This window comes from Haliotis rufescens, unplaced genomic scaffold (assembly GCF_023055435.1).
Source record: "Haliotis rufescens isolate VD_foot unplaced genomic scaffold, xgHalRufe1.0.p SCAF_60, whole genome shotgun sequence".
Taxonomy (NCBI): domain Eukaryota; kingdom Metazoa; phylum Mollusca; class Gastropoda; order Lepetellida; family Haliotidae; genus Haliotis; species Haliotis rufescens.
This window is the reverse complement of record NW_025964335.1, coordinates 804,767-876,855: the sequence shown is the minus strand read 5'-3', so window position 1 is coordinate 876,855 and position 72,089 is coordinate 804,767. Positions and strand designations below refer to the sequence as shown.

At 41.8% G+C, this 72,089-nt stretch overlaps 2 protein-coding genes across 2 annotated transcripts; one reads left to right on the top strand and one right to left on the bottom strand.

The window, feature by feature from the left end:
• The first annotated feature begins 13,154 nt into the window (after positions 1 to 13,154).
• On the top strand, positions 13,155 to 17,836 carry LOC124140759. Its single transcript, XM_046508491.2, has 2 exons — positions 13,155 to 13,289; positions 16,641 to 17,836. The coding sequence occupies exons 1-2, from the start codon at positions 13,176 to 13,178 to the stop codon at positions 16,929 to 16,931; spliced, it is 405 nt and encodes a 134-aa protein (XP_046364447.1). The 5' UTR covers positions 13,155 to 13,175; the 3' UTR covers positions 16,932 to 17,836.
• Positions 17,837 to 58,920: 41,084 nt separating this feature from the next.
• Positions 58,921 to 64,615, bottom strand: LOC124140758 (C-type lectin lectoxin-Lio2-like). The gene is made up of 3 exons (XM_046508490.2): positions 63,732 to 64,615; positions 62,442 to 62,636; positions 58,921 to 62,141 (listed from the first exon to the last, which is right to left on the bottom strand). Exons 1-3 carry the CDS (start codon positions 64,021 to 64,023, stop codon positions 61,936 to 61,938), a joined length of 693 nt encoding a protein of 230 aa, XP_046364446.1. The 5' UTR covers positions 64,024 to 64,615; the 3' UTR covers positions 58,921 to 61,935.
• Between the last annotated feature and the right edge of the window lie 7,474 nt (positions 64,616 to 72,089).

Sequence of the window (72,089 nt, the reverse complement as noted above, 5' to 3'; positions counted from 1 at the left end):
AGTCATTGATAACCTTAACGCTACGATAACTTTGTGGAACGGACGCTTGAATTCTAAAGGTGGACCGTTGTATGGTATTAAATTAATAAGTGTCAACGTTTGACGTGTTTGAAGTTTATTAGTCTGTTAAACTCAATTGGATTACGTTGTGGATCGTACAGGTGATCGTACAGTGAAATTCTAAAGAAAGTTGTAAATGGCAAGTAATAAATAAAATACTTAACTCGCTCCCGTCAAATAAAAGAACTATTCACTTCGTTTCATAAAATTGGTATTACACGGGAGTTCGTTTAGTATTCAATATATCGCTTGATCTCACTCAATTGATATTTCCTGAGCCAGTTTTGGATTATAAAATATGTTTAACATATGTCTGCTAGTTATATTTGGCAGTTTTAGTAGCAGAGGAAGGTCTACCCCATGGCACGAGGACAAAGTTGTTTCATTGGATGCTATTACTTGAAAGCAGCTGCGAACTGAAATGTATTCATGCTTTAAATAATTATCTTTTTCATACAGCTGGGTTTATTGTTAGTAGTAGGGAGCATGTCTCTGGGACCGCTCCTGGCTTCTGATTGGTCGATTTGGTCAGGTGACCTCTGGGACCTCTGCTGACGTAAATGAAAAAGAATTAACAGAAGCGCACGTAAAACCCTCCTCTTTCATTTTTTTCACAAAAAAAAAAGTGGAGGGTGGTGGTGGTGGTCGTCGTCGGGGGAGGTGGTGGTGGTGTTGGTGGTGGGAGGTGGTGGAGGGAGGTGGTGGTGTTGGTGGTGGAGGGGGGAGAAGGAAGAAGGGAGGAGGGAGCGAGGAAGAGGAGGAGGGAGAGAGGAGGAGGGTGTGCAGGGTGTGTGTTGATTGCATTTGGAGATGATAGATCACTGAGCAACTTTGTTGCTAGGTTGACTTCACATCGCCGTGAAGCCACTCGCGTCTTAATGCAAAACGTGGTGCCACGCGTGTCTTCATGCAAAACGTGGTGCCACGCGTGTCTTAATGCAAAACGTGATGCCACTCGTGTCTTAATGCAAAACGTGATGCCTCTCGTGTCTTAATGCAAAACGTGATGCCACTCGTGTCTTAATGCAAAACGTGGTGCCACTCGCGTCTTAATGCAAAACGTGGTGCCTCTCGTGTCTTAATGCAAAACGTGGTGCCACGCGTGTCTTAATGCAAAACGTGATGCCACGCGTGTCTTAATGCAAAACGTGATGCCACTCGTGACTACAAATAGACGTTTATAAATACTGTTATGACGTTGTCACTCTTCATCCACGCCTACGATGTAGGTGTTGGTACTCGTGTATATCTACATGCGTGCTACTATTCGCGTCTCCATGCAAACGGGGTGTCACACGTGTCTCCATACAAACTTGGTGTCACACGTGACTACAAACACACGTTTATAGAAGTATAGAGCGATAGACATGCGTGACGTTGTCACTCGTTCATCCACGCCGAGGAGTTGGCACTCGTGTATGTTTACATGCGTACTGTTACTCGTGTCTTAATGCAAAACGTGGTGCCACGCGTGACTACAAATAGACGTTTATAAATACTGTTATGACGTTGTCACTCTTCATCCACGCCTACGATGTAGGTGTTGGTACTCGTGTATATCTACATGCGTGCTACTATTCGCGTCTCCATGCAAACGGGGTGTCACACGTGTCTCCATACAAACTTGGTGTCACACGTGACTACAAACACACGTTTATAGAAGTATAGAGCGATAGACATGCGTGACGTTGTCACTCGTTCATCCACGCCGAGGAGTTGGCACTCGTGTATGTTTACATGCGTACTGTTACTCGTGTCTTAATGCAAAACGTGGTGCCACGCGTGACTACAAATAGACGTTTATAAATACTGTTATGACGTTGTCACTCTTCATCCACGCCTACGATGTAGGTGTTGGTACTCGTGTATATCTACACGTGCTAGTATTCGCGTCTCCATGCAAACGGGGTGTCACACGTGTCTCCATGCAAACGTGGTGTCACACGTGACTACAAACACACGTTTATAGAAGTATAGAGCGATAGACATGCGTGACGTTGTCACTCGTTCATCCACGCCGAGGAGTTGGCACTCGTGTATGCTTACATGCGTACTGTTACTCGTGTCTCCATGCAAAACGTGGTGCCACGCGTGTCTTCAAACAGACGTTTATAAATATTATTATTTATCATATTTAGATGGATAAGGAGAGAGAGAGAGTGATCCATAGACATACGTGGTGTTTTACTGGTGTCTCTATGCAAACGTGATGCTACTCGTGCACACACACACACACACACACACACATACATACATATACACACACAACACACGCACGCACGCACACACACACACACACACACACACACACACACACACACACACACACACACACACACACACACACACACACACACACACACACACACACACACACACACACACTCACGCACGCACGCACGCACGCACGCATGCACGCACACTCACACATACATACATACATACTATTCCAAAAAAGAAACGCACACGTGTTTCTGAATTTTAAAAAATCGATAAAATATGTTGTAAATCTTTTTATAGGAGACTTCTATGCAAATCTGTATTTAAAAAACCCCACCAAAACGCAAAACGTTGTGTTTGATAAGACGTTTTACAAATTTCTGAAAACTCATCACCAAAACGAAACAAATTGGGCCATGAGTTGCATGCTGTATCTATCTATAAAATGCCATGTCTCATTCGAAATGTGAAATCAGTTTTGAAGAGTTTCACGACGGAATCATTATGCCACGTCTAGGCGCTGCGACTCGCATTATCGCCATTGGAAGACTTGGGGATGGTGAGTCGCAATCTTCAGTTGCAAGACGTCTAAATGTAAGCCAGAGTACAATTTCTCGACTCGCAACACGCTACAACTTTACGGGTACCACAAACGACCGTCCACGCACCGGAAGAGCTCGAGTCACCACAGCAGCTCAGGATCACTACATCCGCGCCGGGTCCTTCGGTTTACGTGATCGTACTGTTACAGCTGAGAGCACAGCGACCAGGGTGCCTGGACTTTGAAGGATATCGGGACAAACAGTACGGAACAAACTGAGAGATGCTGGACTGAACGTCTCCGCTGGTGCAATAACATGTCGGCCTGGAACTTACGAAACTGGAGGCGCATATGGTTCAGCGATGAATCTAGGTTTCTTCTACAGAGACGGGATGGACAAAACAGAGTTTACAGACGGATCCATGAACGTTATGCTCCTAACTTTGTACATCAAGTGGACAGATTCGGTGGAGAAAGTGTCATGATGTGGGCGGCGATATCCTACACCAACCGTACTTATCCATGTCCAAGGAAACCTGACGGCTGTGTGCTATAGGGACAATATTCTTCAGCAACACCTTCTCCAAGTCATTGACGTCCGACGGGAGTTATTCCAGCAAGACAACGCCAGGCCATATACAGCACCATGGAGTATCTGGCAAATAACAACATTCCTGTGCTCCCCTGGCCATCTCGTTCCCCGGATCTCAACCCCATAGAACATCTTTTGGATGAACTTGATCCGCGTCTACGTCAGCGTGTACGTCAACCACAAACTCTTCAGGAGTTAGCTATATTTCTTCAGCAGGAGTGGGGGAGAATTCCTCAACCAGTTATACAGCGTCTGATCCAGTCCAACTGTTATTCGTGCACGTGGTGGACATAACATGTACTGACACTTCCGTGGACGCTGAACAAAATCATGACTGTTTAGCCTGTGGTGATCTTTATTATCGTATACACACGTGGTTCTGCCATGTGCACGTCAAATTTCATGCTCCTGAGTATGTTTGTTGAATAGTTATACACGTTTGAATTAAACCTTTGTACCTTCAGATTTCTGCCTTATGCGTTTCTTTTTTGGAATAGTATACATACATACATACATACATACATACATACATACATACATACATACATACATACATACATACATACATACATACATACATACATACATACATAGTTCAATAGTTCGTTGTAATGCTGCAATAGCCTCAGACTTGTCATTAAACCAGTACGATTCATCAGGTGGGTAGGCCACTACTGTCCAGGAATAGACTTTAAATATCCACGGACATTGTTGACTGTTGGTCTGACACTTGAGACAGCTGCATCGAGTAATGGATGAGTAAAGTCTATTCCTGGACAACAGTGGCCTACGCATGTAGACATACACGAGTACCAACACCTAGGTGTGGATGAACGAGTGACAACGTCATAATAGTATTTATAAACGTCTGTTTGTAGTCACGCGTGGCACCAACTTTTGCATGAAGACACGAGTGGCATCACGTTTTGCATGGAGACACGAAATGTCTGTGCATGACGATTCACCTTTAGAATTCAGGCGTCCGTTCCACAACATGATCGTAGCGCTAAGGTGATCGCCACTCACATACTTTAACTTAGACGAACGACTGTCATTGTGTCTTGTGGAACGAGATCTTGCACCTCAAAGTTTACAATCACGTTATAATACCCGATGATGTCATTTGTGGAATTTTGTTGCAAGATCCTTCGGCGATGTGATGTCAGCCTAGCAACAAAGTTGCTGGTTCATCGACTGTGTATAAGCTCGTCTCAGTGATCTAGCATCTCCACATGAAATCGACCCAATCTCTCCCTCCTCCCGCCGCACTCAGCAATATTCCAGCTATATGACGACGGTCTGTAAATAATCGACTCTGGACCAAACAATCCAGTGATTGACATCATGAGCATAGACCCACGCAATGGGGATCGATGACATGCATCAACAAAGTCAGCGAGCCTGACCACCTGATCCCGTTAGTCGCCCCTTACGACAAGCATAGTCGCCTTTTCCGGGAAACATGGGTTGCTAAAGACCTATTCTATCCCGGATCTTCACGGGTTAAAATGAATTGAAGAGAGATAAATCTTTGCTTGAAGCATTTGAAGCTTTCATAAACCACCCATCCGTTACCACTTGCACGCTTGTCCAGATATTTTTTATTGTATATTAATGTGTTGTTGGACGGCATGTCAGATTGCATTTAACTTTAACTTACAATGTAACGTAATACTAACGTTGTCATAGACGTTCTGGAAAATTTAGCATTAAGAGATAAAAATTCAAATGCTGAATACACAGAAAGGTAATGCATTAGTGCCTTGGTATTCTGACAAATTCATGTTGATTTGATAAAGCAGTTCTATTCTTTTATGACTATCGAGAAGCAAACTCTATAACGTTTCACCGACGTTTCAGACACCTAGTTACAATAAGTTGTGTGATGTCCGACGCACAACGTTTTCACAACGTGAATGTGCAACGTTGTTGTAACGTTGTGAAATAACGTTGCACATTGCCGTTATAATAACGTTGTGACAACGTTATAATACGACGTTACCAATCCACAACCTTTCCACAACCTTGTGACAACGTCGTGTGTTAGCTGGGTGAAACCCTGCTTCCTGATTGGTCGAAAACGCGGCACGCCGTAGGGTCCGTTCCGGCGTCTGGTCTGAGCCTCCGTTTTTTGCCAAACCGGAAAGACCCTTGTGATGGATGTACAGTCAGTCTGTCTTACAGTCGTCTCGATGCAACTGTCTGAAGTGACAGACCAACAGTCAACAATGTCCGTGGATGAGTAAAGTCTATTCCTGGACAATAGTGGCCTACGCATGTAGACATACACGAGTGTCAACACCTTGGCGTTGATGAACGAGTGACAACGTCATAATAGTATTTATAAACGTCTGTTTGTAGTCACGTGTGGCACCACGTTTTGCATGAAGACACGCATGACACCACGTTTTGCATGGAGACACGACATGTCTGTGCATGACGATTCACCTTTAGAATTCAGGCGTCCGTTCCACAACATGATCGTAGCGCTAAGTGATCGCCACTCACATACTTTAACTTAGACGAACGACTGTCATTGTGTCTTGTGGAACGAGATCTTGCACCTCAAAGTTTACAATCATGTTATAATACCCGATGATGTCATTTGTGGAATTTTGTTGCAAGATCCTTCGGCGATGTGACGTCAGCCTAGCAACAAAGTTGCTGGTTCATCGACTGTGTATAAGCTCGTCTCAGTGATCTATCATCTCCACATGCAATCGACCCAATCTCTCCCTCCTCCCGCCGCACTCAGCAATATTCCAGCTATATGACGACGGTCTGTAAATAATCGACTCTGGACCAAACAATCCAGTGATTAACATCATGAGCATAGACCCACGCAATGGGGATCGATGACATGCATCAAACCAAGTCGGCGAGCCTGACCAACTGATCCCGTTAGTCGCCCCTTACGACAAGCATAGTCGCCTTTTCCGGCAAACATGGGTTGCTGAAGACCTATTCTATCCCGGATCTTCACGGGTTAAAATGAATTGAAGAGAGATAAATCTTTGCTTGAAGCATTTGAAGCTCTCATAAACCACCCATCCGTTACCACTTGCACGCTTGTCCAGACATTTGTTATTGTATATTAATGCAGTGTTGGACAGCATGTGAGATTGCATTTAACTTTAACTCAAATAGTGTAGGCCTGAAGAGTTTAGCCAATAGTCTGTAGGTCCTGGTGGCAGCCGGGCGATTTCAAATACTGTCGGTGGCTGTACTTTAATATTATGTTCACATTTACTTTTTGCCGGAGACCTGTAATCCTGAATATAATCTTGACTCTTGAATATATATCAGATGGTGAGGTGAGGTGAAATTGGGTTTAACGTCGTGTCCAAGGTTGTTGCACTTATATAGCGACGTGCATGTACGTGTGGGTGTGTGTGTGGCTGCTTGTACTAGTCCGGACTGATGCCGATTTATAGTGCAATCTCACTGAGATATCATGCCACAGTTTAACATGAATACCCAACTCAGACACAGTATACTGACTCCGACACTACACGCCGCTCTGAACACCTCGCGGTGAGCAAACCTACAATGTCAGACAGTCCCGATTGAAGACATTACACGCCGCTCTGAACACCTCGCGTTGAGCAAACCTACAATGTCAGACAGTCCTGATTGAAGACATAACACGCCGCTCTGGGCACATCGCGTTGAGCAAACCTACAATGACAGACAGTCCTGATTGAAGACATTACACGCCACACTGGACACCTCGCGTTGAGCAAACCTACAATGTCAGACAGTCCCGATTGAAGACTACTACTGTCATGCTTTGAAAGTAAACTTCGCCGGAACCACAATCTTCATATTCATCCCTGTATAACTCGACTTTCGAATTTGACGCAATTTAACATGTTACATTTAAAAGTGCTTTCTAACGGACTATGGATACATATCTTCTGATCACGGGTATAGCGGTATGGCGGCCGGTCTAAGATTCATCGCGCATATGACGTGAGTAGACATGAGCAAAAGCATGTCGGCACTTCCTGGTTATCTACTGTAGGGGTTAATCAAATTCGGAAACCACAATATCCAAACTGTGAATTAACAAGACTGCGGCGAGAGGGACACTTTGTTGTTTTTGTCAAGAGTAAATATGAATGAAATTCGGACGTATCATTCATTATCACACATGAGCCATTCAGTTGTTTTATTATTGTTATCGATCGATGCCTTTGAAATTCATTTTCAGTTTGTCTTGACATACACGTCAGTGTGCCCTTTATGCAGTCGCATTGCTATGGATCTATAATGCTCCTACTTGATCTGTCTGGCTGTTCGTGCCTCGCTATATCGATTGTCCGGATACCTCGAAGTGACAAGGCCCCTCGTGGTTCGATATATATAAACTGACGGCCAAAAGGAACTTGGCCATAGTTTTAAATTACTCGAGTTAAAAAAACCCACAAAAGATAGATGCGTGAGGTAGAATGTATTGAAAAGATAAAAATCTCAACGAAATGAACATTTAAAATGGTACTCATACAGCATCCTATATTGGCATGACAGTTGCCCGAATTGAGGTGGGGTTGCAAGAACACGCTTTCAACGTAATGGACAAAGGACACACACATCTAAAATGGCTCAAGTTCAGTGACACGTCAGCTTAGTAGCATGCATGATCCCCCGCTGATTCAAGACACGCACAAACTCATCGACGCACTGAAAAGGTCAGTCGTCTGATGATGTCAGGTAGGAGATGTCGCCATTCTTCTTGGAGGGCCTGGATCAGTTCTTGTCCGTTGGCTGTCCATGACATCACAGATGTGTTTTACAGGGGACGTGTTTGGGGAGCGTGGGGGCAACAGTAACACGTTGGTTGCACGGTAGTAATGTATGGGTTCTGGCGTTGTCAACTGATGAGGACACCACGTGGCAAGTGTTGTAGAAACTATAGGACAATCGGACGAAGAATTTGACCCATGTAACGTAGAGCTGACAAATTTCCGTTGACAACGACCAGAGGTGTCGTCTCCAGCACACTTATTCCTCCCCACACCAAGACATCCCCTCCACCCTACGGCACGAACTCCTGAACGCAACGTTCGTTCTCCCCTTCGGCGTAACACACGCTGTCTACCATCAGCTCTGAACAGACAGAACCAACTTACATCAGTGAAGCCAGTCACGTCGCTGCCAACGATCTACACTCCGGGCCCATCCCAATCTCTGACGACGATGTTGCGCGGTCAATAACTGTACTCTGTACTCAAGCCCTAATTCATCGTACCCTGAGTCGCCTGTTCACTGTTCGGCTAACTATATGCCCTATGATGTCACTGCCAGGAATTGATTCCAGGCAGGCACAGTGGGCAAGTACCGGTCTTCATTAGGCGTAGTTACCCTGGGACAGCTTGTCTGATGTCTGTCCGATCTGTCTGTTACGTTTCATCGGGTTAATTACACAACACGAGAGCAAAAGTTCTATCAATTTGGGCATGTGGCAACTATGATCGTGGATTCAAATCCCAGATTCGCAGTGATTGTGTTTCCAGGTTAAAAACACTATTCCGGCTCTCGCTGGTTTCACAAAAGTGATAAACTTCTAAGATCTGTATTACTTGAAGGTTTCCTCCCACATCAAACTGACACACTCTCCAAAGTCGTGTTAAACCAAATTTACCAATCACTCACGCCCAGTTCCTAGATGAAAATGGTCTGTCATCAAGAAAAAAACCCGTCAAAGGTTCATGCACCAGGTGTAAAGTGTAATCGACCTGGACTATAAAACACGGTCGCATGTATGCCACTTGATATGAACAGTCAATTCAATCAATGTAAATGTCAGATGTGAAGGCGTGTCACGTCGACATACCAACATAAATATGTATTCAATAAGCTTGGAACATGGAAGAAAAAAACGAAGGTAAAAACCAATAAATTCCATTGTATTTACTTTGGTGCTTATTCGTTTGCACCGAATTGATCTTTGTTTCAAAATACAAAGAAAATGTTTATCCCTTGCATTAAATAAAGAGTCCATGAAGCGTTAATGATCGGATCGTCAAAATGTTCTGTTTGTTTGTCTGTTATTTAACACCACACTCAGAAATATTCCAGTCTGGATCGAGTCTTGACCAGACAATCCAGTGATTGACATCATGAACATCGGCGTAACCTTTGTTTTGTTTGTTGTTTAACGCCGCAATAAGCAATATTCCAGCTATATGACGGCAGTCTGTAAATAATCGAGTCTGGACCTGACAATCCAGTGATTGACATCATGAGCATCGATCCATGCAGTTGGGATACGATGACATGTACCAACCAAGTCAGCGAGCCTGACCACCCGATCCCGTTATACGCCTTTTACGACAAGCATACAATGAAATCATTTACATAATTGAATTTTCCGTCCCCTTTTGACACGAATGTGATTGACAAGATTGAGGAAAAACATGACAAATATGCGGACCCCGCTTTCGAAAGGTCACGCTTGCATCCCAAGGTGTAAATGTAATGATCTCTTCTTTGAGATCAGAGGTGAGGTATGGTTAGTTATTTTTCGATATTTTCGATATTTAATGGTATTTATCTCTTTGCAGATGAAGCGTAAACAACATTTGCAAAAGAAGAAGAAGAAGAGTCGTCATGACGACAAGACACAAACCGCCTCAACACCTGAGAAAACTGAGAAAGACATGTTTTATTGACTGCACTGTATTTTTAAACTCCCGGAAGTCTGATGAAACCTCCCGGACGTTTCCATTCGTCTGATGATACCTCCCGGACGTTTCCGGACGCCCCCGGACGTTAAATAGTAGGACCCCACCCATGGGTTGCTTAGGTTGGTTGGTTGGTTTGTTGTTTAACGCCGCACTCAGTAATGTTCCAGCTATATGACAGCGGTCTGTAAATAATCGAGTCTGGACCAGACAATCCAGTGATTGATATCATGAGCATCGATCTACGCAATTGGGATCGATGACATGCATCAACCAAATCAGCGAGCCTGACCACCCGATCCCGTTAGTCGCCTTTTACGACAAGCATAGTCGCCTTTTACGGCAAGCATGGGTTGCTGAAGACCTATTCTACCCCGGATCTTCACGGGTTGGGTTGCTTCAGACCAAGCCTAACCCTCAATTCTAACCCTGATTGTGGAACACTGACATTGCACCGTGATGGCATGTCGCTGATAACGACATCTGATTCTGTGTCAATCTGTCGTCTTTATTGGGGTTTATACGCAGCCAACATTGGCGTTATGTTGATTTCAGTGTAACACGCTGCCATCCTACTAATCACGAAATGGTTGTAACAAGGTATAGGCACCAGCTTGCGAACTGACATCAAAATATCGTTAGTGCAATCGATAACTACGGTCATCAGTGTTGACAGTGTTTGTGTTATACCTTATCCAGCGCCGCCAGTGTTGTATTTGTGTTGCTATCATGAATTAGGATAATGTACTAAGTAATAGAAATGTAAACATTAATGTTGTTTAACGCCGTGCTTAACATTATTCTAGTTTTATGACGGCGACTGTATATGAGCGAGTTTGGACATATCTCTCTCGTCAGCATCGACCCACACAGCTGGGATACGATGACATGCATCAACCAAGTCAGCGAGCCTGACCACCCGAACCCGTTAGTCGCCTCTTACGACAGGCATAGTCGCCTTTTACGGCAAGCATGGGTTGCTGAAGACCTATTCTACCCCGGATCCTCACGGGTCAGGGAGCGGATAGTAGAGGTTGGGAAATGGTAAATGGGAAACAAAACGCTACGTAAATTTGGCAGATATATTTGATGAGATGTTCCTTACAGATGTACTGGATACATCATGAGTGAGTGAGTGGGTATGGTTTTACGCCGCTTTTAGCAATAGTCCAGCAATATCACGGCGGGGGACACCAGAAATGGGCTTCACACATTGTACCCATGTCGGGAATCGAACCCGGGTTTTCTGCGTGACGAGCGAACGCTTTAACCACTAGGCTACCCGACCGCCCCGCTACAGCTAAGCAAAGATCTGAGGACATCCCATTACGGGTCATGTAATCCCCTTCTCGGCACGCAACTACCAGAAATGGCTATTTTTGATTTTTGGCACTTCACGTTGAGCGGCATGTAGCCTGATATTAACTTTTTTTATTTTATCATTTTCCACATGCAATAATAATATTGAGTTATACATCATGAGAAGATGATGCAGAATAAGGTCATCGATCCCCGAAATTTCGCGTGATTTCTTACATTTTTACCATGTTATGGTTGATGTATAATTTCGCTAAGATTTGGCATAATGATCTATAGTTGCATCAGTTTTACTTTTTTTAACCTTTAGCCTGTGGACGTATTTAAGCATAACTCGAAGAATGTTTCATTTGTCATTTTCCGTTTAATATGACGAGAGAAAAACGAAAATATAGATCGTGATTAATGATTGCAGTATTTCAGTAAGTGCATAGGTCACGGGATGTGATGTCATAGACAGCCGTAGCCTGAAGTGAAATATTAATTCCTGTTGAATTTGAATCTATTTTTGATTTTTTTTATGATAGCTAAAAACTTTTGCATATTTTGCCTCCATGTGTGACATGCGGTACGTGCTACCAGTTTCAGAAATGACAGATACAATTGCCAGTATTTTGATTATATTTTTCGTAATCTGAATTATTTTACGATTGAATGGTTTATCATTCAATATTTTTCATTATTTGCAGTGTTTGTTGACTTTGTTCAACTAAACAAATGGCGAGCTAGGCCACGCCCAAACGTGTCACTATCAACAGCATGTGAATGTCTGAAAGTTAATGACGCGAAAACATTTGCAAACTCGATAAAAATATATATTTTTGGATATTCTTTTACAAGAATGTATACATCCCTGTAAATAATTCTAGAAAATATACTTGAGATATAATAAAAGAGAATGAAATAGAATTGCGTGATCACGATGCAGGTGGAGTTGTTTATTTACCGCCGTTGCCATGCATGATCGTACAACTTTCATCCAGTCGATGATGTTACAATTCAGATTGTTTTTGTTTATAATTAATTATACCGAAAGTTACTTATATTGTAGAAATTAAGAAACTTGAGTCATTTCTTCTTACCAGCTGCAGGTAACACAAAATTATTGCATATGGAAAATGATAAAATAAAAAAAGTTAATATCAGACTGCATTCCTGCTCAACGTGAAGTGCCAAAAGTCAACAATAGCCATTTCTGGTAGTTGCGTGCCGAGAAGGGGATTACATGACCCGTAATGGGATGTCCTCAGATCTTTGTTAAGCGGTAGCGGGGCGGTCGGGAAGCGTAGTGGTTAAAGCGTTCGCTCGTCACGCTGAAGACCCGGGTTCGATTCCCGACATGGTTACTATGTGTGAAGTCCATTTCTGGTGTCCCCCGCCGTGATATTGCTGGAATATTGCTAAAGCCGGCGTCAAACTATACTCACTCAAGTTTAGCGGTAGCGAGAACAAATATCTTATTTTAATGAGATTGCATCATAATGGTAAAGATATAACACAAGTTGCAATTCCTTTTGTGGGTGTACACTGTAAGCTATTCTTTTGTGTATTTTCTGTATCCAACATGTGTGGACATATTGTCAATATTCAACAACACGCTGACCTTGCTTGGCGTGGTGTGCCTATTGAGAACATTTACAAGCTCAATACACCAATACATTGATTTGGTCGTGACATCCCTCAGCCGGCTGATTGGTTAGATTCCGTAGGTATAAAACACACACAATTCCTGTGATTTAATCGCACATAGACACACACAATGAAAAGACTAGGCGGGTTGCTGTTCACCCTGTTAGCCATCATGGCGGTCGCGTCGGCGCGTGTCTTGTCGAAAATGGAAGCTGCTTTACTGAAACTTGACATCAGCTCTCAGGTAAGCTGGGTGTTATTCCGGCAGTGATGGAATGTAGGAGCGAGTGGGTTAGGGTTAACGCTCCTTTTAACAGCATTTCAGGTAAATATCGCGGCATGTCAGCTTGATGTGGGAGAAAAACCCAGTGATGCAGGCCCCAAACATTCACTACTTTGGTGAAACCCACGAGCATGGGATGGTGCTGACGAATCTAAAGGTGAGGTGAGGTGAGGTGAAATGGGGTTTAACGTCGCGTCCAAGATGATTGCACGTATATAGCGACGTGCATTCACGTGTGAGTGTGTGGCTGCTTGTACTAGTCCGGACTGATGCCGATTTATAGTGCTAGCCCATGAGATACCATGCCGCAGTTTAACATGAATACCCCACTCTGACACAGTATACTGACTCCGAGCCGACCAGTTTTTGTTTTAGTCCCTTAATGCCGAGCGCCAGACAGGGTAACAACAAGTACCATCTTTTAACATCTTTTGGTATGACGCGGTCGCTTTCCGGGCGATGAATCTGAAATGGTGATGGAACAACAACATGCTGATGTATCTTATAGCGTGGTGTTTTGGTGTAGTGTTTTTTGTTAGTTTGTTATCTTTTATAGCTAAAATAGAATTATCATAAACATCTGTAGAAATCAGTAGGTGACTAAGACCCGTGAAGATCCGGGGTAGTATAGGTCTTCAGCAACTTATGCTTGCCGGAAAAGGCGACTATGCTTGACGTAAGAGGCGACTAACGGAATCGGATGGTCAGGCTCGCTGACTTGGTTAATGCATGTCGTCGATCTCAATTGCGTGGATCGATGCTCATGATGTCAATCACTGGATTGTCTGGTCCACACTCCATTATTGACAGACCGCCCAAATCATTTTTACAATTGGTTGAATAAATCAGTAACTGAGATTGTTAGTGGCTATATCCTCGAAGGGGGTTAAAGTAGTGTAAAAGTATTGTCCCCCTGAGAGGGTATGTAAGACCACGTCTTTCAAAGTGTATTTATTTCTTCCACGTTTTTAATCGTAGTGTATGTGTTATTTTAATGTTGGCTAAATTTGTCAGCCATCGCCAACTGAAGGGATGATGTAAATCCGACTGGGGTCCATGCAGGTAGCAAAAGTACTGTAAGTCCTTATGGTCCCCAGCGCGGTGATCAACCTTCAATTGGTGGAGATCTATAGCCTGTTTTTATAATGTGTTGTTGAATGATTAGTTAGTTATCTATTCTTACATGTTCTCAAACTAGTTTTACGAAAATCTGTGATATTCTAGTTATTATACTGCTCTTCGTCGGCAGAATGTTATACAGTTTAATATATATTGTAAATGTCAAGTTTTGTTTCGTCACGATATGGCTGAAATATTGCCGATGTGACGTTAAACTTTAACTCACTCACTCAATCACCCAAACAATCCAAAGTAACCCTGAACAATCCAAAATAACCCTCAACAATCCCAAACAATCCAAAGTAACCCTGAACAATCCCAAACAATCTGAAGTAACCTTGGACAATCCTAAACAATCCAAAGTAACCCTGAACAATTGCAAACAATCTGAAGTAACCTTGGACAATCCCAAACAATCCAAAGCAACCCTGAACAATCCCAAACAATCCTAAGTAACCTTGGACAATCCCAAACAATCCTAAGTACCCTTGGACAATCCCAAACAATCCTAAGTAACCTTGGACAATCCCAAACAATCCAAAGTAACCCTGAACAATCCCAAACAATCTGAAGTAACCTTGGACAATCCCAAACAATCCAAAGCAACCCTGAACAATCCCAAACAATCTGAAGTAACCTTGGACAATCCCAAACAATCCAAAGCAACCCTGAACAATCCCAAACAATCCTAAGTAACCTTGGACAATCCCAAACAATCCAAAGTAACCCTGAACAATCCCAAACAATCCTAAGTAACCTTGGACAATCCCAAACAATCCATAATAACCTTGAACAATCCCAAACAAAATCCAATGAAGCCCCTATACAAGCCAAAGCAATCTAAAATCTGATTCTCATTTGAACTCAATTGAATTTAAACAAAAATATATTGGAAAATATTATTTAAACCTTATGTTGTTCCACAAAAAAGTAATTGATCACGCTATGCCCTGTTTGACCCCTGTATCTCCTGTCATTAACAAGAGACCCGTGAAGATCCGGGGTTGAGGAGGTCATCAGCAACCGATACATCCGTAAGGGGCGACTATGCTTGTCGTAAGAGGCGACTAACGGGATCGGGTGGTCAGGCTCACTGACTTGGTTTGATGCAAGTCATCGTATCCTAATTGCGTGTACCAATGCCCCTGATGTCAATCACTGGATTGTCTGGTCCGGACTCGATTATTTTCAGACCGCCGTCATATACATGTAGCTGGGATATTGCTGAGTGCGGCGTAAAATAACAAACAAGCAAGCAAACAAACAAGAAGCCAAGGTCCCAAGGACCAACTACTGCTCATTAAGAAGATATAAATCTGAAGAATATCTTTGCGTTAAGATCCCAATTAATCAATGCTACACCGCCATATCGATTTATTTACAATACCTGAATAGTCACAAGATTTGGTTTGGTTTGTTGTTTGACGCCGCACTCAGCAGTATTCCAGCTATATGACGGCGGTCTGTAAATAATCGAGTCTGGACCAGACAATCCAGTGATTAATATCATGAGCATCGATCCACGCAATTGGGATCGATGACATGCATCAACCAAGTCAGCGAGCCTGACCACCCGATCCCGTTAGTCGCCTTTTACGAAAAGCATAGTCGCCTTTTACGGCAAGCATGGGTTGCTGAAGACCTAATCTACCCTGTATCTTCACGGGTACTTTGCAGTGACATACGTAAATTAATAATTAACCAATGCCAAACATCCATATCGTTTTATCTATGACACCTGAATAGACACAAGAAATGGGCTTCACGCATTGTACCAATTTGGGGAATCGAACCTCGGCCTTGTTATTAATAAACGAAAACAATAATACACCCTGTCCATTTCACTAACACGTATATTTTAATTTAACGCACTCGCTTATGATGCACCTTTTAGACCTCTGAGAACAGGTGAGGAGAAGTAGAATAAGGTTTAATAACGTCGCGACTGTAAGTGTGTGTGTGTGTGTGTGTGTGTGTGTGTGTGTGTGTGTGTGTGTGTGTGTGTGTGTGTGTGTGTGTGTGTGTGTGTGTGTGTGTGTGTGTGTGTGTGTGTGTGAGAGAGAGAGAGAGAGAGAGAGGCTGGTATGAGGACCAGACAATCCAGCGATTGATATCATGATTGGGATCGATGACATGTTTGTATTATAATTTGTATCATTATCATGACGCCTGAATTAAATTTTCGTTCTCCAGGTTATTTGTTTGGAATACGAAAGAAAACCAACCAACAACTGCGCTTGGGTGGCGGGACTCAATATCTTCGCCGATCAGCTGATTGACGGAGGTAAAATCATCGCCTACAAAATCCAGTGGAAGAGTCGTCGATGGTCGACCTGGTACGTCCCTGGCATCAACGACATCTCTAGGACCTACAACCCCAGCGACCACGACTGTGACACCCTGGCCTTGAAGGCTAACAGCATGAGGAGAATGTGGTCGTTGTTCTACGACCACACGCACGTCTACATTATCTGTAAGCCCTGAGTGATGGGTATAACAGTTTAGGTGATGAATCGGATACCCAATGGGAACCAATGTCTCGACTGGATATATATACCATGTGATGCCATAAAATGACAATGCGTCATTGTTAAAAAAAGACAAATGACACAGTATCAATCAAACTATGATTTTGAGTGAAAGCTGATTTACACACGTGAATAAATATGAAATAGATAAAACCATTTGGTTTGCACAATATGGTGAAATTAGCAAACGATAAGCAAGACAGGTGGCGGCACCTGGTCCTGTGTATAGCGCACTGGTTACAAATCAGAGGCAGGTTGCGGAGAGTAGGTGGATGAGTAACATGTTCAACATCTTGACTCCTGAGTGTTTCTAGAGCTTCGCTGAAACACGTGACATCTAGTTGTCTCCTTAGGCAACTGACTTTGTTCTTTATAAGCCTCTGTTCACCAAGTTATCAATGGGTACCCGGAAGGATGAGGCAGCTTTGACCCATACATGAACCCATCCAGGGAAATGAGAGTGAAATTCGAATTGTTATTTTATATAATTATTATTATTATTACTGGCAGCGAACCCGGGTACTCTACCAATGTAGATCAACATTGTCATTGTTAAACATGCTTTAGCGGCAAATATAAATCTTTCTGGTAAACGATGTTGGCTGGGTTAAATCAAACTCCAAACAGTAAATAGTAAAATCAAATAAATGAAATTAATCAACTGTAAATAAACTTCAGTCCAAATGTAAAACAATGTTCACACATTCATTACGGGAGTCCCATTTATCCAACAGCAAGATAAGAACATACAGGTCTGTCAAGTCATCTATAAATATTGAGAAATATCTAACATATTGTAAAAACAAAGCTCATAGGTCAAGTTTCTCAAAACTTCGTTGAAGTAATCACAAACTAAATACTAATTGTATGCATTTCTGCAGAAAACAGAAACCGCACAAGGAACCTGAACTATTTCTAAATGGCACCCCTATCAAAGTTGTGAAGGAGGCCAAGTTCTTGGGACTTATTTTTGATAACCATTTAACTTTCATCCCACACATTAAATACCTAAAAGCTAAATGTCTGAAGGCACTCGATTTATTGAAAGTAGTTTCTAATTCGAAGTGGGGAGGGGATCAAACTCTCTTACACTGGTATAGGACCCGTGAAGATCCGGGGTAGAATAGGTCTTCAGCAACCCATGCTTGTCGTAAAAGGCGACTAACGGAATCGGGTGGTCAGGTTCGCTGACTTGGTTGATACATGGCATCGATCCCAATTGCGTGGATCGATGCTTATGATGCCAATCACTGGATTGCCTGGTCCAGACTCGATTATTTACAGACCGCCGTCATATAGCTGGAATATTGCTTAGTACGGCGTAAAACAACAATCAAACAAACAAAACAAACGGATCGTGCATGTCAGCTGCTTTTTCAGCTCCCTTGGTAGTATCCAAACCCCCTCTGTGTCGTGTCGGTTATTAATTGCTTGAATCTTATACTACTGTATATCATATGCGGTGTAACAGCTCCGATTGCCCTATCGGAGATCTGCCTGTTTGAGCATTGGACATTCATCAAGTTTACAACAGTTTCATATTATGCCGCAGCATAATATTTCGGATGAAGAAACCTTTCTTTTAAATCATGGGACAGGGTAACAAGTACCGCCCTTTAACGTATTTTGGTATCGAACCCACGACCTTCCGGTCTTGAATCAGATTTGGCCGGTTTGGTGTTTAACGAAAGGAGATATATTTCCCCTATACATGTTTTATATTTGACCCGTGAAGATTCCGGGGTAGAATAGGTCTTCAGCAACCCATGCTTGCCATCAAAGGTGACTATGCTTGTCGTAAGAGGCGACTAACGGGATCGGGTGGTCAGGCTCGCTGACTTGGTTAATGCAGGTCATCGATCCCAATTGCGTGGATCGATGCTCATGATGTCAATCACTGGCTTGTCTGGTCCAGACTCGATTATTTACAGACCGCCGTCATATAGCTGGAATATTGCTGAGTGCGGCGTTAAACAACAAACTAGCCAAACAAACCATCTTGTGCAAAGTGGATACCACGTGTATGTTACTGTGGGAAACGAAACGCGGAATTAAATCGAAGTACTGGAACGCTCAAGTTCCGTCCTCAAGGGCTGTGTAGTTTAATCAAACAACATATATGTGCAAGTCAGTGTGTCATCGATCTTAATAGCATGATAATAGCGTGTAAGCAGCATAATCATTCAGCCTTAGCCAGTGTGTGGGCAGCACGACCATCGACGACGTGCAACAGCTTGGCCTCCCCGTGTATCGTTTTCTTGCCAATCTTGCTGGTTATTCAAAGCGACGCCATTTTGAAGATTTTATCATTAAATATAGTTTTAACCTTAACGTCGTGGCGTTACATAAGGATTCAAGGGAATTTGTAGTAACTTCACTTTGTTTGTTCGTTTGTTGTTCAACGCCGCACTGAGCAATATTCTAGCTATATGATGGCGATCTGTAAATAATCGAGTCTCAAGTGATTGATATCAGGAGCATCGATATACGCATGTGGGATACGATGAAATGCATCCACCAAGTCAGTGAGCCTGACCACCCGATCCCGTTAGTCGCCTCTTACGAGAAGCAGTCGCCTTTTACGGCAAGCATGGGTTGCTGAAGACCTATTCTACCCCGGTTCTCCAGTGACCCTTACATGGACAATATGCACTGGTGTCCTGGCAGTCACTGTGATCCCACCCCATATCATTACATACCTTCCGCAACTGCCACACGTTGCCATCATGTTGCCAAACGTTGCCATTCGCACGACGTCGTAAGGAAATCCCCAGACACGTCCACCCCAACCCAGAAGGTCCAGAAATAATCTGAAAACCTCACTAAGACCACCAGTAAGACAATATAAATCTGAAGAATATCATTGTGTTAAGATCCCAATAATCAATACCACACCGCCATATCGATTTATTTACAATACCTGAATAGTCACAAGATTTGGTTTGTTGTTTAACGCCGCACTCGGCAATATTCCAGCTATTTGATGGCGGTCTGTAAATAATCGAGTCTGGACCAGACAATCCTAGGATTGACATCATGAGCATCGATCCAAGCAATTTGGTTGGTTGGTAGGTTTGTTGTTTAACGCCGCACTCAGCAATACATGCATCAAACAAGTCAGCGAGCCTGACCACCCGATCCCGTTAGTCGCCTTTTAAGACAAGCATCGTCACCTTTTACGACAAGTATAGTCACCTTTTACGGCAAGCATGGGTTGCTGAAGATATATTCTAGCAATGTTTTGGGTGTAATAGGGATTTAGGTTTTTGTTCCGAAATCGTTCTAATAATGACCCCTTACTTCTTTTGGAGAGTATGTGAGTGAGTGAGTGAGTTGGGTTTAACGCCACTTTTAACAGTATTCCAGTTATATCACGGCGTGTCAGCTTAATGTGGGAGGAAAGCCCGAAGTGATGCAGGTCTCAGACGTTTACCACGTCGGTGAAACCCACGAGCACGGGTATGGTGCTGACAAACCTAGAAACATAATCAGGGCGAACCGGGATTCGAACCCACAATCATAGGTTTCTGGCGTGCCCAAGGGACGCAACTCTGCACAGCGAATCGCGGCGCCTTAGACGACTGGGCCACCCGTGCCCCCTTTGGAGAGTATGTAGTCAATGTGTTTACAGTGCAAATAGACCCATGAAGATTTCGGGGTGGAATAGGTCTTCAGCAACCCATGCTTGCCGTAAAAGGTGACTATGCTTGTCGTAAAAGGCGACTGACGGGATCGGGTGGTCAGACTTGCTGACTTGGTTGATGCATGTCATCGATCCCAATTGTGTGGATCGATGCTCATGATATCAATCACTGGATTGTCTGGTCCAGACTCGATTATTTACAGACAGGCCGTCATATAGCTGGAATATTGCTGAGTGCGGCGTTGAACAACAAACCAACCAACTACAGTGCAAATAGTAATTGTGGTACGTCATGAAAACAAATGTCACATTCGACATGGAACCAATTCTACGTCACGAAGAACATATGACAGGATTTCAGGAATACCCTTCAACCTCCTGACGTGGTCACGACTTTTCAGAAACGCCGTGTTGTTGTGGGAACGCGCCACAATACGGCATTTTAATTGTTTGTTGTATAGAGTCATATTCAGCAATATTTTATGCTATGACAGATTCCTGTGACAATAACGACGAGAAGAAGTCGGATATCAGAGCAAATGCCTGTGCCAAAAATAACAGTTCAATCGGAAAAGATAATGTCACTTTTGCTGAGGTGAGGTGAAATGGGGGTAAACTTCGCGTCCAAGAGTATAAGGTTATTGCACTTAGATATCGACGTAAATGAACGTGTGTGTGGCTGTTTGTACTAGTCCGGACTGATGCCGATTTATAGTGCTAGCCCACTGAGATACCATGCCGCAGTTTAACATGAATACCCCACTCAGACACAGTACATGTATACTGATTGCGAGCCGATCAGTCCTTGTTTTAGCCCCTTAATGCCGAGCGCCAGACAGGGTAACAACAAGTAAACGTCTTTTGGTATGACGCGGCGGGGTTCCACGAGGACGCTCTACAACTAGACCACGGAGGCAGTCCACTTTGGCAGAGGCATTTGTGTCTGGTTCCTGTCAAAAGACACGTCCCGATTACAGACCTTACGCAGAATTCTTGATAATTAATTAAACTCAACAAAAGCAAACAAGAAAGAACATATACCTGATCTCAGTAAAAGCATTATTTAAAGAGAACATTAGTGTCCAAACTTCATGAAAACAACTAGCATGACAACTCAATTTTGTAAACGTCTCTTTCCATTTGAATAAGTCAAAACGTTCTGCGTTTGTTTGTCTGTTGTTTAACGTCGCCCTCAGCAATATTCCAGCTATATGACGGCGGTCTGTACATATTCGAGTCTTGACTTTTGCGAATTTTGTTCGAAACAGATACTTTTGTTGTCACGAATTATATAAAGAGTAAAGACCTGGCGCCGAAAGGGAGTGTGCGCTGCATGTATAAAAATGTGCATCCCGAAATAAGTAGCCAACGCGAAGCTTAGCTGATGCGATTATTTTTAATGGCGAGATAAAACAAATACAGTTAACTACGGTTATAACGAACACGCTTATAACCAACTAACGGATATAACGAACTAACTTTTTAGACCCGACTATATGCTGAAGTTATGCTGCATATATGCTTATAACGAATTACGGTTATAACGAACTAAAATTAGTAGTCCCTTTGAGTTCGTTATAACCGTAGTTTACTGTACTTGTTTTTCTGTGTTGTTAACACAAAGGAAAGACGTACTCGCTATAGGAAGTGCTTGAGAACGGCTGTAGTAAACAAAAGCCTTTAGCAGAAGGTTTTCGTTTTGGTTTGTTGTTCAACACCGCACTCAGCAATATTCCAGCTATATGACGGCGGTCTGTAAAATAATTGAGTCTTGACCAGACAATCCAGTGATTGATATCATGAGCATCGATCCACGCAATTGGGATCGATGACCTGCATCGACCAAGTCAGCGAGCCTGACCACCCGATCCCATTAGTCGCCTCTTACGACAAGCATAGTCGCCTTTTACGGCAAGCATGGGTTGCTGAAGACCTGTTCTACCCCGGATCTTCACGGGCACTTTAGCAGAAAAGACGATCAGGAGTTACGCCCATTCAATAAGGTTAATTGTTTGTTTCAATGTTGCTTAACGTGTTATGAGAATCCAATATATAAGCATATATTCTTTTCAAGGAGAATGTATTAAATATTTTTAGTTTTGATGAAATGTATATTCATACCTTTTAATATATTATGTGGCCTGTATAGAGATTGCCACTGACCAATTACCCACCTTAACATTGACTGTATGAAAGCCCTGGTAACCTGACAGTGAAGTAAACGCTAGTGTTATATAATTGTAGCTTATCCGGGGTAGAATAGGTTTGTTGTGTAACGCCGCCCTCAGCAATATTCCAGCTATATGACGGCGGTCTGTATATAGTCTTGACTTTTGCGAATTTTGTTCAAGACAGATACTTTTGCTGTCACGAATTATATAAAGAGCAAAGACCTGGCGCCGAAAGGGAGTGTGCGCTGCATGTATAAACATGTGCATCCCGAAATAAGTAGCCAACGCGAAGCTTTGCGGGGGCGATTATTTTTAATGGCGAGATAAAACAAATACTTTCTGTGTTGTTCACACAAGTGACAGACGTACTCGCTATACCCCGACCCGTGAAAGATTCTGGGGTAGAAAAGGTTTTCAGCATCCCATGCTTGTCGTATAAGGCGACTATGGTTGTCGTAAAAGGCGACTTACGGGATCGGGTGGTCAGACTTGCTGACTTGGTTGATGCATGTCATCGATCCCAATTGTGTGGATCGATGCTCATGATATCAATCACTGGATTGTCTGGTCCAGACTCGATTATTTACAGACAGGCCGTCATATAGCTGGAATATTGCTGAGTGCGGCGTTGAACAACAAACCAACCAACTACAGTGCAATTAGTAATTGTGGTACGTCATGAAAACAAATGTCACATTCGACATGGAACCAATTCTACGTCACGAAGAACATATGACAGGATTTCAGGAAAAATAATTAAATCTAAAAAAATACCCTTCAACCTCCTGACGTGGTCACGACTTTTCAGAAATGCCGTGTTGTTGTGGGAACGCGCCACAATACGGCATTTTAATTGTTTGTTGTATAAAGTCATATTCAGCAATATTTTATGCTATGACAGATTCCTGTGACAATAACGACGAGAAGAAGTCGGATATCAGAGCAAATGCCTGTGCCAAAAATAACAGTTCAATCGGAAAAGATAATGTCACTTTTGCTGAGGTGAGGTGAAATGGGGGTAAACTTCGCGTCCAAGAGTATAAGGTTATTGCACTTAGATATCGACGTAAATGAACGTGTGTGTGGCTGTTTGTACTAGTCCGGACTGATGCCGATTTATAGTGCTAGCCCACTGAGATACCATGCCGCAGTTTAACATGAATACCCCACTCAGACACAGTACATGTATACTGATTGCGAGCCGATCAGTCCTTGTTTTAGCCCCTTAATGCCGAGCGCCAGACAGGGTAACAACAAGTAAACGTCTTTTGGTATGACGCGGCGGGGTTCCACGAGGACGCTCTACAACTAGACCACGGAGGCAGTCCACTTTGGCAGAGGCATTTGTGTCTGGTTCCTGTCAAAAGACACGTCCCGATTACAGACCTTATGCAGAATTCTTGATAATTAATTAAACTCAACAAAAGCAAACAAGAAAGAACATATACCTGATCTCAGTAAAAGCATTATTTAAAGAGAACATTAGTGTCCAAACTTCATGAAAACAACTAGCATGACAACTCAATTTTGTAAACGTCTCTTTCCATTTGAATAAGTCAAAACGTTCTGCGTTTGTTTGTCTGTTGTTTAACGTCGCCCTCAGCATATTCCAGCTATATGACGGCGGTCTGTACATATTCGAGTCTTGACTATTGCGAATTTTGTTCGAAACAGATACTTTTGCTGTCACGAATTATATAAAGAGTAAAGACCTGGCGCCGAAAGGGAGTGTGCGCTGCATGTATAAAAATGTGCATCCCGAAATAAGTAGCCAACGCGAAGCTTAGCTGATGCGATTATTTTTAATGGCGAGATAAAACAAATACAGTTAACTACGGTTATAACGAACACGCTTATAACCAACTAACGGATATAACGAACTAACTTTTTAGACCCGACTATATGCTGAAGTTATGCTGCATATATGCTTATAACGAATTACGGTTATAACGAACTAAAATTAGTAGTCCCTTTGAGTTCGTTATAACCGTAGTTTACTGTACTTGTTTTTCTGTGTTGTTAACACAAAGGAAAGACGTACTCGCTATAGGAAGTGCTTGAGAACGGCTGTAGTAAACAAAAGCCTTTAGCAGAAGGTTTTCGTTTTGGTTTGTTGTTCAACACCGCACTCAGCAATATTCCAGCTATATGACGGCGGTCTGTAAAATAATTGAGTCTTGACCAGACAATCCAGTGATTGATATCATGAGCATCGATCCACGCAATTGGGATCGATGACCTGCATCGACCAAGTCAGCGAGCCTGACCACCCGATCCCATTAGTCGCCTCTTACGACAAGCATAGTCGCCTTTTACGGCAAGCATGGGTTGCTGAAGACCTGTTCTACCCCGGATCTTCACGGGCACTTTAGCAGAAAAGACGATCAGGAGTTACGCCCATTCAATAAGGTTAATTGTTTGTTTCAATGTTGCTTAACGTGTTATGAGAATCCAATATATAAGCATATATTCTTTTCAAGGAGAATGTATTAAATATTTTTAGTTTTGATGAAATGTATATTCATACCTTTTAATATATTATGTGGCCTGTATAGAGATTGCCACTGACCAATTACCCACCTTAACATTGACTGTATGAAAGCCCTGGTAACCTGACAGTGAAGTAAACGCTAGTGTTATATAATTGTAGCTTATCCGGGGTAGAATAGGTTTGTTGTGTAACGCCGCCCTCAGCAATATTCCAGCTATATGACGGCGGTCTGTATATAGTCTTGACTTTTGCGAATTTTGTTCAAGACAGATACTTTTGCTGTCACGAATTATATAAAGAGCAAAGACCTGGCGCCGAAAGGGAGTGTGCGCTGCATGTATAAACATGTGCATCCCGAAATAAGTAGCCAACGCGAAGCTTTGCGGGGGCGATTATTTTTAATGGCGAGATAAAACAAATACTTTCTGTGTTGTTCACACAAGTGACAGACGTACTCGCTATACCCCGACCCGTGAAAGATTCTGGGGTAGAAAAGGTTTTCAGCAACCCATGCTTGTCGTATAAGGCGACTATGGTTGTCGTAAAAGGCGACTTACGGGATCGGGTGGTCAGACTTGCTGACTTGGTTGATGCATGTCATCGATCCCAATTGTGTGGATCGATGCTCATGATATCAATCACTGGATTGTCTGGTCCAGACTCGATTATTTACAGACAGGCCGTCATATAGCTGGAATATTGCTGAGTGCGGCGTTGAACAACAAACCAACCAACTACAGTGCAATTAGTAATTGTGGTACGTCATGAAAACAAATGTCACATTCGACATGGAACCAATTCTACGTCACGAAGAACATATGACAGGATTTCAGGAAAAATAATTAAATCTAAAAAAATACCCTTCAACCTCCTGACGTGGTCACGACTTTTCAGAAATGCCGTGTTGTTGTGGGAACGCGCCACAATACGGCATTTTAATTGTTTGTTGTATAAAGTCATATTCAGCAATATTTTATGCTATGACAGATTCCTGTGACAATAACGACGAGAAGAAGTCGGATATCAGAGCAAATGCCTGTGCCAAAAATAACAGTTCAATCGGAAAAGATAATGTCACTTTGCTGAGGTGAGGTGAAATGGGGGTAAACTTCGCGTCCAAGAGTATAAGGTTATTGCACTTAGATATCGACGTAAATGAACGTGTGTGTGGCTGTTTGTACTAGTCCGGACTGATGCCGATTTATAGTGCTAGCCCACTGAGATACCATGCCGCAGTTTAACATGAATACCCCACTCAGACACAGTACATGTATACTGATTGCGAGCCGATCAGTCCTTGTTTTAGCCCCTTAATGCCGAGCGCCAGACAGGGTAACAACAAGTAAACGTCTTTTGGTATGACGCGGCGGGGTTCCACGAGGACGCTCTACAACTAGACCACGGAGGCAGTCCACTTTGGCAGAGGCATTTGTGTCTGGTTCCTGTCAAAAGACACGTCCCGATTACAGACCTTATGCAGAATTCTTGATAATTAATTAAACTCAACAAAAGCAAACAAGAAAGAACATATACCTGATCTCAGTAAAAGCATTATTTAAAGAGAACATTAGTGTCCAAACTTCATGAAAACAACTAGCATGACAACTCAATTTTGTAAACGTCTCTTTCCATTTGAATAAGTCAAAACGTTCTGCGTTTGTTTGTCTGTTGTTTAACGTCGCCCTCAGCATATTCCAGCTATATGACGGCGGTCTGTACATATTCGAGTCTTGACTATTGCGAATTTTGTTCGAAACAGATACTTTTGCTGTCACGAATTATATAAAGAGTAAAGACCTGGCGCCGAAAGGGAGTGTGCGCTGCATGTATAAAAATGTGCATCCCGAAATAAGTAGCCAACGCGAAGCTTAGCTGATGCGATTATTTTTAATGGCGAGATAAAACAAATACAGTTAACTACGGTTATAACGAACACGCTTATAACCAACTAACGGATATAACGAACTAACTTTTTAGACCCGACTATATGCTGAAGTTATGCTGCATATATGCTTATAACGAATTACGGTTATAACGAACTAAAATTAGTAGTCCCTTTGAGTTCGTTATAACCGTAGTTTACTGTACTTGTTTTTCTGTGTTGTTAACACAAAGGAAAGACGTACTCGCTATAGGAAGTGCTTGAGAACGGCTGTAGTAAACAAAAGCCTTTAGCAGAAGGTTTTCGTTTTGGTTTGTTGTTCAACACCGCACTCAGCAATATTCCAGCTATATGACGGCGGTCTGTAAAATAATTGAGTCTTGACCAGACAATCCAGTGATTGATATCATGAGCATCGATCCACGCAATTGGGATCGATGACCTGCATCGACCAAGTCAGCGAGCCTGACCACCCGATCCCATTAGTCGCCTCTTACGACAAGCATAGTCGCCTTTTACGGCAAGCATGGGTTGCTGAAGACCTGTTCTACCCCGGATCTTCACGGGCACTTTAGCAGAAAAGACGATCAGGAGTTACGCCCATTCAATAAGGTTAATTGTTTGTTTCAATGTTGCTTAACGTGTTATGAGAATCCAATATATAAGCATATATTCTTTTCAAGGAGAATGTATTAAATATTTTTAGTTTTGATGAAATGTATATTCATACCTTTTAATATATTATGTGGCCTGTATAGAGATTGCCACTGACCAATTACCCACCTTAACATTGACTGTATGAAAGCCCTGGTAACCTGACAGTGAAGTAAACGCTAGTGTTATATAATTGTAGCTTATCCGGGGTAGAATAGGTTTGTTGTGTAACGCCGCCCTCAGCAATATTCCAGCTATATGACGGCGGTCTGTATATAGTCTTGACTTTTGCGAATTTTGTTCAAGACAGATACTTTTGCTGTCACGAATTATATAAAGAGCAAAGACCTGGCGCCGAAAGGGAGTGTGCGCTGCATGTATAAACATGTGCATCCCGAAATAAGTAGCCAACGCGAAGCTTTGCGGGGGCGATTATTTTTAATGGCGAGATAAAACAAATACTTTCTGTGTTGTTCACACAAGTGACAGACGTACTCGCTATACCCCGACCCGTGAAAGATTCTGGGGTAGAAAAGGTTTTCAGCAACCCATGCTTGTCGTATAAGGCGACTATGGTTGTCGTAAAAGGCGACTTACGGGATCGGGTGGTCAGACTTGCTGACTTGGTTGATGCATGTCATCGATCCCAATTGTGTGGATCGATGCTCATGATATCAATCACTGGATTGTCTGGTCCAGACTCGATTATTTACAGACAGGCCGTCATATAGCTGGAATATTGCTGAGTGCGGCGTTGAACAACAAACCAACCAACTACAGTGCAATTAGTAATTGTGGTACGTCATGAAAACAAATGTCACATTCGACATGGAACCAATTCTACGTCACGAAGAACATATGACAGGATTTCAGGAAAAATAATTAAATCTAAAAAAATACCCTTCAACCTCCTGACGTGGTCACGACTTTTCAGAAATGCCGTGTTGTTGTGGGAACGCGCCACAATACGGCATTTTAATTGTTTGTTGTATAAAGTCATATTCAGCAATATTTTATGCTATGACAGATTCCTGTGACAATAACGACGAGAAGAAGTCGGATATCAGAGCAAATGCCTGTGCCAAAAATAACAGTTCAATCGGAAAAGATAATGTCACTTTGCTGAGGTGAGGTGAAATGGGGGTAAACTTCGCGTCCAAGAGTATAAGGTTATTGCACTTAGATATCGACGTAAATGAACGTGTGTGTGGCTGTTTGTACTAGTCCGGACTGATGCCGATTTATAGTGCTAGCCCACTGAGATACCATGCCGCAGTTTAACATGAATACCCCACTCAGACACAGTACATGTATACTGATTGCGAGCCGATCAGTCCTTGTTTTAGCCCCTTAATGCCGAGCGCCAGACAGGGTAACAACAAGTAAACGTCTTTTGGTATGACGCGGCGGGGTTCCACGAGGACGCTCTACAACTAGACCACGGAGGCAGTCCACTTTGGCAGAGGCATTTGTGTCTGGTTCCTGTCAAAAGACACGTCCCGATTACAGACCTTATGCAGAATTCTTGATAATTAATTAAACTCAACAAAAGCAAACAAGAAAGAACATATACCTGATCTCAGTAAAAGCATTATTTAAAGAGAACATTAGTGTCCAAACTTCATGAAAACAACTAGCATGACAACTCAATTTTGTAAACGTCTCTTTCCATTTGAATAAGTCAAAACGTTCTGCGTTTGTTTGTCTGTTGTTTAACGTCGCCCTCAGCAATATTCCAGCTATATGACGGCGGTCTGTACATATTCGAGTCTTGACTTTTGCGAATTTTGTTCGAAACAGATACTTTTGTTGTCACGAATTATATAAAGAGTAAAGACCTGGCGCCGAAAGGGAGTGTGCGCTGCATGTATAAACATGTGCATCCCGAAATAAGTAGCCAACGCGAAGCTTAGCTGAGGCGATTATTTTTAAGGGCGAGATAAAACAAATACAGTAAACTACGGTTATAACGAACACGCTTATAACGAACGAACGGATATAACGAACTAACTTTTTAGACCCGACTATATGCTGTAGTTATGCTGCATATATGCTTACAACGAATTACGGTTATAACGAACTAAAATTAGTAGTCCCTTTGAGTTCGTTATAACCGTAGTTTACTGTACTTGTTTTTCTGTGTTGTTAACACAAAGGACAGACGTACTCGCTATAGGAGTGCTTGAGAACGGCTGTAGTAAACAAAAGCCTTTAGCAGAAGGTTTTCGTTTTGGTTTGTTGTTCAACACCGCACTCAGCAATATTACAGCTATATGACGGCGGTCTGTAAAATAATTGAGTCTTGACCAGACAATCCAGTGATTGATATCATGAGCATCGATCCACGCAATTGGGATCGATGACCTGCATCAACCAAGTCAGCGAGCCTGACCACCCGATCCCATTAGTCGCCTCTTACGACAAGCATAGTCGCCTTTTACGGCAAGCATGGGTTGCTGAAGACCTATTCTACCCCGGATCTTCACGGGCACTTTAGCAGAAAAGACGATCAGGAGTTACGCCCATTCAATAAGGTTTATTGTTTGTTTCAATGTTGCTTAACGTGTTATGAGAATCCAATATATAAGCATATATTCTTTTCAAGGAGAATGTATTAAATATTTTTAGTTTTCATGAAATGTATATTCATACCTTTTAATATATTATGTGGCCTGTATAGAGATTGCCACTGACCAATTACCCACCTTAACATTGACTGTATGAAAGCCCTGGTAACCTGACAGTGAAGTAAACGCTGATGTTATATAATTGTAGCTTATCCGGGGTAGAATAGGTTTGTTGTGTAACGCCGCCCTCAGCAATATTCCAGCTATATGACGGCGGTCTGTAAATAGTCTTGACTTTTGCGAATTTTGTTCAAGACAGATACTTTTGCTGTCACGAATTATATAAAGAGCAAAGACCTGGCGCCGAAAGGGAGTGTGCGCTGCATGTATAAACATGTGCATCCCGAAATAAGTAGCCAACGCGAAGCTTTGCGGGGGCGATTATTTTTAATGGCGAGATAAAACAAATACTTTCTGTGTTGTTCACACAAGTGACAGACGTACTCGCTATACCCCGACCCGTGAAAGATTCTGGGGTAGAATAGGTTTTCAGCAACCCATGCTTGTCGTATAAGGCGACTAACAGGATCGGGTGGTCAGGCTCGCTGACTTGGTTGATACAGGTCATCGATCCCACTTGCGTGGATCGATCCTCATTATATCAATCACTGGATTCTCTGGTCCAGACTCAATTATTTTAGAGACCGCCGTCATATAGCTGGAATATTGCTGAATGCGGCGTAAAACAACAAACAAACAAACCAACCAACTCGCTTTACCCGTAAAGAGTCCGGGGTAGAATAGGTCTTCAGCAACCCATGCTTGCCGTAAAAGGTGACTATGCTTGTCGTAAAAGGCAAATATCGGGATCAGGTGGTCATTGTATGAAAGCCCTGGTAACTTCACAGCGAAGTAAACGCTGATGGTAAATAACGCTTATCCAGGGTAGAATAGGTTTGTTGTTTAACTCAGCAAAATTCCAGCTATATGACGGCGCTCTGTAAAAAAATGGAGTCTGAACCAGACAATCCAGTGATTGATACCATTAGCATCGATCCACGCAATTGGGTTGGTAGGTTGATTTGTTGTTTTACGCCGCACTCAGCAATATTCCAGCTATATGACGGCGGTCTGTAAAAAAAGGGAATATTGCTGAGTGCGGCGTAAAACAACCAACCAAATCTTGCTTTTGGAGAAATGGGACTCCCGTAATGAAAGTGTTAACATTGTTTTACATTTGGACTGAAGTTTATTTACAGTGGATTAATTTCATTGATTGGATTTTACTATTTACTATTTTGTGTTTAATTTTAACCCAGCCACCATCGTTTACCAGAAAGACTGATATTTGCTGCCAAAGCATGTTTAAGCATGACAGTTGTTGTGTTGTCTATATAGGAGTCGTAATCATTTATTTTATATACATGTATTATTGTTACAAATAGTGCGTATATACAAAGTTCTGCCTAACAGGCCCGCTATGTGTTTTCTTGCTTTGGTTTGCCTTGTGCTGACCATTGAAAGACACTGTTTCTTTTATTGAACCTTCCATAGAAAACAACTTTACCAACAACTAATTTGAACTGTACCACTTCCCCCTCTGCATATAACATATGGCGGGGAACAATTGATGCACTGCAGCAATCTGTACTTGTTGAACAATAATTCTACCGAAAGAGGTGATAACGTTTTCTGTGAATCTGAAATTAATATTTCCAACTAAACATAGACCTTCAAGTATTATTTGACAACAATCTGATACTTTATAATAGCATCACTATTTGTAGTCGATCCCCAACGACGTGGCCTGGTTGTTGGTGACTTATAAGCACTTGGTTCAAACAGTTATAAATAATATTAAAATATTTTTATAATAACATATGTTTGACAAATTTGGTTCTAGAAACAATTTTGTGTTCATGGCTCAATTGTATATATGAACTTGTTCTCGTTGCTATATGGCTTACATAATGCCGATGCGACGTTAAATTTTAACTCACTCACTCACACCTTGAGTGAGTAAGGTTTTACGCCGCTTTTAGCAATACTCCAGCAATATCACGGCGGGGGACACCAGAATTAACGCCGCCATCAGCAATATTCCAGCTATATGACGGCGGTCTGTAAATAATCGAGTCTGGACAAGACAATCCAGTGATTGATATCATGAGCATCGATTCACGCAATTGGGATCGATGACATGTATCAACCAAGTCAACGAGCCTGACCACCCGATCCCGTTAGTCGCCTTTTACGACAAGCATAGTCGCCTTCACCAGAAATGGGCTTCACACATTGTACCCATGTCGGTAATCGAACCCGGGTCTTCGGCGTGACGAGCGAACGTTTTAACCACTAGGCTACCGTATAGCTGGAATGATGCTGAGTGCGGCGTAAAACAACAAACCAAACTGACCACCCCACACACACAGTATTGAAGTCTTTGGTACAATGCAATCATGACTGTAGTTTTTGACCCGTGAAGACCCGGTGTAGAATAGGTCTTCAGCAACCTATGCCTGACGTAAAAGGCGACTATGCTTGTCGTAAGAGGCGCTGACTTGGTTCATGCATGTCATCGTATCACAACTATATGGATCGACGATGCTCATGCTGTCAATCACTGGATTGTTTGGTCCAGACTCGATTATTTACAGACCGCAGTCATATAGTTTGTTTGTTTGTTGTTTAACGCCGCACTCAGCAATATTCAAGCTATATGACGGCGGTCTGTAAATAATCGAGTCTGGACCAGACAATCCAGTGATTGACATCATGAGCATCGATCCACGCAATTGGGTTTGGTTTGTTGTTTTACGCCGCACTCAGCAATATTCCAGCGGTCTGTATATAATCGAGTCTGGACCAGACAATCTAGTGATTTACATCATTAACATCGATCCACGCAATTGGGATCGATGACCTGCATCAACCAAGTCAGCGAGCCTGACCACCCGATCCCATTTGTCGCCTTACGACAAGCATAGTCGTCCATTACGGCAAGCATGGGTTGCTGAAGACCTATTCTACCCCGGATCTTCACGGGTCCCACGCAATTTGGATACGATGATATGCATCAACCAAGTCAGCGAGCCTGACCACCCGATCCCGTTAGTCGTCTCTTACGACAAGCATGGGTTGCTGAAGATCTATTCTACCCCGGATCCTTACAGGTCTAAAGAGGTTATTACTCTGGTGTGTTTGGGAATGGTAAATATCCTGTTTTTAGAACAAAAACTCTGTATTTAGCTCTCCCAAGGCTTGCTAAGTACATCCCCGATCTCTCTCTCTCTCTCTCTCTCTCTCTCTCTCTCTCTCTCCTGGAGTTGCTAAGCCAACGCGATGCTCAGCTGAGGCCAGTTCGCTCAATTTGCTTTGTTGTTCACACAAGGATACGAAAATACTTGTGTGCGTTTGGCTGTATATAAGCGCCTTCAGCAGAAGATCTTTGGTAAAGGTTCATTACAAGGTGTGTGAAGAGTAGAAGCAAAGCCTGTTGGGGGAAACGCTGTAGATCTTACTCTCTATTCAAAGATGAGTTTGCAAAAGTCAAAAGATACCTTCAAAAGGACGGTGATTAGTTGTATGCCAAAAGACACGAAGAGGAACAGGGACATCCATAACATCTCCAGGTAAGGCTCTTTTCCCCGGAAACATATATCCACATTGTATATGGACCCGTGAAGATGCCGCCGTCATATAGCTGGAATAATGCTGAGTGCAGCGTAAAACAACAATCAAACCAAACCGGGGTAGAATAGGTCTTCAGCAACCTATGCTTGCCATGAAAGGCGACTTTACTTGTCGTAAGAGGCGACTAACGGGATCGGGTGGTCAGGCTCGCTGACTTGGTTGATGCATATCATCGTATCACAATTGCTTGGGACCCGTGAAGATCCGGGGTAGAAAAGGTCTTCAGAACCCATGCTTGCCGTAATAGACGACTATGCTTCTCGTAAGAGGCGACTAACGGGATCGGGTGGTCATGCTCGCTGACTTGGTTGATGCATATCATCGTATCCCAATTGCGTGGGACCCGTGTAGATCCGGGGAAGAATAGGTCTTCAGCAACCCATGCTTCCTATAAAAGGCGACTTTGCTTGTCATAAGGGGCGATTAACGGGATCGGGTGGTAAGACTCGCTGACTTGTTTAATGTATGTAATCGTTCCCCTATTTCCATGGGATACGATGACACGCATTAAACAAGTCAGCAGGTTCGACCACGCGATCCCATGTTTAATGCCTGTCACTGTATACCAATTGCATGGGACCTGTGAAGATTCCGGGGTAGATTAGGTCTTCAGCAACCCATGTTTGCCGTAAACGGTGACTGCCTGTCGTAAAAGGCGAGTAACAGGACCGGGTGGTCATGCTCGTAGATTTGGTTGATTCATGTCATTAATCCCAATTGCGTGGAGGTGACTATGCTTCTCGTAAAAGGCGAATTACGGGATCGGGTGGTCAGGCTCGCTGATCCAATTGCGTGGATCGATGCTCATGATATTAATCACTGGATTGTCTGGTCCAGACTCGATCATTTTACAGACCGCCGTCATATAGCTGGAATATTGCTGAGTGCGGCGTTAAACAAAACAAACCAACCAATTGCGTGGATCGATGCTCATGATATCAATCACTGGATTGTCTGGGCCAGATTCGATTATTTACAGACGCCGTCATATAGCTGGAATGTTGTTGAGTGCGGCGTTAAACAACAAACAAACAAACTCCAAGGACATTATATATCTCAAAGTGATTAAACTGATTTACCTTCCTTTTTTTACAGGGATGTTTACAAGGACAAACTTGAGATTAAGGCGATGGCCACACCAAAGAAGGTAAAGATGATACACTATTTGTGCAATGCCTTTTCCAGGGTTGAAGAGATTAATTTACCCAAACATGTTTTGGTGAAGAGTAATGCTGTTATCCCAGATGAGTCTACCACAGTGAAGGATAATATCATCAAGGAACATGATGGGCATAATGCTTCTGTTGTAATGGAGAAACCCGATGATGAAGAATCTCATCATACTTTGAAGAAAGACACTGGTTTGGTTTCTCTTCAGGTAATGGCGGTTAACAATAAATCTGTCACTATGCGTTGTAAAGAAAATAGAGGCAGAAGGAAATCGGCATTTTGTGCCATGGTCCCAGGTTCTTCCCGATATGCTAATGAAATATCTAAATCACAATCTGTAATTGTTAACGGCAGTGAACCTCGTAAGGAGAAAAATAGATCACGGAGTTGCAGTTTACCCGCAAATTTCAGCAACGCCAAAATAACTGGAGAGAACACACAGAGAGACAGAATACAGATAGATAATGGGAGTCGCTGTGAGTTGCTTGGAGAGGCAAGTATTAAAATTCTAAAGGAAATGGATCGAAGGACAACAAATATAAATGAAAGACTTCTGAAACTCTGTGATAAAACTTCACGTGTATTTGCCAAGATGCCTGAGAAACCTATCGAAGCAAAGCCTGAGACGAAATCTCGGTTCTACATTCCACAGTTTCTACGCAAACGTACGGTATGAGACGGTGCGTTGCCTTCTTCAAAAACTTTGCCTCATTGTATCATTGAACATCAGGAATCAAATCACCATGGTAATCAAGAACTTGAATGTTTAGCTTGGAATCATAATAACAAGCAGAATGTCTGTGAAAGATAAACCTTTCCTAAGATTTCAAAAAGGCAACACTCGGAAAAGCAGTCAAATCGTGACCTTAACGAGAGGGAGGACAAGTAAAGCAAGTGCCCCTGCCACATGCGATATTTTGTGTAGCAAAGCTGATGACATTTTTGTTGATGTTATTGAGAGTATTTGTGAAGTTGTAAAACATATGTGCAAGTTTCAGGTTTCAGTCAGACCACGCTCTTTAGCATAACGAATGTGGATCCATTAAAGGAGAGTTTGAAAAATAAGCATTCGTAATTCTTTTGATAAATACAATTAGGTGTATCCTTAAAAAAATACAGATAACCGGCATATTTATAGTTGAAACTTATGAATTGAAGATTGCAAATGGAGTCATACACGACTTGTGTAATCAGCAAGTATTATACCTGCAATGTCGTATGTGTGTTTGATGTCTTAGATTCGGGAAATAAAAATAATACCAATTTATTCATCCATTGTTTGATGTTGTTTTTTGGTTTTTGGTTTTTAAAGCCACACTCATCCAAGTCAGCAAGCCTGACCACCCGATCTCGTTAGTCGCCTCTTGTGGCAAGCATGGGTGGCTGCAGACCTATTGTACCAACATTGTTGTCGGCATGTTTGATGTCTTAGATTCGAAAAATGTTTAATGATGTTGAGTAACAACAGCATGACAAGGATGGAAACTGATCATGACCTCAAGACCTGTGAAGATCCGGGGTAGAGTAGGTCTTCAGCAACCTTAATGCAGGTCATCGATCCCAATTGCCTGGATCGATGCTCATGATATCAATCACTGGATTGTCTGGTCCAGACTCGATTATATACAGACCGCCGTCACATAGCTGGAATATTGCTGAATGCCGCGTTAAAAAAAACCCCAACCAACCAGCTAAAAGGACATGGCAGTCATGTACTGTTTATCCAAAACAAATTATGCAATCATAGGCTTCTGGTGAATAAAAATTACCTTGTTCTATGAAAACAGCATAAATCAACTTTAGGGGGTTTGACGTAATAACCGATGATCTACCATGATAGCTGCGCTGCTATCACAAGACGAAAGTAGTCATGCTTTTACAAATGTACTGACATATGGAACGTGTTTGGCGAACACGATCTTTATCTGATACTCGACCCGTGAAGATCTGGGGTAAAATAGGTCTTCAACAACCCATGCTTGCCATAAAAAGAACTATGCTTGTCGTAAAAGGCGACTAACGGGATCGGGTGGTCAGGCTCGCTGAATTGGTTGATGCAGGTCATCGATCCCAATTGCACGGATCGATGCTCATGATATCAATCAACTGGATTGTCTGGTCCAGACTCAATTATTTACACACCGCCGTCTTATAGCTGGAATATTGCTGAGTGCGGCGTAAAACAACAATCCAACCAACCACTGGATTGTTTGGTCCAGACTAGATTATTTACAGACAGCAGTCATATAGTGTGTTTGTTTGTGGTTTAACGCTGTACTCAGCAATATTCCAGCTATATGACGGCGGTCTGTAAATATTCGAGTCTTGACTTTTGCAAATTTTGTTCGAGAGACATACTTTTGCTGTCACGCATTATATACTCACAAAAGAAACGCAAGTGGTTTTAAGCAAATAGGTAACAAACACGGAACATAAATTGATAAATTTAGTTTTAGCATGTAGTGAAGCCTGATGGTGTTATCAATATTTTTGGTTGCCTTTTGGAAGCCCCGAGTAAAAACGCAACATAAAAAACGAATAGCCAAAACGCACCATTTCAATAAATATGTGGGTATCATGCACCCGTTTCTCGCGAAATCGAAAATGCACGAACTGTCACGAACTGTAGTGGGTATAAAACTGTGGCCGATTCTTGTACCTACCACTCCTTGGTCAACAATGCCACGCCTAACTCAAATTCAGAGAAAGCAGGCCGTCAGACGTTTGGAAGCTGGAGAGTCTGTCCAAGATGTTGCCCGTCATTTCAACCTTAACATTACCACAATTTACCGTCTCCTGCATCGATACAATGCAACACAGACCACAGATGACCTTCCTCGGTCGTCCTAGGGTCACAACACCTCGACAAGATCGGCAGATTCCGTTCCTAACTGCAAGTGAGAGTGCTCGACAGACCATAGGAACACATAATCGACACATTAGCCGGGACACTGTGATCCGACGTCTCCATGCCAACAATCTGATGTCGCCGACCAGCACCTGTCCTGTTCTCCAACCACGGCATCGACAACCACGACTTCAGTGGGCACAGGGTCATCACAATTGGCATCATCGTGAGTGGAGGGGTGTCATCTTCTCTGATGAAAGTCGCTTTTGTGTCTCCCATGCAGACGGAAGAGTCCGAATTTGGCGACGTCGAGGTGATCGTTTCGCTGACAGAAACGTTGTGGAAAGGGATCCATGGGGTGGACCTAGCATCATGATATCGGCAGAGATTGGACTTAATACGACACTTGAACCCATGTGCTTTCTGAATATTGGTCAAGGTCGGGTACACGGCGTCACTGCTCAGCGGTATATCGACCAAGTGATCAGACCCCACGTTGTTCCATTTTTTGCACATCAACAACACATTTTCCAGCAGGATAACGCTCGACCCCATGTTGCCAGAGCTACCATGGCCTTTCTGCAACAACACAACATCCGTGTTCTACCGTGGCCAGCCTTCAGCCATGGTCTGAACCCCATCGAACAGCTGCTCTGGATGTTTGCAGGAGGATTCCTAGGGCCTTATCAAATCGTCTGATCCACTCAATGTACAGAAGATGTGTGGCAGTGATCAATGCTAATGGTGGTCACACCATGTATTGACCGACATTTTGGGTATTGAACCGAAACTGTGTAAGCCCTTAACATTTGAAAAAAACAATGATGCCATCTGCCTTTTAATCCATTAAACTGTCTTCAGTCAAATTTTTGTCAATCTTGCCCTATTAGTATATCGTGTCTTTACTGTTGAAAATAAATAACATGTATACTGCATAACTGACTTGCGTTCCTTTTGCGTGTGAGTATATAAAGAGCACAGACCTGGCGCCGAAAGGGAGTGTGCACTGCATCCCGAAATAAGTAGCCAACGCGAAGCGATTATTTTTTAAGTGGCGAGATAAAACAAATAAACTTGTTTTTGTGTTGTTCACACAAGGGACAGACATACTCACTTTAGGAGTACTTGAGAACGGCTGTAAACAAAAGCCCTTAGCTAAATAGAATGTTTGTTCCAAAAATATCCCTGATATCTCTCTCTCCTGGAGTTGATAAGCAAACGCAATGCACAGCTGAGGCCAGTTAGCTAAATTTGCTTTGTTGTTCACACAAGGAAACGAAAATACTTATCATGGGAGTAAGGCTGTATATAAGTGCCTTCAGCAGAAGATCTTTGGTAAAGGTTCATTACAAGGTGTGTGAAGAGTAGACGCAGAGCCTATTGGGGGAAACGCTGTAGATCTTTCTCTCAATTCAAAGATGAGTTTGAAAAAGTCAAAAGATACCTTCAAAGTGACGGAGATTAGTTGTATGCCAGAAGACACGAAGAGGTACAGGGACATCCATAACATCTCCAGGTAAGGCTCTTTTCCCCCGGATACATATATCCACATTATATACAGACCCGTGAAGATGCCGCCGTCATATAGCTGGAATATTGCTGAGTGCGGTGTTAAACAACAAACAAACAAACTCAAAGGACATTATATATATCAAAGTGATTAAACCGATTTACCTTCCTTTTTTACAGGGATGTTTACAAGGACAAACTCGAGATTAAGGCGATGGCCTCTCCAAAGAAGGTAAAGATGATACCCTATTCGTACAAAGCCTTTTCTCTAGGGTTGAAGAGATTAATTTACCCGAACATGTTTTGGTGAAGAGTAATGCTGTTATCACAGATAAGTCTATCACAGTGAAGGATAATATCATCAAGGAACATGATGGGCATAATGCTTCTGTTGTAATGGAGAAACCCGATGATGAAGAATCTCATCACGCTTTGAAGAAAGACACTGGTTTGGTTTCTCTTCAGGTAATGGCCGTTAACAATAAATCTGTCACTATGCGTTGTAAAGATAATAGAGGCAGAAGGAAATCGGCATTTTAAGCCATGATCCCTGGTTCTTCTCGGTGTGCATTGCAATCTGTACTTGTTGATGGCAGTGAACCTCACAAGGAGAAAAATAGATCACGGAGTTGCAGTTTACCCGCACATTTTAGCAGCGCCAAAATAACCGGAGAGAACACACAGAGAGACAGAATACAGATAGATAATGGGAGTCGCTGTGAGCTCCTAGGAGAGGCAAGTATTCAAATTCTAAAGGAAATGGATCAAAGGACAACAAATATAAATGAAAGACTTCTGAAACTCTGTGATGAAACTTCACGTGTATTTGCCAAGATGCCTGAAAAACGTATCGAAGCAAAGCCTGAGATGAAATCTCAGTTCTACTTTCCACAGTTTCCACGCAAACGTACGGTATCAGACGGTGCGTTGCCTTCTTCAAAAACTGTGCCTCATTGTATCATTGAACATCTTGAAACAAATCACCATGGTAATCAAGAACTTGAATGTTTGGCTTGGAATCATAATAACAAGCTACCCGTGAAGATCCGGGGTATAATAGGTCTTCAGCAACCCATGCTTGCCATAAAAGGTGACTATTCTTGTCGTAAAAGGCGACTAAAGGGATCGGGTGGTCAGGCTCGCTGACTTGGTTGATGTATGTCATTGATCCCAATTGCGTGGAACGATGCTCATGATATTAATGACTGGATTGTCTGGTCCAGACTCGATTATTTACAACCATTCATATAGCTGGAATATTGCTGAGTGCGGCGTTAAACAACAAACCAAACCATCATAATAACAAGCAGAATGTCTGTGAAAGATAAACCTTTCGTAAGATTTCAAAAAGGCAACACTCGGAAAAGCAGTCAAATCGTGACCTTGACGAGAGGGAGGACAGTAAAGCAAGTGCCCCTGCCACATGCGATATTTCGTGTAGCAAAGCTGATGACATTTTTGTTGATGTGTTTGAGAGCCTTTGTGAAGTCGTAAAACATATGTACAAGTTTCAGGTTTCAGTCAGACCACACTCTTTCGCATAACGAATGTGGATCCATTAAAGGAGAGTTAGGAGAGTTAGGAGTAAAGGAGAAAAATAAGCATTCGTAATTGTTTTGATAAATACAATTAAGTGTATCCTTAAAAAAAATACAGATAACCACCACATTTATAGTTGAAACTGATGAATTGAAAATTGCAAATGGAATAATACACGACTTGTGTAATTAGCAAGTATTATACCTGCATTGTCGTATGTGTGTTTGATGTCTTAGATTCGGTAAATAAAAATAATACTAATTCTTTCATCCATTGTTTTTTGTTTTATTGTTTTTAACGCCGCACTCATCCAAGTCAGCGAGCCTGACCCCACGGCAAGCATGGGTGGTTGCAGACTTATTGAACCGAAATTGTTGTCGGCGTGTTTGATGTGTTAGATTCGAGAAATGTTTAATGATGTTGAGTAACAACAGCATGACAAGGATGGAAACTGATCATGACCTCGAGACCCGTGAAGATCCGGGGTAGAGTAGGTCTTAAGCAACCCATGCTTGTCATTAATGGCGACTATACTTTTGGTAGGAGGCGACTAACTGGATCGGGTGGTCTGCCTCGCTGACTTGGTTGATGCGTGTCATCGATCCCAATTGCGTGGTGTGTCGTTAGAGGCGACTAACGGGACCGGGTTTTCAGGCTCGCTGGCTTGGTTAATGCATGGCATTGATCCCAATTGCGTGGATCGATGCTCATTATGTGTCAATCACTGGATTGATCGTGTAACTGGTTTGATGTCATCAGGTGCCCCTAGATCCCCCCCCCCCCCCCCCCCCCCCCCCCCACACACACACACACCCCTTCTTCAAAACTGCTCAAGTCCCCTGAATCCAAAGAAATGGAAAAGATGAAGAAATGAACAAATACTTTCTAGTCCATGATTTCATACAGAATGTCTGCGCATACGTTACATCATCAAAACCCTTAACTCAACAACGTTTACAATCAGTAGAACCAGACTGCGATCTGACACAATCAATAATTGGTATGCTTGAATCATGTTCACGGTAATGTGTTACTTTAGACTTTAACACAAGAGATTCTTTAACACATAATACTTCTGAACAGATACGACCCGTGAAGATCCGGGGTAAAAAAAATCTTCAGCAACCCATGCTTGCCGTAAAAGGCGACTAACGTGTTCGGTTGGTCAGACTCGGTGACTGGGTTGATGCATGTCATCGATCCCAATTGCGTGGATCGATGCTCATGATGTCAATCACTGGATTGTCTGGTCCAGACTCGATTATTTACAGACCGGCGTCATATAGCTGGAATATTGCTGCGTACGGCGTTAAACAATAAACAAACATACAAACTAACTGATACTGTAATCCAATAATGTGGATGATCTCTAGACCATGAAATATGCATTACCCCCAAAGCCATTCATATTACATGTTTGTCCTTTCTGTAGGAATTCGCCACACCAAACGTCAGTAGTCATCACGGAAGGAGACGAATGTATCAATCCAATCACGACCGTAATGATGCACTTATATGATCTAGATTGATCAATGAAGTTGTCTCGGAACTGCAAAATGAATGATCTTTTCCGTACAAATCCGAAGACGGTAGGTAAAACTTATATATTGGAATATCTAACCAGTAAATTATCGACCTCACTGAAGTAAATAGATCAGAGTGTTTTCATATTGCCACTTTCCTGGAAGAAAATAGTGGATCGATGCTCATGATGTCAATCACTGAATTGTATGGTTACCCGTGAAGATCCGGGATAGAATAGCTCTTCAGCAACCCATGATTGCCGTAAGAGGTGACTATGCTTGTCGTACGAGGCGACTAAAGGGATCGGGTGGTGAGGCTCGCTGACTTGGTTGATGCATATCATCGTATCCCAATGGCGTGGATCGATGCTCATGATGTCAATCACTGGATTGTCAGGTCCAGACTCGATTATTTACAGACCGCCGTCATATAGCTGGAATATTGCTGAGTACGGCGTTAAACAACAAACCAACCAACTTGTGCAAAGGGGATACCAGGTGCATCGTTACTGTGGGAAACGAAACGCGGAAAATAATCGAAGTACCGGAAAGCTCAAATGTTCCGTCCTCAAGGGCTGTGTAGTTTAATCAAACAACATATATGTGCAAGTCAGTGTGTCATCGATCTTAATAGCATGATAATAGCGTGTAAGCAGCATAATCATTCAGCCTTAGCCAGTGTGTGGGCAGCACGACCATCGACGACGTGCAACAGCTTGGCCTCCCTGCGTATCGTTTTCCTGCCAATCTTGCTGGTTATTCAAAGCGACGCCATTTTGAAGATTTTATCATTAAATATAGTTTTAACCTTAACGTCGTGGCGTAAGATAAGGATTCAAAGGAATATGTTATAACTTCAGACTTTGTTTGTTCGTTTGTTGTTCAACGCCGCACTGAGCAATATTCCAGCTATATGATGGCGATCTGTAAATAATCGAGTCTGGACCAGACAATCCAGTGATTGATATCAGGAGCATCGATCTACGCATATGGGATACGATGAAATGCATCAACCAAATCAGCGAGCCTGACCACCCGATCCTGTGAGTCGCCTCTTACGAGAAGCACAGTCGTCTTTTACGGCAAGCATGGGTTGCTGAAGACGTATTCTACCCCGGATCTTCACGGGTCCCACGCAATTGGGATACGATGATATGCATCAACCAAGTCAGCGAGCCTGACCACCCGATCACGTTAGTCGCCTCTTAAGAGAAGCACAGTCGTCTATTACGGCAAGGATGGGTTGCTGAAGACCTATTCTACCCCGGATCTTCACGGGTCCCACGCAATGGGATACGATGATATGCATCAACCAAGTCAGCGAGCCGGACAACCCGATCCCGTTAGTCGTCTCTTTCGACAAGCATAGTCGCCTTTTACGTCAAGCATGGGTTGCTGAAGACCTATTCTACCCTGGATCTTCACGGGTCCCACGCAATTGGGATACGATGATATGCATCAACCAAGTCAGCGAGCATGACCACCCTATCCCGTTAGTCGTCTCTTACGATAAGCATAGTCGCCTTTTACAGCAAGCATGGGTTGCTGAAGACCTATTCTACCCCGGTTCTTCACAGGTCTAAAGAGGTTATGACGCTGGTGTGTTTGGGATTGGTAAATATCCTGTTTTTCGAACAAACACTATGTATTTAGCTCTCCCAAGGCTTGCTAAGTATAATGTTTGTTCCAAAAATATCCCCGATATATATATATATATATATATCTCCTGGAGTTGCTAAGCCAACGCAATGCTCGGCTGAGTCCAGTTCCCTCAATTCGCTTTGTTATTCACACACGGAAACGAAAACAACCGGGGGCGTTTAGTTGTATATAAGCGCCTTCAGCAGAAGATCTTTGGTAAAGGTTCATTACAAGGCGCGTGAAGAGTAGAAGCAAAGCCTGTTGGGGGAAACGCTGTAGATTTTTCTCTCAATTCAAAGATGAGTTTGAAAAAGTCAAAAGATACCTTCAAAGTGACGGTGATTGGTTGTATGCCAGAAGACACGAAGAGGAACAGGGACATCAATAACATCTGCAGGTAAGGCTCTTTTCCCCAGATACATATATCCACATTGTATATGGACCTGTGAAGATGCCACCGTCATATAGCTGGAATAATGCTGAGTGCTGAGTGCAGGGTAAAACAACAATCAAACCAACCAGGATAGAATAGGTTTTCAGCAACCCATGCTTGCCATAAAAGGCGACTTTGCTTGTCGTTAGCGGCGATTAACGGGATCGGGTGGTCAGACTTGCAGACTTGTTTAATGCATGTCATCGTTTCCCAATTCCATGGGATACGATGACATGCATTAAACAAGTCAGCGTGACCCGTGAAGATTCCGGGTAGAATAGGTCTTCAGCAACCCATGCTTGCTGTTAACGGTGACTGTGCCTGTCGTAAGAGGCGAGTAACAGGATCGGGTGGTCAGGCTCGCTGACTTGGTTGATGCATGTCATCGATTCCAGTTGTGTAGATCGATGTTCATGATATCAATCACTGGATTGTCTGGGCCAGATTCGATTATTTACAGACCGCCATCATATAGCTGGAATATTGCTGAGTGTGGCGTTAAACAACAAACAAACACACTCAAAGGACATTATTTATCTCAAAGTGATTAAACCGATTTTACTTTTCTTTTTTACAGGGATGTTTACAAGGACAAACTCGAGATTAAGGCGATGGCCTCTCCAAAGAAGGAAAAGATGATACCCTGTTCGTACAAAGCCTTTTCTAGGGTTGAAGAGATTAATTTACCCGAGCATGTTTTGGTGAAGAGTATTGCTGTTGTCACAGATGAGTCTACCACAGTGAAGGATAATATCATCAAGGAACATGATGGGCATAATGCTTCTGTTAAAGTTGTAATGGAGAAACTCGATGATGAAGAATCTTATCACGCTTTGAAGAAAGACACTGGTTTGGTTTCTCTTCAGGTAATGGCCGTTAACAATAAATCTGTCACTATGCGTTGTAAAGAAAATAGAGGCAGAAGGAAATCGGCATTTTGTGACATGGTCCCAGGTTCTTCTCGGTGTGCATTGCAATCTGTAATTGTTGATGGCACTGAACCTCGCAAGGAGAAAAATAGAACACGGAGGTGCAGTTTACCCGCACATTTTAGCAACGCCAAAATAACTGGAGAGAACACACAGAGAGACAGAATACAGATAGATAATGGGAGTCGCTGTGAGTTCCTAGGAGAGGCAAGTATTAAAATTCTAAAGGAAATGGATCAAAGGACAACAAATATAAATGAAAGACTTCTGAAACTCTGTGATGAAACTTCACGTGTATTTGCCAAGATGCCTGAGAAACCTATCGAAGCAAAGCCTGAGACGAAATCTCGATTCTACATTCCACAGTTTCTACGCAAACGTACGGTATGAGACGGTGCCTTGCCTTCTTCAAAAACTGTGCCTCATTGTATCATTGAACATCAGGAATCAAATCACCATGGTAATCAAGAACTTGAATGTTTAGCTTGGACTCATAATAACAAGCAGAATGTCTGTGAAAGATACACCTTTCCTGAGATTTCAAAATAGGCAACACACGGAAAAGCAGTCAAATCGTAACCTTCACGAGAGGGAGGACAGTAAAGCAAGTGCCCCTGCCACATGCGATATTTCGTGTAGCAAAGCTGATGACATTTTTGTTGATGTTATTGAGAGTATTTGTGAAGTTGTAAAACATATGTACAAGTTTCAGGTTTCAGTCAGACCACACTCTTTAGCATAACGAATGTGGATCCATTAAAGGAGAGTTTGAAAAATAAGCATTCGTTATTCTTTTGACAAATACAATTAAGTGTATCCTTAAAAAAATACAGATAACCGTCATATTTATAGTTGAAACTGATGAATTGAAGATTGCAAATGGAATCATACACGACTTGTATAATTAGCAAGTATTATACCTGCAATGTCGTATGTGTGTTTGATGTCTTAGATTCGGGAAATAAAAATTATACCAATTTATTCATCCATTGTTTGAAGTTGTTTTTTTGTTTTTGTTTTTAACGCCGCACTCAACCAACTCAGCAAGCCTGACCACCCGATCTCGTTAGTCGCCTCTTGGGGCAAGCATGGGTGGCTGCAGACCTATTGTACCAACATTGTTGTCGGCATGTTTGATGTCTTAGATTCGAAAAATGTTTAATGATGTTGAGTAACAACAGCATGACAAGGATGGAAACTGATCATGACCTCAAGACCTGTGAAGATCTGGGGTAGAGTAGGTCTTCAGCAACCCATGCTTGTCGTAAATGGCGACTATACTTGTGGTAGGAGGCGACTAACTGGATCGGGTGGTCTGCCTCGCTGACTTGGTTGATGCATGTCATCGATCCCAATTGCGTGTCGTGTCGTTAGAGGCGACTAACGGGACCGGGTTCTCAGGCTCGCTGGCTTGGTTAATGCATGTCATTGATCCCAATTGCGTGGATCGATGCTCATCATGTGTCAATCACTGGATTGATCGTGTAACTGGTTTGATGTCATCAGGTGCCCATAGATTCCCCCCCCCCCCCCCCCCCCCCTCCCCACACACACACACACACACACCTTCTTCAAAACTACTCAAGTCCCCTGAAGCCAAAAGAAATGGAAAAGATGAAGAAATGAACAAATATTTTCTAGTCCATGATTTCATACAGAATGTCTGCGCATACGTTACATCATCAAAACCCTTAACTCAACAACGTTTACAATCAGTAGAACCAGACTGCGATCTGACACAATCAATAATTGGTATGCTGGAATCATGTTGACGGTAATGTGTTACTTTAGACTTTAACAAAAGAGATTCTTTAACACATAACACTTCTGAACAGATACGACCCTCGAAGATCCGGGGTAAAAAAAATCTTCAGCAACCCATGCTTGCCGTAAAAGGCGACTAACGGGTTTGGTTGGTCAGACTCGGTGACTGGGGTGATGCATGTCATCGATCCAAATTGCTTGGATCAATGCTCATGATGTCAATCACTGGATTGTCTGGTCCAGACTCGATTATTTACAGACCGGCATCATATAGCTGGAATATTGCTGCGTACGGCGTTAAACAACACACAAACATACAAACTAACTGATACTGTAATCCAATAATGTGGATGATCTCTAGACCATGAAATATGCATTACCCCCAAAGCCATTCATATTACATGTTTGTCCTTTCTGTAGGAATTCGCCACACCAAACGTCAGTAGTCATCACGGAAGGAGACGAATGTATCAATCCAATCACGACCGGAGTGAAGCACTTATATGATTTAGATTGATCAATGAAGTTGTCTCGGAACTGCAAAATAAATGATCTTTTCCGTACAAATCCGAAGACGGTAGGTAAAACTTATATATTGGAATATCTAACCAGTAAATTATCGACTTCACTGAAGTAAATAGATCAGAGTGTTTTCATATTGCCACTTTCCTGGAATAAAATAGTGGATCGATGCTCATGATGTCAATCACTGAATTGTATGGTTACCCGTGAAGATCCGGGATAGAATAGCTCTTCAGCAACCCATGATTGCCGTAAGAGGTGACTATGCTTGTCGTACGAGGCGACTAACGGGCCCGGGTGGTAATCAGGCTCGCTGATTTGGTTGATGCATATCATCGTATCCCAATGGCGTGGATCGATGCTATTGATGTCAACAACTGGATTGTCTGGTCCAGACCGCCGTCATATAGCTGGTATATTGCTGAGTGCGGCGTTAAACAACAAACAAACGAAAATTTGGTCAGATCAATATATACTGAACCTGCAACTGGTCACGTGGCCAAAATACCGCACGTGTTTTCAGCCATACTTGTTAGCAGTCATTAACAAAAAAAGAAAAACACAAGAAAACAAAAGTCTTTACGGCCATTTGTCATGCCACGCCTTTCAAATGTGCAACGTGAACGTGCCATCGGCATGTTGCAGACGGGAACGTCCGTAGCTGAAGTCGCAGGGACGATGGGTTGTAGTAGACGGACTGTTTATGATTTACAGACGCGTCTACAGCAAACGGATACCACCGCTGATCGCCCTCGGCCAGGTCGACCACGTGTGACGTCACAAGCAGAGGATCGTCAGATTGTCTTACGTCACCTCCGTAACCGATTTTTGACGGCTACATCAACCAGAAATGAACTGTTTAGGGGTAGACTGAGTGCGCAATCTGTTCGAAACCGTCTGAGAACTGCTCACCTTCAAGCACGACGGGCCGATTCTGACTCAATAACACAGACGTCAACGTCAATTGTGGGCACCATTTTGCAGCAACAATGGCGTCGTCTTCCAAATCATGTGTTCACAAGCATCACAAGGTCCATGCGGAGGCGTTGTGTGGCAGTTGTCAACGCACATGGTGGCCATACACGCTACTGAACTTGTGTGCCATCAGATTCTCGTGCTTGGGACTTATGATTTAAACTGTTTGATGTTATTACCGAATACCGTAGGTGCTTGGAACAAATTATGGTTACCACCGTTAATTAAAATCCTTCTTTGGACATTAATGATTAAAAATTACCTTCTTTGATACATTTGTCCTTTGTATATCATATATGGGATTACTTTTACAAATGTGAAGTTTTTATTTTGACTTAGTATATTTCCATTTTAAGCAGATCAATATTTTTTGTCAATCAGAATTATTTGAAAAAAACACATTAATGAATGAAGATAAAAACCTTGGTCTACCCTTGACACTGTATTTTGTATAATCGCCACAAAGTGTACTCGCCCTTTAGACCCTCACAATTGTCAGCATTGTTATTCCAGTTGCTACTCTTCTTGCCCAAATGTATTATCCACTGACTGAGGGGAGAAAAAACAAGTTTTGCATATGTTACGATCAGTGAGACAGTCAGACTTGAGTACTAAGTCTGCTATGTGACATTTCATGTTATCATGCCATTTGTTAATAACATATGCAGATCCCGGCGTGACAAGAGCGATTTCATTTTCCGTTTTACTTGCCTTAAAATGTCAGTTTGGGAGCTAAAAATTCATAAACTGTCTTAGATTTCAAACGTTTTCGATTTTGTTGGGACACGTTTTTGCAAATCGCAAACCTGGTTATAGCACAATCCATAACACTACACGAAAACATTCATTTCTTGACGTTTGGACGTAGGCTTTCATATAAATGAGTAAGTGAGTTGGGTTTAACGCCGCTTTTGACATAATGTAAATGAAGATATTTCCAAATTGGTTATAATAACATGAGTGTCTACCTTCTCAATATAAATCCCCGTATTCCCAGCTCCCCCCTGATGGTCTGAAAAGGTGACCGGATGGGGCAACCCTTTCGCCGTGGGTTACGCGCGCTCCCTGTGTCAGTGGAGGATTGGATTCTGGTGGGTGAGGGCAGTGGAGTCAGGAACCGGTGTTCCTTTGCCCAACACACCACGTTGACACGGACTTCACCTAGACGGGTGGTAGAATGGGCCCGGTTCTATCAATCGACTGGTCATGCCCCGTGTATCGATGGATTCAATACACTTACTTTTCAAATAGTCTTCTCTTCAAGTTTAAGAAACTTACCTAGAAGGCGGTGGCGACCCGTGAAGATTCCTGGGTAGAATAGGTCTTCAGCAACCCATGCTTGCCGTAAAAGGCGACTATGCTTGTCTAACTTGTTTCCATGGAAACAGGGAAAAATAACATTTTGCAAAATTCCTTGATAACAAAAGGCACCACTTCAGCCCTTGGTTAATACATGTATCAGGTTTGGATGAAAAGTATTTTACAATTTTCAAGTTGTGCTCCGGAAACGACACCTAACCTTCCCTTTTGAGACTAAGTCCAAATTGTTTCCATGGAAAGCGAGAAAATAAAAAATGCCCCCCAAATCACAAATATTTCAGGATCTGTGTTGAAAGATATTGAAAGGTTTTCGAATTACACTCCGGAAACAAAATTATTACGGACGGACGGACACACCAGGCGATACCCTGGCGATAATGATTTAACGTGAAATTAATACACATAAAGCGAGCGGCCTCTTCTCTGGAAAAAATAATTTATGGCACCAATTCTCGATCTCAGTCTTGCTAAATATCTCTTAAATAAACTTCACTAGTTTCTGATAAAACGTGTCCCCACTGCAGATACTGCACATTGTAAAATAACATTAATCCAGAGTAAACTCTATAAAACAATAACTGACGGGACCAATTTTCGAAAACAGTCTCTGAAATAAGCATGCGAACTTTCATTCATGTAACTTCAGTGGTTCCTGAGAAAACTAGTTCCAATTTCACACACTGCACCAAGTAAAATGTCATGGATCAAGGGCCGTAACTCCGTAGAAATGATTGTCGAACTCATTTGAGATCATGACCTGTAACGGCAGTGTGTAAAATTTCATTTCCCTGATGCTGACGGATGCTCTTCTTGGTCACCCGTGAAGAAGGTGTTCAGCAACCCATGCTTGCTATAAAAGGCGACTATCGTGATCGGAATGTCAGGCTCGCTGACTTGGTTGGTTGGTTGGTTGGTTGTTTAACGCCGCACTCAGCAATATTCCAGCTCTATGACGGCGGTCTGTAAATAATCGAGTCTGGACCAGACAATCCAGTGATTAATGTCATGAGCATCGATCCACATGTCATCGTATCCAAATGGCGTGGATCGATGCTCATGATGTCAAACACTGGATTGTCTGGTCGACAATCCATTATTTACAGACCGCCGTCATATAGCAGGAATATTGCCGAGTGCGGCGTTAAACAACAACAAAAACACAACAAACAAACAAACAAACAAAGCACTTCTTGGCGGGGGATAACAATCATCATCACTTTCACAACCTATGGAAACAGTTGAGGCGTAGTCATTTTATGTCCATTAATTTCAAACATGGATAAAACTGACATCATGACATTGATTTATTCATTAATATTCAATTCCTTCAGGAATTCATAGGAAGATCTGATTTCAGCAACATCCAAGTATTTTACTGACAGAAGGTATTCCTATTTTGAAGCTGAAGATGACAAGTTCTGGCAGAGATTTCCGTCTCCTATTTTGGCTCTCCTTGATGCTGTCCCATCATCAAACACACGCCGCTGAACAAGGTCAAGCATTTCCGATCAGAATCCTGGACATCGTTTGCCGACAGATAAGAGGAGAAATAGGAACATGTCAGAACTTCTCCGGGATATTTTACTGCAGAATGAGATCCAAATGCAAGGAAATGGCGGTTGTAGGTAAGACAATGTCTAGTCCCTCAATAACTTTGTTTGTTTGTTTGTTGTTTAACGCCGCACACAGCAATATTCCAGCTATATGACGGCGGTCTGTAAATAATCGAGTCTGGACCAGACAATCCGGTGATTTACATCAAGAACATCGATCCACGCCATTGGGATCGATGACATGCATCAACCAAGTCAGCGAGCCTGACCACCCGATCCCGTTAGTCGCCTTTTACGACAAGCATAGTCGCCTTTTACGGCAAGCATGGGTTGCTGAAGACCTATTCTACCCCAGATCTTCACGGGTCCCCTCAATAACTGAGAACTTTATATACTGTAACGGGAGACGATGAGAGAATTATTCTTTTATTGCTGACTTTGGCATTGGACAGCTTTCTCTCCGTCGATCTCGTAGCGCCATAGTGTTTGTTCAAACATGATCAGATCATAAGATTGCTATGAGTGAGTGAGTGAGTATGTATGTTGTTATTACACAGTAGTGAGTGCGTTGGGTTTACGCAGCTTTGAACAGTATAACTATCAATTCAGTATCTGTCAGAGGACGAAAACTCAAGTCTTAAGTGTTTACTTTTTGGATTAAACCCGTGAATAAAAGTGTAAATGCTATGCTTGACCGTGATTTTAAGACTCTCAGACCCGTGGGGATCCGGGGTAGAATAGGTCTTCAGCAACCCTTGCTTACCGTAACATGCGACTATGCTTGCCGTAAGAGGCGATTAACGTGGTCAGGCTGGCTGACTTGGTTGATGCTTGTCATCGTATTCAAATAGCATGGATCAGTGCTCATAATGTCAATTACTGGATTGTCTTGTCCAGACTCGATTATTTACAGACCGCTGTCATATAGCTGGGACATTGCTGAGTGCGGCGTTAAACAACAACAACAACAACATAATACTAAAATGCATTAAAGTTCATATTTCCAGTGAGTAAGTGAGTATGGTTTTATGCCGCTTTAAGCAATTCACGGCGAGTGACACGAGAAATGGGTTTCGCATTTTGTACACATGTGGGGAATCTAAACTGGCTCTTGGGCGTGACGAGCGAATGCATGTATGATATTTTATGTGTTTTATTATTTATAAAAATTCCTCAGACGTTGTCTTCAGAAACGCAGCTCAAGACAACGAGATAAGAAAAGAACATTCCGCATCTGAAAAAAACGTACTGTGCAACAATCTGAAAAATATTCTTTATTACTTCAGATATGGCATGGGAGAAAGAAATGAACGCGAAAGGAACCACAAAGAAAGAAACTGTCTCCACTTCTTCTAGACAGTTAACAAAAGAATCAGTAAGCCATGCCACTACGGGTGTTCCAGCAAAGGGCGATCGGCAGGAGAAAAGAAACTCCAGATGTACCTTTCCTTCTGGACTGCACGTAACGAATGGAGCATTTGTCTTCTTTGCACGGTCTGGTAAAATGATACACGCATTTGATATTAAACAAAATACAATCAGCAATACGGGGCTAATTCATCACATACGCTCTTCAGTGAATTTTCTGGTCACAGAATGCAAGATGTATACTCTAAAATATCGGGTTTCTCTGACCAGTATGTACTTGAATGGATTTGGGGGAAAGCTTCTGCAAAGGGGCTTGATACGAGCGTTTTCGATCGACACCACAACCAAACGTTTAATTACACTTTGGTATGGTGATGGTATGTCTTATATCAAGATGTCTACCTTGGACGGTGCGGGAATTCGGACACTCTACACGACACAAAACATGCTCAGCAGTGTCCATGCAGGCAATGGGCATGTCTTGTGGAAGTGCAAGCTTCCTGGGAATCGCTATGCATGGTACACATATGACACAAAGCAAACAAATGGTATGCCATCGTTTGTCAATTGGACAACTAAATCATTGCGTGAATGTTTCACTTCAAATGCACAAGTGTTTTGGATTGACAAACGTGGAATGAGTATTATTGAGGTAGCGTCAAGTCAGAAGAAACACTTCGGTGTACCTGACAAATGTTGTTTTGCCACTTGTTTTCGCCATGGGGCAGATTTTGGAATGCTTTGTTTCGTTAATAGGAAGAAAGTGATACAACTCTACTCGTGGAACGGAACTGTAATTCCATCATTTCCCCCAAAATATACAGGGTTTGTGTTATTGTCGTTTTAGATCGGCAGTGCCTGCTCTACGTTTTGTTGTTTGTTTGTTGTCTAACGCCACACTCAGACATATTACAGTTAGAGGGTAGAATAGGTCTTCAGCGACAATGCGACTGACGGGATCGGGTGGTTGATGCATGACATCGTATCCCAGTTGCGTGAATCTATGCATGTCATCGTATCCCAATTGCGTGGATCAATGTTCATGATGTCAATCACTGGATTGTCTGGTCCAGACTATTTTTTTTACAGACCGCCATCATATATACTGAACCGCAAAAGAAACGTCACCATGGAAAGATATATGAGAAACCATCTTTGTCCTAACACTGTAAACATGCTTTGAGACATATTCGAAAGATGAAACTTGGCAAAACTGATCATCAAGGTTGAAATTAAAGTCAGTATCTCGTGTGTCCGCCATGTGCGTTGATGCAGCGTCGATACATGGAATGGATAAGGCGGTTGATGAAGGCCATGGGCACTTGAGCCCACACTCTGAGGAACGCCTGACGCAGTTCAGCTGCAGTTGTCGACCTTGGTCGGACGTCATTCAGCCGTCTTTGAATCTCGTCCCACAGGTGCTCAATGGGATTTAAATCGGGACTGAGGGTTCTGATGCCATTCTGCTGGAGAAAGTCTCTTGTTGCTCTCGCAGTGTGGGCACGGGCGTTATCATGCTGAAACTCGTGGTTGCGGCGACGTGCCAATTGAGGTATTGCGTGTGGTCTCAAGACCTGATCAATGTACCGAGCTGCTGTGACACCATTGCCTCTCCCAGGACCGATGTTCTGGAAGACCACAGGGTCGAACCTCTGTGTAAGACCAATTCCACCCCACACCATGATGTTTGGACCACCCCACGAGCCTCTCAACAACACAAGCATCCGAAAAACATTCCCAACGGCGTCGCAAGACTCTCTCTTTGCCATCGAAATACAGGAACGGCTCTCGTCTGAGAAGAGATCTCTTCGCCACTGCTGGAGGCGCCAATGCTGTTGCTGTGTTGCCCACTGAAGACGGTCCCGGCGATGACGTGGTGTCAGAATGGGTCCTCGGTGTGGCCTGTGACAGTGGAGGTGTCTGCTCGTCAATCGTCGACGCACGGTCTCCGCACTAATGTGTCGCTGGTGTGTCCCCATGGTCTGTCGAGCAGTTTCCGCAACAGTAACAAAGCGATCTTGAAGATGCTGTCGCACAGTCTGACGATCCTGACGTCGGGTGGTGACCCTTGGTCTTCCAATACGTGGTCGGTCATCTGAAGTCTTGGTGGTCTGGTACCGTTGCTGGAGCCTGTATATGGTCCATACGTGGACTTGAAATGCATTGGCTACATGCCGCGCGGTTTGTCCAGCTTGCAATCGTCCAAGGGCTTGGTGTCGCTGATTTCTTGCCAATCTTGGCACGTGGTAGCAATTCAATAACGAATGAATGTTATCCGATCCCGGTGGATTTTTATAGGGCAAGAAATGGGGGAACGCATTTGCACGGAACTCACGTGCATCGGGTTACCATGGCCGTTGCCCTGATGCGTTTGGGCGATCGGTTTTATTGTCATCTGCTTTGTTTTTGTATCATCAAATTTCATTTTTCCGGTCAATATAATGTTTAATTTTAGAAACTTTGACAAAAACTACCCAGATATTTAAATGACAACTTTTCATGCAATGTTACTTGGGTGACGTTTCTTTTGCCGTTCAGTATAGCTTGACAAATGCCGACAAACAAACAAGCGCACTTATTAAACAAACAAACGGCATGGTCCACATTGGACACTATAAGGCCTTATATTTCCATTCCGCTGTTTTCGAAAGTTTGGAACACTCAAATATTACCGAGCTGACGAGTTTTACTGTATGGTATATTGGTATTATTATTATGATATTTAGAACGTTATATATTTAAATTTAAATTGATCAATTAATGTGTTAATTATATAAAACATGGTTAGTATAATTATATTAAACATGGTTAGTGTCTAGTTTGTGTTGTGGCCGCTGTCAAATCGCTGGAATATTCACGAGTGAGGCATTAAACAAAAAACATATATGTCAATTTACGAGTGTGGCATATGATTGTTTTCAGTCACTGTGTATAACTGACGAGGTTTAACATTACTATTTTTCAACATCTATGTACAATAACATAGCTCTGATATCTTCATTGTTTAGTGGTACCTGATTCTGGCCAATAAAATAATAATTCAGTCTTTATGGTGTTTAATATGGATCACTCAAGCAACCGTAAAATAACCATGGTGTGCGGTCAGGCTTGCGTGTCAAGGTGACACATTGGCGTTGATGCTCGTTCTTCATGCGGCCCGTGAAGATCCGGGGTAGAATAGGTCTTCAGCAACCCATGCTTGCCGTAATAGGCGACTATGCTTGTCGTAAGAGGCGACTAACGTGATCAGGCTCGCTGACTTGGTTGATGCTTGTCATCGTATCCAAATAACCTGGATCAATGCTCATGATGTCAATTACTGGATTGTCTTGTCCACACTCGATTATTTACAGACCGCTGTCATATCAGGAATATTGCTGAGTGCCACGTTAAACAACAACTACAGACCAACATGTTGATTGCCTATGTATCCAGAAGCAAAGAACATATATGGGTGTATAATCTCTGCCGGAAGTAAACAAAACTGTTAAATCAATAAACCATGAAGAACAGTAAACCGCCGCATGAAACAGTATGAATCATACATTACATACAGTGAACTCCTGTTAACAATACTGCGCTCAACTATGCGCAGCAAGTACCATACATGTGATTATGAAGATTATGAACTAATTACAAATTTCTCGACCCGTGAAGTTCCGGGGTAGAATAGGTCTTCATGATCAGCACCCCATTCTTGCCGTAAAAGGCGACCATGCTTATCGTAAGAGGCGACTAAAAGCGGCATAAAACCATACTTACTTACTCACTGGAAATATGAACTAATGCAATTATGCATTTTAGTATTTTGTTGTTGTTGTTGTTGTTGTTTAACGCCGCACTCAGCAATATTCCAGCTATATGACAGCGGTCTGTAAATAATCGAATCTGGACAAGACAATCCAGTAATTGACATTATGAGCACTGATCCACGCTATTTGAATACGATGACAAGCATCAACAAAGTCAGCCAGCCTGACCACGTTAATCGCCTCTTACGGCAAGCATAGTCGCATGTTACGGTAAGCAAAGGTTGCTGAAGACCTATTCTACCCCAGATCCCCACGGGTCTGAGAGTCTTAAAATCACGGTCAAGCATAGCATTTACACTTTTATTCACGGGTTTAATCCAAAAAGTAAACACTTAAGACTTGAGTTTTCGTCCTCTGACAGATCCTGAATTGATAGTTATACTGTTCAAAGCTGCGTTAACCCAACGCACTCACTACTGTGTAATAACAACATACATACTCACTCACTCACTCATAGCAATCTTATGATCTGATCATGTTTGAACAAACACTATGGCGCTACGAGATCGGCGGAGAGAAAGCTGTCCAATGCCAAAGTCAGCAATAATAAAATAATTCTCTCATCGTCTCCCGTTACAGTATATAAAGTTCTCAGTTATTGAGGGGACCCGTGAAGATCTGGGGTAGAATAGGTCTTCAGCAACCCATGCTTGTCGTAAAAGGCGACTATGCTTGTCGTAAAAGGCAACTAACGGGATCGGGTGGTCAGGCTCGCTGACTTGGTTGATGCATGTCCTCGATCCCGATTGCGTGGATCGATGCTCATGATATCAATCACTGGATTGTCTGGTTCAGACTCGATTATTTACAGACCACCGTCATACAGCTGGAATATTGCTTAGTTCGGTGTTAAACAACCAACCAACCAAATCGTTCTTCATGCTTTTCAGTCATCGGGTTGATCGATCCGACCTCAACCCAGTTCAGTCTGTTTTAATCGAACACAATTTTAATGGTTTGGCAGAAGTACAACGTGACACAAGATAAATTAAATACACTCAATAATGCCTCTGTTTATACATGAAGGACATTGATTAACGCGCCACGTCAGTATATAATAATTTAAAGGCAGACAACACTTGAATGATAAGAATATCAACAGTTCCTCAGATTTATGAATGATTGTTAAAAACATGTTGAATGCAGTGGGTGTAAGGGCGGCGTCTTACAGGGGTTCTCTTTAGTTAATCATATTTTAGAAACTGCCTCCATGGTCTAGTGGAAAGAGCGTCTGCCAAACAGAGGAAGGTCGTGGGTTCGATCCCCGGCCACGTCATACTAAAAGACGTTAAAAGATGGAACTTGTTGGTACCCTGTCTGACGCTCGACATTAAGGGGCTAAAACAATGTGTGGTCGGCTCGGAGTCCATCTACTGTGTCTGAGTGGGTATGTTGAACTGAAACACGGGTAAGCACATCACTATATAGGTGTAATTATCGCGACGTTAAATACCATTTCCCCTTCAACTCGTATTTTTAGAAGTGTTCCTTCCAAAAGTCTGGTATCCAAGGCGATGGCTTAAATCCTGCTGGGTTGGCTTTGTTGTTTAACACCGCACTAAGCAATATTCCAGCTATACGACGGCGGTCTGTAAGTAATCGAGTCTGGACAAGACGATCCAGTGATTGACATCATGAGCATCTATCCACGCAATTGGGAGTCGATGACATGAATCAACCAAGTCAGCGAGCCTTACCACCCGATCCCGATCATTTTAAAAACTCCAATATTTTTAGAGAAACCAAAATGGCGCTCTCCTTCAGTCAAAAACAAACTAACCCTTATACTTCCCCGCCTACAGGGCTGGGAAGAATAAATCAGCAGTAGAAACATTAAAAGTGTACTTTTATGCATACTTTTATTATCGTATTTGTACAAGTTTCTGATACCTACTGTACATGTTAGAAATTTCAATAAGATATTAGAAGTTCACGAGACACAGTGGGTATTTTTATTGTGTTTGGTAAGGTTTCACACACATACAGTACATGTTTTCACTTATCCTCATCCTCCCAAACTGGCTTCCACATGAAATATTGCTTCAATGAAATTGAGACACAATGCTTTCCAGACCATTTTGACGTCATCGGTTACCCTCACTTTGAAGAATGATATTGGGATGATAAATAGAATCTCACCCTCGTTACTCGTGATATCAAATATATCAACTCACGACGATACAAGTTTTCAACTTTTAAAGTTCTTACAGTTTACATCAAAAGACACCCGTGTGAGATTTTCATGGTTTTGTAGTTCGTTGACCAACTGCGTTCAGAATCATATGGTTGTCTCATGGCATGTCAGAAGTGTGTGTCATTCCAACATGTATGATAAAATGGGTTACCCTTCAAAAAGCGATCGCCGGCAAAGAGATAAAATGTGTGTATTTATTCAAATGTTCTATAGCAGAACGCCCTAGTACTTATAAGATCATATACCATAAAATACATTTGTCAGTTTCCACAAAATCCTCCATTTACTGAATCATTATCACCATTCAAAAACCCGAATGAAAAATTGATTAAGAGTAACAGAACAAAGCAGGTAATTCAGAGTACATTTATAGTTATATATTGTATTGATCAACATGGACATATGGTTGACTGGTTCATTGTAAACGATTCTAGTTTTAGTTGTGTCCATTATTACGAAGCGAATGTTCTTTGGGTTTTTTCGATGTGAAATGTAATACCGACCTCAGATCAAAGAGTTTCGATTATGTTAAAAGGGGTTTGATAATAAAACTGTAGTGTTTCGAAAAACAGCTATGTCACTTTAATTGTTTATCGTAATTAAAACGCTGCGGGACAATCAATCTTTGGGGGCGCAACGAGTAGTTTATTTGCATTTAAAATATCAGTATTATGTGCATCTGCTTTAAGGATTCTAATAAAATGTACAAGATTTAAAATGTCTGACAAGTCCATTTTATGAAATGCGGGGTTAATGTTGGTATCTTTCACAAATATTAAATCGATCATCTGTACTTTTTCTCCAAATACTGGCTGTCATATCTTGCCCACTTTTGCTTGCGATCGTTCAGCCATTGCGTTCATCTAAGTTGCCCAGGTACATCTAACGCGAACAACTCACTAGATCCTACCCTCTCAAAATTAACGCCATCACGTTTCGAGCACATATTCGAATCTCCAGAAATGACGTCATAGTAGAACAATGTTTTATCGTAAACTAAAACACGTTACGTTCTTTATTGTTCTTTGCGATTTATCATGATGTTATCCTATATTAACCATTAAACGACAATAAGAATTTTTTTACATTAGATATACATGGATATGACAATGTACTCTTTATCATCCACTGTGTGGTGCATTGGTGTAACCTAGTGGTTAAACCATTCGCTCATCCCGCCTAAGATCAAGGATCAATTCCCCACGTGGATACAATGAGACCTGAACACATTGGACTAGCCTAGTGTTTACAAAATTAGACCAACATGATGTGAAATATTTGCTTTTAAGTGAGGAGAGACGGAAAGTGAGTGACCCGATCCCTGGCCGCATCAAACCAAAAGACGTCAAAGGATGGTACTTGTTGCTGCCCTGCATGACGTTGCGCATTAAGCGCATAAAAAATGGACTGGTCGGCTCGGAGCATACTTTAGCTGAGTGAGGTATCCATGTTAAACTGTGGGCTAGCACTATAAACTCGGGTATTAGTATTTTCTACCTCTGGTTTGTCTGGTCCAGATTGGAATGCTTATGTCTCTCATTAAACGACAACCAACTGGACTATTTGACACTGTAACAACCTCATTAATTCAAAGATGCGATTTAGAATTGGTCTACTGCAAACTACGGAAGTGTCAACTATGCTTGTATTAAAGAAGCTACGAACGGGATCAGGTGATCAGGCTCGCTGACTTGGCTGATGCATGCCATCGTATCCTACTTGCATAGATCGATGCTCATGGGGCTTAATCACAAGATTGTCTGGTAGAGATTCGATTGTTTGCAGACCACCATCTCATAGCTGGAATATTTCTGAATGTTGCGTTAAAGAACAAAGAATCAAACAAAAATAATTCAAAATCTTCAGGATCTTTGATACTAACAAGTCAACCTTGATTGAAAACAGTATAAGGCACTATTTCTATAGTTATCAGGTCGACATGACGACGATATCGATATTCAATGTTAACATATATGGATTTACTGATGCCAGTGTATATACATATTTTATTTATAATTATCCAAACAATGCGTAATTGGAGGTTTTCGACACACTTCAAAGATTTGCCGATAGCCATTATGTCAAGTTTCATTTCATTTAAAGCACAAACGTCATTACTAGTTGTAACAAATCGCTCACAGCTCCGTTTAAGAATATCCGATTGTTTTGAGAAAGTACACAATACATTTATTGGGGAAATGTCATTTGTATATGTCACTGTGATACTTGGTTGAAATCTTGAGTGGATTGTGTCTCATTCACTCATGTATTGCCCAAACTCGATTATTTACAGTCCAACGAGATAAAACAGCATTGTTCCATAAACTGTGGCGTAAAACATCATTCACTCTATTTCTCACTTTTAGTCGAACGGGTTTCCATACTGTTCCTGTAGTGAGGCCTTGGTATAAAACAAGATAACATAAGTAATGTATATGACACACGTTCATAATTGGAAAAATGCTGATTTTAGTTTAAGTAATGATGTTGTTGCATACATGTTTACAGCCGTGTATGTAAACACTTTTTAAATTTTGTAATGGACATCATCACATAAACTGAATCTTCACTCCAGTGGTCATAAAAAACTCTCTTTCCAGAACCTCCAGAACCGACAATTTGTGAATCAAACTAAATAATCCGGCAATACTCTACGAAAACCGAAGACATTTCTGCATCTCTCAGCATCAGGTTGCTATTTTGCAGTCTCATATATGGTTCAATATGATTTCTCACTGCTCTCATTGCTATCTCTGATTTTATAGAGGTATCTCACAGACAGCTGCGCGATTCTCACTGCATGTTCTGTCGGACATTCCACCATTGGTCAAACGTACACAGTTCTGAAAGCTTACGTTGTCAGGTTCGCCAGGTGGCCACTTCCAGACATAAGTTGAACCGTCCTCCCAGGTAAAGACATTGTTGACTTGCTGCATTCCAACCCAGAGAGACTCTGACACATCCGCTGCCAAGAGAAAACTCAGTAAACTTATGAGCCACCCATGGCATCAACCACACATTTACAAGAGACCCGAATATTGTTATATAAAAATGGTCTTGGTATAGCACTGTCTTTAAATAAAAGAGACCGCGAGTCTGTTATGAGGTTAATACTTTACTATAGAAGGACAGAACTTACTGACGCTACTCTGATATGAGAAATTTTAGCTACAGGACACTGTACAATGTATATATTGAATCTCATTCTGTGTTCATAGGTATTCTACAGCAGGTCACAAGGTACAAACGGGCACCATATACTAACCTTGACTCTGGAATGAGGTCATGAACTCCTGTTTCTCCTGACTGTTGAGGACGACAAGGCGGCCACCTTCAGAATGGCACAGATCATTTTGAGATGTCCAGTTGTTGGAGATTGATATCAACTTGTAACACAGCCGGGGAGACAACACGGACGTGTAGCCCCTGGATACAGGACATGGGTCTGGATCAGGAAGCGCTGAAAGTGAATAGCCCCGTTTCTCTATCATCTTCGTTTTCATTTTGCAAAAGGCATCTAAATGTGTAACAGAACATGTTGGAAGTTGGTTAACAGTCTCCGGAATGTGGTGAGTATTTCAGTTAAATAACGGCTTTTCAACAGTGAGGAAGTGACGTAGGTCAGAGACGTTCAGACCAGTAAGCTATTGGTACTGACAAACCTAATTGCATAATCAGACGAATCTATGTTTTTGAAACCATGATCATTCATATTTGTCATGTACCACACAATGGGGCTAGTGAGTGAGTGAGTATGGTTTAACGCCGCTTCTAGCAATATCACGATGAGGGACACCGGAAAATTGGCTGCACACATTGTACCCATTTGGGGAATCCAACTAGGGTCTTTAGGCATGACGAGCCAAAGCTTTAACCAGTAGGCTACCCAACGCCCCCATGTACCACACAGCGAATATTCCACCACCTTTGACGACTGGGCAACTCCTCCCCATTTCCAGAAGGTACTGATGATGATTGTCCTACATTGCTGCAATTGTCCGATATACCCCGAACACTAACTAGTCATGTCTAGACCCAGCAAAGCAGTGACTGACAAAATGAGGAATGATCCCCGCCATACGGGAAACGATGCCATGACTAAAGTGACCACATGAACCAGTTTAGTCGCCTCCAGCTGACCAACAATCTTGTGTTCTGACCTGGTACCCAAAGGGGTCACAATTGAAAAATATACATTGCAGTAGTTAAATCACAATGGTTATGGTTATTTTCACCATTTATCATTTTACCTGATGATACTACAGCAGTCACAACGTTCATGCTGTATGAACATAGATCAGGTAAAAAATTGCTCTTTTGATATTTCAAATAAAACATAGACTCAAATTATAATAATCATGGCATCAGCCTAAGCTTCCGTGAAATTACAATTCTTAAAACATATTGAGTTGGTTTTTTTATTTACTGCTGTCAAGGTGTTTCCTATTCTAGTATATACACTAATTGTGTCTCCCTGCACAAACACAAGATGGCAGCAATGGTTGAATCAGTGTTCAATGTCTAAATTGCCACTACAAGTGTCCTATGATCTCACCTCCTGCCTTGATGAAGTGCTTGGCTCCAGGAAATGATTTCGCAGATGATGTGAGAGTAGATCTGTACATGTTGCAGTTTCCACCAAGGTAGGTGACAGCAGCACAGAGTCCGTCTTGGGCACAGAGACCAGCACAGATCCTTTCATCAAGAGATGTCTGTATGCTGGAGGGATGTTCCCGTGCCTGTAAACCTTCCAGTGTTATTTGTCTCTCAAAACGATGCCTGAAATCGCCGTTTCCTGCATACGCGACCGGGATCAAGACAATGACCAGACACAGCACAGCGTTCATCTTGCTTCAGTGTAACACGACAGTTACTGCAGTATGTTTTGACATCTGCAATGTAATCAGATGTTTACTATATGATTCAGGTTAATTCAGTGCAAGCGGGATGTTTTCTCCAAATATCATGTTCCAAAGAGAATCTTGAAATGTTAATGCGGTCACAGTGGATTTATTCAAAAGACATCGATTGTCTGTTCAACATCCATTCCTTTTACCGTTCAATAAAGAAAAGTGAAAAGTAATATCGACCTCAGATCAAAGACTTTCATTTATGTTAAAAGGGTTTGATCGTAAAACTGTAGTGTTTGGAAAACCAGCTATTTGACATGAGTTGTTAATCGTAATTAAAACGCTGCGGGACAATAAACCGTATGGGGGGCGCAAGGAGTCGTTTATTTCGTATTTAAAATATCAGTATTATGTGCATATTCTTTAAGGATTCTAATAAAATGTACAAGATTAAAAAGGTCTGACAAGTCCGTTTTATGAAATGCGGGGTTAATGTTGGTATCTTTCACAATTTTAAGTGGATCATCTGTACTTTTTCTCCCAATACTGGGGAACAACTCACTAGATCCTTCCCTCTCAAAATTAACGCCATCACGTTTCGAGCACGTATTCGAATCTCCAGAAATGACGTCGTAGTAGAACAATGTTTTATCGTAAAATAAAACACGTTACGTTCTTCATTGTTCTTTGCGATTTATCATGATGTTATCTTATATTAACCTTTAAACGACAATAAGAATTTTTTTAAATTAGATATACATGGATATGACAATGTATTCTTTATCATCTACTGTGTGGTGCATTGGTGTAACCTAGTGGTTAAACCATTCGCTTATCCCGCCTTAGATCAAGGATCAATTCCCCACGTGGATACAATGAGACCTGAACACATTGGACTAGCCTAGTGTTTACAAAATTAGACCAATATGATGTGAAATATTTGCTTTTAAGTGAGGAGAGACGGAAAGTGAGTGACCCGATCCCTGGCCGCACCAAACCAAAAGACGTCAAAGGATGGTACTTGTTGCTACCCTGCATGACGTTGCGTATTAAGCGCATAAAAAATTGACTGGTCGGCTCAGAGTATACTTTATCTGAGTGAGGTATCCATGTTAAACTGTGGGCTAGCACTATAAACTCGGGTATTAGTATTTTCTACCTCTGGTTTGTCTGGTCCAGATTCGAATGCGTATGTCTCTCATTAAACGACAACCAACTGGACTATTTGACACTGTAACAACCTCATTAATTCAAAGATGCGATTTAGAATTGGTCTACTGCAAACTACGGAAGAGGCAACTATGCTTGTATTAAAGAAGCTACGAACGGGATCAGGTGATCAGGCTCGCTGACTTGGCTGATGCATGCCATCGTATCCTATTTGCATAGATCGATGCACATGGGGCTTAATCACAAGATTGTCTGGTAGAGATCTCATAGCTGGAATATTTCTGAATGTTGCGTTAAAGAACAAAGAATCAAACAAAAATAATTCAAAATCTTCAGGATCTTTGATACTAACAAATCAACCTTGATTGAAGTCAGTATAAGGCACTATTTCTATAGTTATCAGGTCGACATGACGATGATATCGATATTCAATGTTAACATATATGGATTTACTGATGCCGGTGTATATACATATTTTATTTTTAATTATCCAAACAATGCGTAAATGGAGGTTTTCGACACACTTCAAAGATATGCCGAAAGCCATTATGTCAAGTTCATTTCATTTAAACCACAAACCGCATTACTAGTAGTAACAAATAGCTCACAGCTCCGTTTAAGAATATCTGATTCTTTTGAGAAAGTACACAATACATTTATTGGGGAAATGTCATTTGTATATGTCACTGTGATACTTGGTTGAAATCTTGAGTGGATTGTGTCTCATTCACTCATGTACTGCCCAAACTCGATTATTTACAGTCCAACGAGAAACAGCAGCATTAATATTGTTCCATAAAATGTGGCGTAAAACATCATTCACTCTATTTCTCACTTTTAGTAGAACGGGTTTCCATTCTAGATCTGTTCCTGTAGTGAGGCTTTGGTGTAAAACACGATAACATAAGCAATGTATATGACACACGTCAATGATTGGAAAAATGCTGATTTTAGTTTATGTAATGGTGTTGTTGCATACATATTTACAGCCATGTATGTCAACACTTTTTAAATTTTGTAATGGACATCATCACATAAACTGAATCTTCACTCCAGTGGTCATAAAAAACTCTCTTTCCAGAACCTCCCACACCGACAATTTGTGAATAAAACTAAATAATCCGGCAATACTCTACGAAAACCGAAGACATTACTGTATCTCTCAGCATCAGGTTGGTATCTTGCAGTCTCATATATGGTTCAATATGATTTCTCACTGCTCTCCTGGTATCTCTGATTTTATAGAGGTATCTCACAGACAGCTGCGCAATTACAACACAAGTCCATTTTATGAACAGTGAGGTTAATGTTGGTATCTTTCACAAATATTAAGTCGATCATCTGTACTTTATCTCCAAATACCGGCTATCATATCTTGTCCACTTTTGCATGCGATCGTTCGGCCATTGCGTTCATCTAAGTTGCACAGGAACATCTATGGGGAACAGCTAACTAGATCCTTATAATTACCACTCAAAATTAACGCCATCACGTTTCGAACACATATTCGAATCTCCAGAAATGACGTCATAATAGAACAATGTTTTATCGTAAAATAAAACACGTTACGTTCTTCATTGTTTTTTGCGATTGATCATGTAGTTATCTTATATAAACCATTAAATGACAATAAGATTTTTTTTTACATTAGATATACATGGATATGACATTGAACTCTTTATCATCAACTGTGTGGTGCATTGGTGTAATTTCGTCGTTAAACCATTTGCTCATCCCGCCTGAGATCAAGGATCAATTCCCCACGTGGATACAATGAGACCTGAATACATTGGACTAGCCTCGTGTTTATAAAATTAGACCAACATGATGTGAAATATTTGCTTTAATGTGAGGTGAGACGGAAGGTGAGGGAGTGATCCGATCCCCGGCCGCATCAAACCAAAAGACATCAAAGGATGGTACTTGTGGCTACCCTGCATGACGTTAGGCATTAAGCGTATAAAACAAGGACTGGTCGGCTCGGAGCATACTTTATGTGAGTGAGGTATCCATGTTAAACTGTGGGCTAGCACTATAAAAATCGGGCATCAGTATTTTCTTCCTCTGGTTTGTTTGGTCCAGATTCGAATGCATATGTCGCTCATTAAACGACAATCAACTGGACTATTTGACACTGTAACAACCTCATTAATTCAAAGATGCGATTTAGAATTGGTCTACTGCAAACTACGGAAGAGGCAACTATGCTTGTATTAAAGAAGCTACGAACGGGATCAGGTGATCAGGCTCGCTGACTTGGCTGATGCATGCCATCGTATCCTATTTGCATAGATCGATGCACATGGGGCTTAATCACAAGATTGTCTGGTAGAGATCTCATAGCTGGAATATTTCTGAATGTTGCGTTAAAGAACAAAGAATCAAACAAAAATAATTCAAAATCTTCAGGATCTTTGATACTAACAAATCAACCTTGATTGAAGTCAGTATAAGGCACTATTTCTATAGTTATCAGGTCGACATGACGATGATATCGATATTCAATGTTAACATATATGGATTTACTGATGCCGGTGTATATACATATTTTATTTTTAATTATCCAAACAATGCGTAAATGGAGGTTTTCGACACACTTCAAAGATATGCCGAAAGCCATTATGTCAAGTTTCATTTCATTTAAACCACAAACCGCATTACTAGTAGTAACAAATAGCTCACAGCTCCGTTTAAGAATATCTGATTCTTTTGAGAAAGTACACAATACATTTATTGGGGAAATGTCATTTGTATATGTCACTGTGATGGTTGGTTGAAATCTTGAGTGGATTGTGTCTCATTCACTCATGTACTGCCCAAACTCGATTATTTACAGTCCAACGAGAAACAGCAGCATTAATATTGTTCCATAAAATGTGGCGTAAAACATCATTCACTCTATTTCTCACTTTTAGTGGGATTTCCATTCTAGATCTGTTCCTGTAGTGAGGCTTTCATGTAAAACACGATAACATAAGCAATGTATATGACACACGTCAATGATTGGAAAAATGCTGATTTTAGTTTATGTAATGGTGTTGTTGCATACATATTTACAGCCATGTATGTCAACACTTTTTAAATTTTGTAATGGACATCATCACATAAACTGAATCTTCACTCCAGTGGTCATAAAAAACTCTCTTTCCAGAACCTCCCACACCGACAATTTGTGAATAAAACTATATAATCCGGCAATACTCTACGAAAACCGAAGACATTACTGTATCTCTCAGCATCAGGTTGGTATCTTGCAGTCTCATATATGGTTCAATATGATTTCTCACTGCTCTCCTGGTATCTCCAATTTTATAGAGGTATCTCACAGACAGCTGCGCAATTACAACACAAGTCCATTTTATGAACAGTGAGGTTAATGTTGGTATCTTTCACAAATATTAAGTCGATCATCTGTACTTTATCTCCAAATACCGGCTATCATATCTTGTCCACTTTTGCATGCGATCGTTCGGCCATTGCGTTCATCTAAGTTGCACAGGAACATCTATGGGGAACAGCTAACTAGATCCTTATAATTACCACTCAAAATTAACGCCATCACGTTTCGAACACATATTCGAATCTCCAGAAATGACGTCATAATAGAACAATGTTTTATCGTAAAATAAAACACGTTACGTTCTTCATTGTTTTTTGCGATTTATCATGTAGTTATCTTATATAAACCATTAAATGACAATAAGATTTTTTTTTACATTAGATATACATGGATATGACATTGAACTCTTTATCATCAACTGTGTGGTGCATTGGTGTAATTTCGTCGTTAAACCATTTGCTCATCCCGCCTGAGATCAAGGATCAATTCCCCACGTGGATACAATGAGACCTGAATACATTGGACTAGCCTAGTGTTTATAAAATTAGACCAACATGATGTGAAATATTTGCTTTAATGTGAGGTGAGACGGAAGGTGAGGGAGTGATCCGATCCCCGGCCGCATCAAACCAAAAGACATCAAAGGATGGTACTTGTGGCTACCCTGCATGACGTTAGGCATTAAGCGTATAAAACAAGGACTGGTCGGCTCGGAGCATACTTTATGTGAGTGAGGTATCCATGTTAAACTGTGGGCTAGCACTATAAAAATCGGGCATCAGTATTTTCTTCCTCTGGTTTGTTTGGTCCAGATTCGAATGCATATGTCGCTCATTAAACGACAATCAACTGGACTATTTGACACTGTAACAACCTCATTAATTCAAAGATGCGATTTACATTTGGTCTGCGGCAACCTACGGAAGAGGCAATTGGGGAAATATCATTTGCATATGTCACTGTGATGGTTGGTTGAAATCTTGAGTGGATTGTGGCTCATTTACTCATGCACTGCCCAAACTCGATTATTTACAGTCCAATGAGATAAAGCAGCATTGTTCCATCAAATGTGGCGTAAAACATCATTCACTCTATTTCTCACTTTTAGTAGAACGGGTTTCCATTCTAGATCTGTTCCTGTAGTGAGGCTTTGGTGTAAAACACGATAACATAAGCAATGTATATGACACACGTCAATGATTGGAAAAATGCTGATTTTAGTTTATGTAATGGTGTTGTTGCATACATATTTACAGCCATGTATGTAAACACTTTTTAAATTTTGTAATAGACATCATCACATAAACTGAATCTTCACTCCAGTGGTCATAAAAAAAACTCTCTTTCCAGAACCTCCCACACCGACAATTTGTGAATAAAACTAAATAATCCGGCAATACTCTACGAAAACCGAAGACATTACTGTATCTCTCAGCATCAGGTTGGTATCTTGCAGTCTCGTATATGGTTCAATATGATTTCTCACAGCTCTCCTGGTATCTCCGATTTTATAGAGGTATCTCACAGACAGCTGCGCGATTACCACACAAGTCCATTTTATAAACAGCGAGGTTAATGTTGGTATCTTTCACAAATATTAAGTCGATTATCTGTACTTTTTCTCCAAATACCGGCTATCATATCTTGTCCACTTTTGCATGCGCTCGTTCGGCCATTGCGTTCATCTAAGTTGCACGTGAACATCTATGGGGAACAGCTAACTAGATCCTTACCTCTCAAAATTAACGCCATCACGTTTCGAACACATATTCGAATCTCCAGAAATGACGTCATAATAGAATAATGTTTTATCGTAAAATAAAACACGTTACGTTCTTCATTGTTCTTTGCGATTGATCATGTAGTTATCCTATATTAACCATTAAACGACAATAAGAATTTTTTTACATTAAATATACATAGATATGACATTGAACTCTTTATCATCCACTGTGTGGTGCATTGGTGTAACTTCGTGGTTAAACTTTTTGCTCATCCCGCCTGAGATCCAGGATCAATTCCCCTCGTGTTTACAAAATTAGACCAACATGATGTAAAATATTTGCTTTTAAGTGAGGAGAGACGGAAGGTGAGTGACCCGATATCTGGCCGCATGAAACCAAAAAAACGTCAAAGGATGGTACTTGTTGCTACCACGCATGACGTTAGGCATTAGGCGCATAAAACAAGGACTGGTCGGCTCGGAGCATACTTTATCTGAGTGAGGTATCCATGTTAAACTGTGGGCTAGCACTATAAAATCGGGTATTAGCATTTTCTACCTCTGGTTTGTCTGGTCCAGATTGGAATGCATATGTCGCTCATTAAACGACAACCAACTGGACCTTTTGACACTGTAACAACCTCATTAATTCAAAGATGCGATTTAGAATTGGTCTACTGCAACCTACGGAAGAGGCAACTATGCATGTATTAGAGAAGCTACGAACGGGATCAGGTAATCAGGTTGGCTGACTTTGTTGATGCATGCCATCGTATCCTATTTGGGTGGATCGATGCTCATGGGGGTTAATCACTAGATTGTCTGGTCCAGATTCGATTGTTGGCGGGATCACCATCTCATAGCTGGAATATTTCTGAATGCTGTGTTAAAGAACAAACAATCAAATAAAAATAGTCAAAGTCCTCAGGACCTTTGAAACTATAGAGTCAACCTTGATTGAACTCTGTATAAGGCAATATTTCTTTTGGCATTAAACGTAAACAATATATGGATTTACTGATGCCAGTGTATATACATATTTTATTTTTAATTATCTAAACAATGCGTATTGGACATTTTTGACATACTTCGCAGATTTTCCGATAGCCATTATGTCAAGTTTCATTTCATTTAAAGCACAAACGTCATTACTAGATGTAACAAATCGCTCACAGCTCCGTTTAGGAATATCCGATTGTTTTGAGAAAGTACACAATACATTTATTGGGGAAATGTCATTTGTATATGTCACTGTGATGGTTGGTTGAAATCTTGAGTGGATTGTGGCTCATTTACTCATGCACTGCCCAAACTCGATTATTTACAGTCCAATGAGATAAAGCAGCATTGTTCCATAAAATGTGGCGTAAAACATCATTCAGTCTATTTCTCACTTTTAGTAGAACGGGTTTCCATTCTAGATCTGTTCCTGTAGTGAGGCTTTGGTGTAAAACACGATAACATAAGCAATGTATATGACACACGTCAATGATTGGAAAAATGCTGATTTTAGTTTATGTAATGGTGTTGTTGCATACATATTTACAGCCATGTATGTAAACACTTTTTAAATTTTGTAATGGACATCATCACATAAACTGAATCTTCACTCCAGTGGTCATAAAAAAACTCTCTTTCCAGAACCTCCCACACCGACAATTTGTGAATAAAACTAAATAATCCGGCAATACTCTACGAAAACCGAAGACATTACTGTATCTCTCAGCATCAGGTTGGTATCTTGCAGTCTCGTATATGGTTCAATATGATTTCTCACAGCTCTCCTGGTATCTCTGATTTTATAGAGGTATCTCACAGACAGCTGTACGA

Bases quoted from the DNA above. Each gene is read 5' to 3' on its own strand.
- LOC124140759 (XM_046508491.2), top strand. From the start codon at position 13,176: ATGAAAAGACTAGGCGGGTTGCTGTTCACCCTGTTAGCCATCATGGCG. The intron at 13,290-16,640 runs GTAAGCTGGGTG...TTCGTTCTCCAG, and splicing joins AACTTGACATCAGCTCTCAG to GTTATTTGTTTGGAATACGA.
- LOC124140758 (XM_046508490.2), bottom strand. From the start codon at position 64,023: ATGAACGCTGTGCTGTGTCTGGTCATTGTCTTGATCCCGGTCGCGTAT. The intron at 62,637-63,731 runs GTGAGATCATAG...ATTCACTTTCAG, and splicing joins GCACTTCATCAAGGCAGGAG to CGCTTCCTGATCCAGACCCA. The intron at 62,142-62,441 runs GTTAGTATATGG...TTCTCTTGGCAG, and splicing joins GACCTCATTCCAGAGTCAAG to CGGATGTGTCAGAGTCTCTC.